Source organism: Megalobrama amblycephala, linkage group LG1 (genome assembly GCF_018812025.1).
Source record: "Megalobrama amblycephala isolate DHTTF-2021 linkage group LG1, ASM1881202v1, whole genome shotgun sequence".
In the NCBI taxonomy this organism is placed as follows: Eukaryota; Metazoa; Chordata; class Actinopteri; order Cypriniformes; family Xenocyprididae; genus Megalobrama; species Megalobrama amblycephala.
The window spans coordinates 67,310,433-67,371,380 of NC_063044.1; the positions used below are offsets into that span (position 1 = coordinate 67,310,433).

Sequence of the window (60,948 nt, forward strand, 5' to 3'; positions counted from 1 at the left end):
GCAGAGTGGGGAGCGTCTTGTATGTCTCTAGGGCCTCCATGTACGTGGTGGGGTTCTGCTCAAGTAAGATGTCCCCATGAAATGTGCAGGAGATCTTCTCAGCCATTTTCATTTCATCATCTTTCAAATGTACAGATCCTTCTCCCTCAATGGTAAATGCAGGGATGCTCTTGACCATGACATTCAGTTTTCCCTCAATCTCCTGCTTGTTTTCCTCTTCTGAAAATGTCCGATCAAACACCATGGCAGCCTGAGCTCCATACAGCACTGCCGTGACCACATGAGTTGCAGTTTTCTGGTCAAACACCTGAGGGTAGGTGATCTGGCCCAGCTGGGACATAGTGAGCTGTTCAAATCTTGTGTTTTCACTGTAAAACATTGTAACTCTGGACTGTTGGTTGGAGGATTTGGTGTCACGCAGATACTTGGCAGATCCTCCCACCTCCACAAGCCCCCCCATGAAACTGGCCTTCAGGGAAGCACTTATATCCAGGAGGTTGGACTTACTAGAAAGAGAGTCAGAGCTACTGAACTTCAAATCTGTTCGGGGCTGTGAATGACTGTGTAAATTTTCACTCAGTGATTTCTTATCCCACAGAGTAACACCTGAAATGAAAAATGGCTTTATGTTACTTTATTTATGAGGAAGTGATGTACTGTTGTAAATGTGCAGGCATTATAGTTTTGTTACTCAAGGACTGGTAATTGGTGAATAAACATTTAGTAAAAAAAAAAAATAATAAAAAAAAAAAAAAAAAAAAAAATATATATATATATATATATATATATATATATATATATATATATATATATATATATATAAATTTTTTTTTTTTTTTTTTTTTTTTTTTACCTGGAATGAAGGAATCTTCACGGCAGTCGTAAAGCATACCAAGAGACAGAGGTCTTCCTAGGGCTGCCACTTCCATTGGCTCTGATGCCATGGTTATAATAAAGAAAAAGAGTTGGTTAGCTGTAGAAATCCATCATTAAAAATACAGCTGGAAGCTCATTGCACTACAAAATGTGTTCAGATGGAATACAGGATCAAGCTAACAACCGTCCAATAAACACAAAATCATATAAAATGCAGAATGTTTTGAATGTAAAGACAGCTCGTTTTATTATTTTTGTTCAACAAGCAATTTAGGATCATACTAGGTAAGATTTAAATCACAGAACCTCTGAGACCTAGGCCAGCACTTTTCATGCTACGCCGCCAGGCTGATGAAAATGAAGTATAGTAACAAAAGACAAGGCACCAATTATTGTAGTGGTGTTTGGTCACACAACACTAAAGTTGAGAGTGAGATTGTCAGATTAATACTTGTCAGAGTGCATGAACATAATGGCCAATCAGAGGTGTTTAAGAATCTGTTCCACAGCGTTCCAAATTATAGAGGGAAATGCTGGAATCGACACATTTTTAAAATTTCAGTAGTGACTTGGTACCGAAGTTGGCACTTTTGACAACACTAATCCAATCAAAAAAGATCTGATCTGTGCAAGTTTGCAGTGGTGTAATTCGTGTCAAAACCAACTGGTTTTCAGTGGTGGATGATAACTAAGTATCATAACTAAGTATAACTGAATTCAGAAGTCTGACCAAACACATCACTGTCTCAAGGGTGTACGTTGGCTTCCCCACTGAGAACTATCACCCTTCTGCTTCACTCATACACTTCAAAGACACTTGGGAAATTGGCTGTTCTCAATACAATACAGCATAGAAATGAAATCCTTTCCACTAATTCACTGACAAATCTGCGTAAATGAATGAACATGCATTTCCTCAGTGCATTTTGTGTATTATTACTGTTTGTATATTGTTCTTCTGTATATTGTATAGTGTTATGCATGCCTGATGATAGAAGTACTAGATAATGTAGTCATCTAGGTGATGTCTCATATCAAAATACTCGTGGTTTAATGATTCATACAAATGGACACAAACTTCCAGCTTACTCCCCTCATGCAAATGAGGTCACTCTCAAACAAAGAAACATTCCCGCTTGAGAATTGCACCTTTCTCATTGGTGTGACCTCTGTGGAAAGCCAACACAAAGTTCCCTCCTAGCTCTTGCTGATTCTATTGATTGCTGGACTGAACTATCAAGGATATCCGGACGCTCTTCAACAGCTAAAGCATTTGCAAGTACTGTACATTTAAACACTAAACAGCGATTTAGTATTAAGTTGTGAACCCTTTTGTTAACAAATGTGCTTTATAGTGAGAAACTGATGGTTCTTCCAGCTGGTTAAATGACTCTTTTCATAGCTCCATTCCTTGATTCTGAGTTGATTCAGTCGATTAACTGATCCAAATATTTATAATTATTATAGAGTTACGATTAAATATTCATATTTCTCATTTTGAGCTAATTTGTACAAAGTTTTAGGTAAAAAAGAAACATTTAAAATAATGCAAATTATTCCCCCACTGCCGAACAGTTTCAAAACAAAACTATAGCAGTCTTCTTAAAATGTTATTCATCTAGCCCTGTGATTTTTATTTTGATTGTCAATACACATTTTCCCCTCATTTTTAAATACTATGCTATACAGCATTTTGTTTTTCCCCACTTGTTTGCGCACATGAAATCAATAACCTATGCATATAAAATTAATATAAAGGTATAAAATTACAAAATAAACATTCACCAATCTGTAATTTTTAATTTGAATACTTAAGTAAATTAATTTGAATACTTAAGTAAAATCAAGTACTTTTGTTCTTTTAGTTGAGTAAAATAAAAATTACTTTTACTGGAGTAATTTTATTAGTGTATATGCACTTTTACTCAAGTATTTGATGTGTGTAGCTTGTACACCACTGCTGGTTTTGTTCATGGCTTTTTGTTAAACTTTCTTTTGGGGGATTTTTTTTTTTTTTTTTTTTTTTATTACAAAAAAATCCCAATAGAATAAATGAATGAGAACATACTTGAGTAGTTTATTTCCTTCTAAGGACATTGAATCTGTACTGTGATATTACTGATCTTTACATGTTCACATTTTGTAACACCATTAGCACCTTACCCTGAGTCTTCACCACAGTTAGGGTTGTCAGCCATATATATGCACATAAGTAAATGAAGTTTGGCTGCTTCAGGTACATCGAAAGTGCCACCATCTTAGAAAAGCCAGCGAGAAGACCTGTTTGAACGGAAGTCACAGGAGAAGATGCCTCAGTGTCCTGAATAAACTGCCTTTGTGTTGAAAATATGGTGGCACAATATACAGATATTGATCATAACTGTGATATTTAAAAATGAAATACTGATATCATGTTAACACTACATATAAGGGTCTGAATTCTTAAGTAAATGTGTTATTTCAGTATGTTCTTTTTAGTAAATTTACAGACATTTCTAAAATTCTGTTTTCACTTTGTCATTATGAGGTACCGAGAGTAGATTAATGATGATAATAATAATAATAATAATAATAATAATAATAATAATAATAATAACTTTTAAATGATTGTAGTACCAGGCTGCAACATAACAAAAGTGAAAAAAGTGAAGGGGGTCTGAATGCACTGTATGGCTTAGAAGATTTGAGACTCTTCCTGTTTCCCTTTTTTGCCATTAATTTAATTGCCATTGGCCTCATTGGATGATGATAATTTATGATGTTTAACCATTAAAACACTTTTGAAAAGAATTGTGCTTAATTGTATTAAATGTGCACTTTTGGTATACTTCAGATCTTAAAAGTACTCTCTTTAAAAAGTACACTTGAAAATAATATAATATTACTAAAATTTAAAGGCCATTTAAATAGAGTACACTTTCATGAGTGTTTCCTAACACTTTTAAGATAACAGTTTTAAAATGCATTTTGTAATAATATCAAATTAGGTTTTACTTAAATGTGCATTTTAAATTATGTTTTGTGGTGCTTTTTAGAAGCACACTTATTTTGATGTATTGACTAAAGCCCATGTAAAATGATACATTTTAATTTCAACTTAATTTAAAAAGTAAAAAAAAAAAGCAGCTTTTATTTAAAATAGAAATCTTTTGCAACAATATACAGTACCGTTGAAACGTTTGGGGTCAGTATTTTTTATTCTAAGAAATTAATACTTTTATTCAACAGTATTGAATTGATAAAAAGTGACAGTAAAGACTTATACCGTTAGAAAATATTTCTATTTTGAATAAATGCTATTCTTTTTAACATTTATTCAACAATGAATCCTGAAAAAAGTATCACAGGTTATAATATATATATATATATATATATATATATATATATATATATATATACAGTATATATATATATATTAAGCAGCACAACCGTTTCCAACGTTGATAATAAAGGATCATGTGACACAGAAGACTGGAGAAATGATGCAGAAAATTCAGCTTTGATGATAAGAATAAAAAATATTTTAAAATATATTAAAATGTATTACAAATTACAATATTACTTTTTTTTTTTTGTTTGTTTGTTTGTTTTTTTATCAAATAAATGCAGGTTTGATGAGCATGAGAGACTTGCAAAAACATTAATAGTAATGTTATAGTTATGTTTCCAAACTTTTGACCAGTACTATATATACAGTATATGTTCCTGATATCGATCCATTTACTTTCAGGGGGAGGAACTTTATAACAAAGCCACATCACAACATATCACTGAGTGGTAAAGGCTTTTCCAGTAAGTAACACTGATTTGTCCTCTTCGTTTTTGCTGATAGTCTGACTATTTTGGGCTAAATGGGGGTATTTGTGTATATATGATATAATTGGACTGTTTAAAATCATGTTTTGTTCTGGAAAGTTCAAAGTCAGTAGTATGTACACTTCTGTTTTTATCATTACAGGAATTATGTGACATCCAAAGCAAGCTTCTTCTTTCCTGTGAATCTGCTCATGTAAGTGTCTGGGTTTGCAGAATCTGCATAGTGAATCTCAAATAATTGACAGATGGCTGCGGTGTCTGAGCACCAGGTCCCTGTGTTCGCACAACAGATCTTGCGAGTGGGCAAGAATGAGCTAGTCGTCAAGATAGACCATTGCAGCCTCCAATATGCTTGCCTTCTAAACGAAAAGCATAGAAGTCTGTGTCAAGGGAGGAGACATGATTCTTAAATCAAGCAGCATTTTGCTTGTTATTTTCTTTCTGAAAACAAGACAGTAATTTTTACTTGTCTAGAAAATGTGTCTTAAGAATTTTTAGATATTTGGACAAGAAACAAAACAAAATCTCTAAGTAAGAAAACTTTATTTTTTTTCAGTGTAATACTGTGTTTGTGTCTTTTTTCTATTTTAAAGCGTGCATCGTTGGGCAGGGCTAAAGAGTCAATGATGTAGAAGTGGGCATATGATGTCATACTTAGACAAAATAGTCAAAATAGTCATTTTTGGCAGCTGTTTTTGGACTAACGGGAAAGTGTCAAGTTTGACCTTCTGGCTTTATTCACTGTACCACAGGTTTCATGAAAAAAAACTTACTTTATAATACAATACAAGTAACTTCAGACATTTCATTCTCTCAAAATAAGGATGGATATTTAATTAATTATTTAAACAAATCCAATTTTAAGAAAACAAAAGGCATTCTTTCCTTTAATAATATATGTATGTATATATATATATATATATATATATATATATATATATATATATATATATATATATATATAATTGTATCTTGACAGTTCATTCACACTAACATTACCAGTTCATATTGTTTTAAATTATATATTAGTTTTAAATGTTGAATTACCTGGAGTCTCTGTGTGTCCTTTGGAAAGTTCAGAGATTAAATCTTCTGCTAATGTCTTCAGCTGAAGTCTGAAGCTCACTGGATTTCTGTAGTGATATTTATACTGAGAAAAAAACTGCCCTTTACTCTCATGGACCCAGAGTCTGCTGGCCCCCGAGATAAGATTTTAGATCAGCGCCCCCACTGGCACACCACAGCATTGTGAGCTTACTGTCATTCATGTTTAGTTAAGACCTTTTGTGGTCTTTGAGACTGCACACATCTGGACTTCTTTGTGGCAAAAAAGTGAAAGAAAGCAACAATAATAAAATTGTCATTCAATATAACATATAATTGAACGTTATATTGATCATATAACATAGAGCATACAAACATCGATCATGTGTGATGGGCTCCAGAAATATCTGCACCTTTGGTAAAATATAAACTGACTATTAATGTATAAATGTATGTATGATGTACTATTAAAAAATAGTTTTTGCCATTTCTTCTCAAAGTATTTCATTCAAAATATTCACAAAAATCCAACTTTTACTGCATAAATAAACTATGTAAAAATGTGGGTAAATATGGGTATGGTAATATGGGTAATATATTATAATTGTCAAGATCACCAGTGAGAGTGCCCGTGATTTCCACCAAAGGGCACTCCACCCTGGACACAGTACTATACATATATGTACTGTCTGTGTTGCTCCTCCAGTAGGCAGAGTACTGTATATGAGTGAGGTGGATTTCCCTCAATTCTAAAAGCATTTTGTAAGCAATATGTTGCCCTCATGCACTCCAGGGCAGAGGCCATAAACCTGTGCATACAGTGAAAATGTTTGCAGTGTCAACAAATGCTGTTTTCAAATATTTTAAAAGACAAAGTGCCGCCCTACAAAGGCAAAAGACCTGAACTTGCTAGAGCGTGGAACTGAGAAAAATAACTTTAAGAATTTTTAGTTGTCAAATTAATTATAAAAAATGACTGCTGTTGCCTGTTATTAAGGGATAAGACTTCCACATTTTCAGTATTTGATTGCTAATCACAATTTATAAAATCATTATAGTAACACCTGTATAGAGATCATGGCATTTATTTTGGATGATTTACAATTGCTTTGGTATTTGGAGCAGTTTGGTACCCTATTCATAGCTGACTAGCCTATTTACGCTATAGGCTGCTAGCTAGCTAAATGAAGTAGATTGTGATCTGTTTGTTTAATGCATCTTTTGTGTTACACAATTTCTTACCTTGACCTTGATGTCTGCGTTTCAAAGCCATCTCAACCATCATTTTCCTTCGAGAGCAATGGGCCATCCTTAAACACTATTAGTAAAATCAACGACTCAACTACCTTATTTGTTTTACCTACACTTATATTCAGGTATTGTGTGTCAAAAGTGTTTCAGTGACAGGTGTATGGCACAGGCTACACTGTAATATAAATTTAAATGCAGCAAACTTTATTGGTGTCACAGTTCCCTCATTCCTGGACTCCATATCCCATCATCCTCCATGTATCCACACCTGCACTCACTTCCTCATCTTCTCCCCATCATCACTCATCACCTGCACCTGGACTTCATCTTCTGCACTCCCTTTATAATGGACTCACTCCCTTCACTCCTTGTCTGTTCTTATTGTTAGTTTAATGTGTGTATGGTTGTTTTGTCTCCTTCGTTGTAAGAAATACCCTGTTTAGTTGAAGTCCGTGAACGCCTCGTCTCTACCGCAACCTCACACGTAACAATTGGACAGTAAAACAAAGGCAGAATACCGTAACTTCACCCTGACATGAAAGCGGCCGTGCCACCAAGCGTGAGGTGGGATCCAAAGGTGTAGCCAGTACTGCAGAGACCGCATTCGTAGGAGGACGAGCTGCAAGACTGGGGAGGCGGAAGCCATCAGCCCTAGCATCCTCTGGAAATACTTCAGAGGAAGATGAGTTCTGAGCCTGACAGAAGCCATGAACTGATGAATGGCCAGAGCATGCTCTTGTGAGACTGTTGCCCTCATTTGGGCTGAGTTGAAAACAGCTCCTAGGAACGAAATTTGTTGGCTGGGGAGGAGTAAGCTCTTAGTGAAATCTGTGGTGTGCTAGCTCGTCCTGAGACTGGGCCTATATGAGCCAGTCATCAAGGTAATTCAAAACATGGATTCCCATCTGTCTCAGAGGATCTGCTTCACTGTTAACATCCTGAATTTCCTTTTCCTGAGGGAGCGGTTCAGGAGTCTGAGGTCGAGGATGGGTCTAAGACCACCATCCTTCTTGGGGATGAGGAAATATCGGCTATAAAAACCTGATTCGCTCTCGGAAGGAGGGACCACCTCTATGACTCCTTTTTCCAACAGAGCCATCACTTCAGCGTGGAGGAAATGTGCATTGTCCGCCTTCACCAAAGTGGGAACCACTCCGCTGAAGCGCAGGGGTCTTTGGGCAAACTGCAGTGAGTAACCTCGATTTATTATCCCCAACACACAGCTTGACACTCCGGGGATGGCCTGCCAGGCCTCGGCCCATGTGGCAAGGGGTTGGATTACGTTGGTTGACAGGCCGCTGAGTTGGGACCTGTGCACCATGGAGGGTGGAAGAGGAAGTTTGCTCTCTTTTTGAAAATGTATGTTTTTTATTTTGTTCACCATGAGAACGTTAGTTGGCGTAGGCGCAACAACTGTGGGCCCAGCGCGCAAAACAAACATTTTGTCTCCTACACCCATAAGTTATGGAGGAACTAAACGAGGCAGCTTTGGGGGTGGTCCGGCTGCAGCGGGACATTTCCCCATCCTCTTCCTTCCTGATGGATCAGGAAGACTTTGGAGGCGTTGGGTCCAGCGTAATCCTAGGCCGGGGCCCCTGACATCTCGGGAAGGGTGAGCACTTAGAGGAGTGAGATCACTGACATTGCTCCTTAGGCAAGAAGTGTTGCATAGGCTGGGATGACGTCTGTGCGGCGGTGAAGCGTTCAGTGAAGTCCTCTACGGCGGGTCCAAAGAGACCGGCAGGGGAGACAGGAGCATCCAGGAAGCCCACCATATCTGCTTCCTTTATCTCTGTGAGATTCAGCCAGATATGGCACTCTAAAACGACCAGCCTGGCCATTGATCACCCGATGGCCTGGGCTGTGGCCTTCGTAGTGCACAGGGCCAGATCCATGGCACTGCACAGCTCTCTGAAGGTGGGAGTGTCAGTTCCAGACTAGTCCAGAGAGCGGAGGAGTTTGGCCTGGAACACTTGGAGAATGGCCATGGTGTGGAGCGCTAAAGCTGCTTGGCCAGCAGACGAGTACTTTACCGGCGAGAGCAGAGGCTTGGATGGAAGGCGCCGCTTGTTTTTCCATCCAGAAAATGGCGTGAGCTTACTCGTGTCCGAGTGCTGAGCCCCTTTGCCATGCTGTTTCTTCCTCACAGGCTCCTGGGTGGGGCGGGACTGCTTTCTGGCGGGCTTTGGTGCGCTGCATTGCCATAGGCTCGTGCAGCTCCTCCGCGCTGTCATTGGTTCAAAAAGTTTCCCAGTTTGAACCAATGGCCATGCAGTTACACTGCGTTATTGAAAATATTGAAAAGGGCTTTAGTGTTGAGGAAAAAGGAGTTTTTCCCATACACAGTATGAGTGAAGTATCGAAAGGGAACAGACGTTGACCCTCATTTATCAAATGATCGTAAGCCAGAAAACTGTGCGTACGCTCGTTTCCACGCAAAATTGGGCATTTATCAATATGATCAATATGTCAGGTCCCAGCTTGTGTACACACGTTTTTGAGTCAGCGAGACCTTGCATGCAGCATAGTTAATCTGGTGAAGAACTGTTATGAGAACATTTAGTTTATTTTCCTGACCAACAATCACTCACTAACCGATCATTAACCATTAAACGACACGGTTAAAATGTCAAATTAAAATTAAATTAGAATACATGTGTGTCTTAAAATACCACAAATGTTTTTTTGGGTTTTTTTAGGGATTTTGTTTTGTTTTTCAAAACCCACAGACAGGCTGAATGAAAATGTAAATTTTGTTTTCACCTCTGTCAGTAGGTGGCGCTTATGGAACAGCAGAAAAATAGAGATGTTTCCCTGGTAACCTCTATAAACAAAGCAGTGCTGCGCTTATAAATACACTGCAAAAATGCTGTACTTACTTAGAGTTTTTGTCTTGTTTCTAGTCAGAATATCTTAAAGTTCTTAAATCAAGAAGCATTTTCTTGACAAGTAAAAATTATTTTCTAAAATTAAGCAAGTTTTTCCTTAAAACAAGCAAAATAATCTGCCAATGGGGTAAGCAAAATAATCTTAGTCCAAACTGAAAACAAGATTATATATCTTATTATTGGTTTGAAATAAGATTATTTTGCTTACCCCATTGGCAGATTATTTTGCTTGTTTTAAGGAAAAATGTACTTAATTTTGACTTATTTTTCCTGAAAACAAGAAAATAATTTTTACTTGTCAAGAAAATGCTTCTTGATTTAAGAACTTTAAGATATTTTGACTAGAAACAAGACAAAAACTCTAAGTCAGAACAGCATTTTTTGTTGTGTAGGGGTGTTCGATTCCATGTTTTTTTTTGGAGTGGACTCCGACTCCCATTGAAGGAATCGATGGAATCAAGTCCTCGACTCCATTTACTTTACATCAAAACAGGGTCATAAATAAGGCAAGTCCTTATACACTTACTAAATTTATTTTTCCCCAATGCTAAATACACATGATCATTGTCTTAAAAGTGCTTGGACAGGATACTGGACAGTATATACCAACGTTTTTTCAAATCCTGGCAATCAAATATGGTTTTAATGATGATTAAAATATTAAACTGTAACACTGTTGGAAACTGCATCATGGTTTACCATCAAACTGGTAACCGTTTTATCCCAAACCCTCAAGCTAGAGTGAGCTTGCCGACTCCTCGTTAACCTTTAGCAACCCCCAGATTAGGAAACACAGCCATCAGAGGATCCTCAGGAGGATTCTGTATCACATCTACGACTCTGCACAAGAAAATATGTGTACTGATGTGTTGTGTAGTAATATAAATCAAGAGATATCACATTCAAGTAACTCACACAGTTTCTTTACTAGCACTGCATGTTCAAAAACAATCTCTCTTCTTTTCTTACATGCCTACCAGTTCCCACAGTGTACAACAACTCCCTCTAGTGGGCATTTACCATATGACATTGTTAAGTGAACACAACATCTCCCCTAGAATTAATTGATTGCATCTGTACTGCATTTCACTGAACATTACCAACAATATAAACAGTTAATTCAAATGTTTTCTGTTTTGATTTTTTTTCCTGTTACGTTTCACCAAATGCAGAACAATATTCTAATAACCAAGCATGTACAACATGAACATTTATATGTATATATAACTCTCTCTCACTATATGTATATATAACATTTATATCAGTACAGTTCAACTTAACTTTAACCAATAATTATCACTTTGAGTTGACCGTTACTTTCTTTTCTTTTTTTTTCTTCTTACTGTGAGACCTTAAGTTACATAGTCTTTCAACTACATTGGCTTTCTTCTACAACGATGCCTCTCGGATGTTGCTTGGATGTTGACACTTTCCAGTGATGGAGCAGAAACTGGTTGTTCAGCCAGAGTGAAATCTGTAGGTAGGGGTGCCAAATGAGACACGTCCCAAGTTCGTCCATCGTTCAGCTCATAACTGTGTGTTCCTTTTCGCCTCACAATTTGCAAAGGGCCACTGAATTTTGGTTTCCCTTTACTGACATGCACAGGCTTTCTCACCCTTACAAGCTAATGCTCAAAACTAGAATTGAGAAAAATGCCTGCTTTCTGTGCTGCTTGGGACTGTACAAATCGCTGCAGAATTGAAAACAGGTCTCGGGGAATGACCTTTCACAGGTAAGACTGAACATTTGTTTCTGGTTGTATTTGGTCATCATTATATTGATAGTAGTTGGCCATCGGAGTCAGTCAGACTAAAGCCCTATTTGGATGGGATTAGTTTTACATGGGGAGGTGGAGTAAAGTAATTTTACCTCAGGACGTCTCTAATATTAATTGGCCAATCAATACTTGAGGTTTGCCACAGACTTGTCCCACCACCTACAACACAAATAAATGTTTCTTCAAGTGCTTTCATGCTTGAAAAATGCACAGAAAACTACATTTAAACAGGAAATGATGGAATTTTACCGTACATATTTACAGCGGGTCTATTCGGACGGGATTAGTATTACCTGAGGTAATTTTTCCGGACCTTTTTACAGAAGGTAAAAGTCGCCGTAATCTTTACTGACACTGTCCGTAATGATTACTGAGATGGCACATTCGGACGGGACTAAAATCACCGAGAAGCTCTGGTAATAATTACTTTACCCCACCTCCCCATGTAAAACTAATCCCGTCTGAATAGGCCTAATGTCAGTGACACATTCTGTGGACAAATGAGACTTAAGCCCTATTCGGACTGGATTAGTTTTTACCTGGGGAGGTGGGGTAAGGTAATTATTACCAGAGATTCTCAGTGATTTTAGTCCCGTCCAAATGTGCCAAGATCATTACGGACAATGTCTGTAAAGATTACGGCGACTTTTACCTTCTGTAAAAAGGTCCGGAAAAATTACCTCAGGTAATACTAATCCCATTCGAATAGACCCGCTGTAAATATGTACGGTAAAATTCCATCATTTCCTGTTTAAATGTAGTTTTCTGCGCATTTTTCAAGCATGGAAGCACTTGAAGAAACATTCATTTGTGTTGTAGGTGGTGGGACAAGTCTGTGGCAAACCTCAAGTATTGATTGGCCAATTAGTATTACCTTGATATTTGAATTCAAATATCAAGGTAAATTGTACTTAATTTTTCTGCCGGGAAACATGCAAGTATCTTCTGTTGGTTCCGAAGGGCAGTACTATGATATTTAAACAAAATAAGAAAAATTGTGACATCTTCATCCTGTTCAAAAGTTTTCACACCCCGGCTCTTAATGCATCGTGTTTCCTTCTGGAGCATCAGTGAATGTTTGAACCTTTTTTAATAGTTGTGTTTGAGTCCCTCAGTTGTCCTCAGTATGAAAACACAGATCTCAAAATCCTACAGTCACTGCTGGAAAGGGTTCAAATATGTAAAAATGCTTGAAAACTGATGAATCTGCAGGAGCTGGAGGATTTTTCTGAAGAACAGAGCTCAGTTTATCTGCTCAGAACAAACAAGAGACTCATGAACAACCATCACAAAACACACAAACAATCGTGGATCATCAGGTAACCACACACAGTATTGAGAATCAATGGTTCACATACTTATGAATGGGGTTATTTTAATAAATTCAGCTATTGTTTTGTCTTGTGAACTAAATTTCTGTAATGTATATATAAATTCTATAATGTAAAATTTCATTTTAATTTTGCAACTTATGTGTTAAAATTTTTTAAATTATATCTTAAAACTATAGTTTAGGAAATAGCAAATGTAAATTATATTATTGAATTTGAATGATCATTTTGCTTCAAACATTGCACCTATGGGTATGGAAAATGTAAATTTAAATATAGAAATGCATTGCCATTTGCCATTTTGCATATTACATTTCAAATTGAAAATTGCTACAAGTATGCTTCGATAAATATGCAGCATTTTGTCTCAGAAATAATAAAATAACAGGTAACACTTTACTTGAAGGGGTGTGCATAAGACTGACATGACACCTTCATAATCTTGACATGACACATGTCATGAATATGAAGGAGGTTTTATGAATGTTTATGACAACTGTCATTAAATGTCATTCGCTCAATTATGTCATTTTTAATGCAAAGATGACATTGTTTGAGATGTCTTTGTTACGACAACTTGACATAAACCAACACATCATAACCTGTCAGTGTCTTTGTCATGACAACTTGACATTAGCAAAACATCATAACCTGTCATAAACATGACATAGCAGATTAATTATCAAACTTAAGAAACTACTTAGCTTTATGGGTTAACATTACATTACATTATTTTGGTAACACTTCAGTATAGGGAACACATATATAAACGATTAACTATGACTTTTCCCTCAATAAACTCTTAATTTACTGCTTATTATAGTTAATTGTTAGGTTTAGGTATTGGGTAGGATTAAGAATGTAGAATAAGATCATGCAGAATAAGGCATAAGTACTAATAAGTACTAATAAATAGCCAATATTTTAGCCATATGAATGCTAATAGTAATAAGCAACTAGTTAAAAGACCCTAAAATAAAGTGTTACCATTATTTTATAACAGTGTCATCTTTTTTACGAAATTTGAAATTGTCTATTATCTGACCTTCTGTTGGAGGAAACTTAAAAAAACAAAAAAAAACAAAAACAAAAAAAAACATGAAATGAAAAATAGTCATGATGCTGTTATAAAATTATTTGTCAGAGTATTGTCACTTAATGACATTTTAATGACAAGTTCAATTTGTACCACTGTACTTGAGCTCAAGATACATATTCATGACACTATTATAATGGCCTCATGACAGCCAATGTCAAAACCAACCACATGACAGTTTAATGTAATGTTAACCCATAAAGCTAGATAATGTCAAGTTGTCATGACAAAGACACTGACAGGTTATGATGTATTGGTTTATGTCAAGTTGTCATAACTCGGACATCTCAAACAATGCCATCTTTGCATTAAAAATGACATAACGGAGCGAATGACATTTAATGACAGTTGTCATAAACATTCATAAAACCTCCTTCATATTCATGACATGTGTCATGTCATGATTATGAAGGTGTCATGGCAGTCTTATGCACACCCCTTCAAGTAAAGTGTTACCAAATAACACTTTTTCAGTTACAGTTTGTCTTAAATTTCATTTTGTTCATGAGAAAATCATATAGTGAAACCAATATTGTGAATCATAATTTTAATTAATGAGATCATGACTTCTGGGTCTGCTAATATTTGTGAGCAACAGCTTGCAACTAAAAACAGCAAAAGAGGCTTGTGTCAGGCCATTTAAAGTCAAGTTAAGCTCTTTATTGTCACTGAACATCAAGAGTTTTTGTACTTCCACAGTGTACAAAATGGAATAAATGAAATATAAAGATGGACAAATGAACCAGAATAAGATGCTATACAGTACATTTTTCTCCCTGAAAACCACCATATACAATCACTATTGATTCATTAACTCAGATTTGATATATTTAACTTTTGTTAATGGAGTTACTTGTTTATATTTCCATTTACCTGGAAATCAAAAATGTTATAACAGTTGATACTAGAAAACATAAAATATTACTGATTGACTCAAATCTGATATTTTTTACTCTTAAAATCTGAGTATACATTTAAAAAAAGTATATGATTGCTGTTCAGATGTTGTTTGGATTAGAATTATAAAGAACAGGCTGGAGGCTAACTGAAGTAGAAACCCAGAGCATCAATTTCATCTCCACTTCTCCCTTTAATGCCGTAACATTTTCCTGATCCAACATTAACAATCACAGGCTCACCCAGATCATCACGTTTGATAGACAATGTTCTTCTTTCACCATTATTTTTTTCAACCACAAATTCCAACCCCCCAAATCTGGTACCCTGCCTATTTGGCCACAGTTTTGCAGTGACAATTTTATCAGTTATGTCAAAGAGAAATACTTCTTCATAATCTCCTGCTACCTTGCCAACTTTAATCATCTGGTAATCCTGGAAAATCACTTCTATTGTGTTCAATGAGTGAATTTCCATCTGTGGAACAAACATATTTAATGTGAATAAAATAACAAAATGATAAAAATGTGATAAAATACAGGAAAATATGATAAAATTGAATGAAAACAATCTTCACTCACATCATCATCATCATCATCCCCGTCATAAGTTATGACGATTTTATAAAAGCTGTTGTATGAAGCGGACTTAAAGGAGAATTCATCACCACCTGTCCCGCCCACAATCCCAGGTTCTGCTGTGGAAAGAATTCGGATAATTCAAAAACAGGCTGCATTCACACAGTGGCAGAATAAATTTCCAGTCCTTTTTTTTTTTTTTTTAGATCCCCAAAGAGCATTGATAGGGCCCTCACACCTTGGTGCACATTGGGGCTGTTGGTGGCGCTATGACTGAGAAACACCCATGTGATCAATCCTTTTGAAGGAACATGGCTATAGTTTTATTCGGATACAAGTTGCTGGTAGGATAAACTTATATTTATGTTGTGCATCTAGTAGGGGAGAGCGGGGCTGGTTGGGTCAAGGGTTGGTTGGCACGCAGTTAAATCCCAGTACACTAGAGGGCGCTGCCACAAAAATCTAACATTAAAATGACTGCCCTCTTGACCAGACCACACCCATTTACTGAAATCATTCAACTGTCACTAACTATTGAGATGAGGACAACTTTTCTATTTTAGAGTCTCAAAACAAAAAAAAGTTTTCCCCACTAAATATATTGTAGAACTGTGATAGAGATATATAAAATGTAAGGATTTCAGTTTATAGAGATAGGAATCATCTATATTTTAACAGGAAATTTACAAGTTTCTGATGAGCTATGCTATGTGGCTAACATCATGTCTGTAAAGAGGTGTGGATGGGGTTGGTTGACACTGATTTGGGGGTTGGTTGGCACATAGCCATTTGGTTAAAAAAATTATTAATTTATGTATTTTACATGTTAAAACAATGAATATAATGTAATACAATATAATGAACTAACTTATGTATGAAATCATTTTCTTTTAGAAGTCAAAATGGTCAGAAAATATTTAAGAACAACGGAGAGAGGAAAGACTGTCAACCAACCCCATCCACACCTCTTTACTGACATGATGTTAGCCACATAGTATAGCTCATCAGAAACTTGTAAATTTCCTGTCAAAATATAGATGATTCCTATCTCTATAAGCTCTATAAATCTCTATCTATCACAGTTCTACAATATATTTAGTGGGGAAAACTTTTTTTGTTTTGAGACTGCATTATTTCTGTTACTCCTAATACTACACATGCACACACACACACCCCACACATAGCCTACAAACTGCTGTTTAGTTCAAATAAATATACGATCTGGTTTGTTTTGAGTTTTATAGGAATAGCCGGCCTGGAGAAGTTTGTCCACGTACAAACTGTTGTTTAGTTCAATTAAATACAATCTATGGAGAAAATATGCTGAAATTCTGTTGAATGTTTTTCTGTTTTGAATTAAATTCTCAAGTTTTTTACATTTGTCACCTCATTCTTTGTAACTATAGCATCTGTGCCAACCAACCCCGCTCTCCCCTACAGGGGTGCCCAACCCTGATCCTGGAGAGCTACCTTCCTGCAGAGCTCAGATTCATCCCGGATCAAATCCTGTCTGTAACTATCAAGTGCTCATGAAGATCTTAATTAGCTAATTCAGGTGTGTTTTATGAGGGTTGGAGCTAAACTTTGCAGGTAGGTAGATCTCCAGGAACAGGGTTGGGCAGCCCTGATCTAGTATATATGATAAATTTCATACTGGATGTGTCATATAGAACAGACTACACTCAGCTTCACCTCATGCAGCCGTTCCTTTTAGATGCTTCATTTTTCGAAAAACATTGACGCATCATTGATAACATAGCAGTTATATATTTCTAGTCATACTTTCATATTTTGAATCTTGCAGCTCAAATACTGTAAATATGTGAACGGTACAGTTTGATAATCACATCTGTTAATTATTCATAAAGATGTGCAAATGTCACTTACCTAAAGGGACAGTGTTGACAGTATCACTGGCTTCACTCACTCCCACTTTACCAGCCTTCCTGTAGCGGATCAGGTACTGCTTTCCAGGCTCCAATCCATTCAAAGTAAAATCTTCATAACCTGTTTCTATAAAAAGCCATGGTTCTTCATCTCCAGAATGTGGTTTTACCTTCTTGTATTCCACTCTGTACCGCAATGTCTCTCCAGATCTCTTCTGCAGTTGAAGGGACACCGCTTGGGCCAGGACATTCTTCACTATTGGTGGGGATGGCTTGGAAACAGGCTGGAACTGTCTGTCTGTCAGTTTCCCTTTTTCATACAGATAGATGGAGGAGCCTGCAATGGAGGGATTGGAGATGGCAGAAATAATGAAGCAGATTCTTTTATCATCTTTATTGGCTTCTGCAAACCTCCTGAATTGAGACAAGTTCTCTCTCATCTTCATTGCGATATTTAAATCATTGAACCACTTTGTGAAAGATGTCACAGTATAAGTTTTACTCTCTTTTAGCTTTTTAAACATGTCAGATTTCACAAACTCCTCCAGGTTTGAAAGATATGGGTCTTTATACTTCAAAGATGTGAAGGTCAAGCTCAACACTGCATCAACATCAGGATCAAATAAGGTAGTAATGAGTTCGACCTGGTCTTTAATTTTGATCCCCTGTAGAATCTTGATGTTAGAATTCAAGATGTGAAGTTCAGACTTTGCCTCATTTAACCACTTGTTAAGCTTGTCAGCACTGAATGGGGAGCTCCTGTGCATATTCAGGATGTTTTCTAGAGTCTTCTCCTCCTCCTCTCCTCCTCGAACAGCAGGCAAGACCCTGCCGACTGCTTCCATAAGCATTGTCTTGTATGTGCTGAATGATTTCTGAAATAATTGCAGCCTCTCTTTGATGTCACTGAAAGCATTGGCCAGTGTGTTTCTGATCAGGTCATTGCATGTCCTCTCTGCCTCTCCCAGCTCTTCGATTATATGTTCAGTGTCAGAAATCAGACTTGTGGTAATCTCTCTCTTCAGCTGAGCTGCCTTATTGTCCAATAGATGAAGAGGATGGAGCCAGACTTTGATTGGAACCACATTCTGTGGATTCTCCTTCAGCAGAGTGGGGAGTGTCTTGTATGTCTGTATGGCTTCCATGTATGTGGTTGGGTTCTGCTCAAGTAAGATGTCCCCATGAAATGTGCAGGAGATCTCCTCAGCCATTTTCATTTCATTTTCTTTCATTTTTACAGATCCTTCTCCCTCAATGGAAAATGAAGGAATGCTCTTGACCATAACACTCAGATTTCCCTCAATATCCTGCTTGTTTTCCTCAGCTGAAAATGTCCGATCAAACACCATGACAGCCTGGGCTCCATACAGTACCGCTGTGACCACATGAGTTGCAGTTTTCTGGTCGAACACCTGAGGGTAGGTGAACTTGCCCAGCTGGGACATAGTGAGCTGTTCATATCTTGTAGTTTCACTGTAATACATTGTAACTCTGGACTGTTGGTTGGAGGATTTGGTGTCACGCAGGAACTTTCCAGATCCTCCCACCTCCACAAGCCCTCCCATGAAACTGGCTTTCAGGGAAGCACTTATCTCCAGGAGGTTGGACTTACTAGAGAGAGAGTCAGAGCTACTGAATTTCAGATCTGTTAGGGGCTGTGGACGACTGTGTAAATTTTCACTCTGTGATTTCTTATCCCACAGAGTAACACCTGAAATGAAAAATAGCTTTAAGAGTCACTGTATGTATGAGGAAGTGATGTACTGTTGTAAATGTAAATTGTAATTGTGCAGGTGTTATAGTTTTTTTTACACAAGGACTGGTATATGGTGATTAAACATTTGGTAAAGAAAAAAAAAAAAACCTTTTTCTTTATATGATTTTTTTTAGGTAGATACACCACCTGGAATGAAGGAATCTTTGCGGCAGTCATAAAGCATTCCAAGAGACAGAGGTCTTCCTAGGGCTGCCACTTCCATTGGCTCTGATGCTATGGTTATAATAAAGAAAAAGAGTTGATTAGACGTAGAATGATAGAAGGGAATGCTGGTATCGACACAGGTTTCAGTAGTGACTTGATACTGAAGTACAGGTGCTGGTCATATAATTAGAATATCATTAAAAAGTTGATTTATTTCACTAATTCTATTCAAAAAGTGAAACTTGTATATTATATTCATTCATTACACACAGACTGATATATTTCAAATGTTTATTTCTTTTCATTTTGATGATTATAGCTGACAAGGAAAATCCCAAATTCAGTATCTCAAAAAATTAGAATATTACTTAAGACCAATACAAAGAAAGGATTTTTAGAAATCTTGGCCAACTGAAAAGTATGAACATGAAAAGTATGAGCATGTACAGCACTCAATACTTAGTTGGGGCTCCTTTTGCCTGAATTACTGCAGCAATGCGGCGTGGCATGGAGTCGATCAGTCTGTGGCACTGCTCAGGTGTTATGAGAGCCCAGGTTGCTCTGATAGTGGCCTTCAGCTCTTCTGCATTGTTGGGTCTGGCATATCGCATCTTCCTCTTCACAATACCCCATAGATTTTCTATGGGGTTAAGGTCAGGCGAGTTTGCTGGCCAATTAAGAACAGGGATACCATGGTCCTTAAACCAGGTACTGGTAGCTTTGACACTGTATGCAGGTGCCAAGTCCTGTTGGAAAATGAAATCTGCATCTCCATAAAGTTGGTCAGCAGCAGGAAGCATGAGGTGCTCTAAAACTTCCTGGTATACGGCTGCGTTGACCTTGGACCTCAGAAAACACAGTGGACCAACACCAGCAGATGACATGGCACCCCAAACCATCACTGACTGTGGAAACTTTACACTGGACCTCAAGCAACGTGGATTGTGTCCCTCTCCTCTCTTCCTCCAGACTCTGGGACCCTGATTTCCAAAGGAAATGCAAATTTACTTTCATCAGAGAACATAACTTTGGACCACTCAGCAGTAGTCCAGTCCTTTTTGTCTTTAGACGCTTCTGACGCTGTCTGTTGTTCAAGAGTGGCTTGACACAAGGAATGCGACAGCTGAAACCCATGTCTTGCTTACATCTGTGCGTAGTGGTTCTTGAAGCACTGACTCCAGCTGCAGTCCACTCTTTGTGAATCTCCCCCACATTTTTGAATGGGTTTTGTTTCACAATCCTCTCCAGGGTGCGGTTATCCCTATTGCTTGTACACCTTTTTCTACCACATCTTTTCCTTCCCTTCGCCTCTCTATTAATGTGCTTGGACACAGAGCTCTGTGAACAGCCAGCCTCATTTGCAATGACCTTTTGTGTCTTGCCCTCCTTGTGCAAGGTGTCAATGGTTGTCTTTTGAACAACTGTCAAGTCAGCAGTTTTCCCCATGATTGTGTAGCCTACAGAACTAGACTGAGAGACCATTTAAAGGCCTTTGCAGGTGTTTTGAGTTAATTAGCTGATTAGAGTGTGGCACCAGGTGTCTTCAATATTGAACCTTTTCACAATATTCTAATTTTCTGAGATACTGAATTTGGGATTTTCCTTTGTTGTCAGTTATAATCATCAAAATTAAAAGAAATAAACATTTGAAATATATCAGTCTGTGTGTAATGAATGAATATAATATACAGGTTTCACTTTTTGAATGGAATTAGTGAAATAAATCAACTTTTTGATGATATTCTAATTATATGACCAGCACCTGTACTTTTGACAACACTAATCCAATAAAAAAGATTGCAAGTTTGCAATGGTGTAATTCATGTCAAACCTGACTGGTTATCAGTGGTAGACAGTAACTAAGTATTATAACTAAGTATAACTGAATTCAGAAGTCATCACATCACAGTCTAAAGGGTGAAAGTTTAGGTTAAAAAACAAGAAACATTTAAAATAATTCAAATTAATTCCAGTTTCAAAACAAAACTAGTTTGAATAGCAGTCTTCTTAAAATGTTATTCTTTTAGCCCTGTGATTTTTATTTTGATTGTCAATACACAAAATACAATGTTATACAGCATCCCCCCCACTTCTTTGCACACATGAAGTTCACTATCAATAACCTAATCATATAAAATTAATATAAAAGTATAAAATTAAAAAATAAACATTTGCCAATCTTTAATTTTTAACTCGAATACTTCAGTAAATTAAAAACCAAGTACTGCACTTTTTTTTTTTTTTTTTTCTTTTTTTTTTTAAATATTTGATTTGTGTAGCTTGTCCACTACTGCTGGTTTTGTTCATGGCTTTTTGTTAAACATTATATTGGGCATTTACAATGGAATAAATGAATGAGAACATACTTGAATAGTTTATTTCCTTCTGAGGACATTGGATCTGTACTGTGATATTGCTGATCTCTACACGTTCACATTTTGTAACACCATTTGTTTCCTACCTTCAGACTTTGTTTTGCTTTTGGGTTTCATGAAATCAGGTAATGAAAATCCAGATTTCCAGCAGTATGTAGATCCAGTTAGGGTTGCCAGCCATATATATGTACACAAGTAAATGAAGTTTGGCTGCTTCAGGTACATTGTAAGTGCCACCATCTTAGAAAAGCCAGCGAGAAGACCTGTTTGAACAGAAGTCACAGGAGAAGATGCCTCAGTGTCCTGAATAAACTGCCTTTGTGTTGGAAATAGAGTGGCACTATATACAGATATTGTCAATTAAACATGTCAATTAATTGTCAATTAATGGGGGGAGGCTATCTAGCCTCTAAACATTTCCACAACAAAATCCAAGAAGAAAATTAATGATGTTTAACCATGGAAACTATTTGAAAATAAATATTAATTTATTTATATTAAATGTGCACTTTTAGTATACTTCAAACCTTAAAAGTACACTCTTTAAAAAGTACACTTGGAGATAATATGTATATTTATATTTGTTGACATGGATGAGTTTGTGATTAGTATCTCTTTTTTTTTTTCATTCATTCAGGAGAAGTTTGTTGTGTATCTAAAGCAATTTCCAATATAGTGATGTATCATTACACCCCTATCTCTTAACTTTAAGGATCACAAGGAAGGCAAAGACTGCACAATGTCCTGTAATCCTCAGAGGCATCTCTATCATATACTGTATTTACTCAAACGTTTGCATTGTTGGGCGGGGCTAAAGAGGTAATGATGTAGAAGTGGACGTTGATCTTCCGTAGATGCAGTCTTTCAATGCACTATGACGTCATACTGAGACAATATGAAATAGTCAAAATAATCATTTTTTGGAGCTTAGTGTCAATAAAAGCTGTTTATGGACTAACGAGAAAGTGTCAAGTTTGACCTTCTAGATTTATTCACTATACCACAGGTTTCATGGGAAAAAACAACAACTAAAAAAACCTTTTCATTCCAATCTCTCAAAATAAGGATGGATATTTAATTAATTGTTTAATTTTAAAAGATTTTAATTGTTTAATTTTAAAATTGTTTAATTTTAAAATTGTCAGATTTTAAGAAACCAAAAGGCATTCTTTACTTTAGTTCATTTGCAATCTAGTGATGTTTTTTTTTAATAATAATAATAATATAAAAATATAAATCCCCTGTGATCACATCTGAATTCTGTGAATTGTCTATTGACAGCACATTCACACTAACATCACCAGTTCATATTGTTTTAAATGATGAATTACCTGGAGTCTCTGTGTGTCCTTTGGAAAGTTCAGAGCTGAAATCTTCTGCTAATGTCTTCAGTTGAAGTCTGAAGCTCACTGGATTTCTGGTGTGATATTTATACTGAGAAAAAACTGCCCTTTACCCTCATGGACCCAGACTCTGCTGGACTTGTTTGGACTTTTGTGAAAAAAAAAAAAAAAGGATTTGTAGGAAAGAGGTGAAAGAAAGCAACAATAATTGTCATTCAATATAACATATAATTGAATGTTATATTGATCATATAACATAGAGCATACGAACATTGATCATGTTTGTTTATACACTTGGCACCCTTGGTAAAATATAAACTGATTATTAAAAATAGTTTTTGCCATTTGTTTATTCAAAATATCAAAAAATATCCACTTTTAACTGCATAAATAATAATGTAAAAATGTGGGTAAAAACTTTTACATTTTTTTTTTAAACTTGCTAAAATTATTGTCTAGTTGGGTCTTGGGGTCACAAAGTCAACAAAAGTATGATCTGACCACATATATAACCACAATATATATATTGTCACAGTCACCAGTGGGAGTGGTCGTGATTTCCACCAGAGGGCACTCCACCCCAGACTATTACCACACTATCACGGACTCCATTCCCCATAATCCTTTACCCAGACTAATCAGCCATAATTTCATACAGCTGTGTCTCATTAGCCTCATTTGCTCACACTATATAAGCCAGCTGAACTCTATTTCGCATTGCTAATGTTTGTACTACACTTCTGAGCATTTTTATCTTTGGTTTGATTTCTTGTTTCTCTGGATTACATTGTTTAAATGCCCTGGATATTATCTTTATGCGGACTGCCCTCTTGTGTTTTGACTAGTGATGGGCAGATCGAGGCTTCGTGAAACACTGAAGCAGTTGAATCAAATGTGCCGTAATGATTCGAGGCTTCTTAACAATCTGACACCCGTCTCCACGGTGACCTCTAGTGGTCAGAACAGTGCAAATGCAACAAAACTCAGGCCAAACATGCATTAAAAATACACTTTAACAAATGTATTGCAAAAGTTTTATTGAAAGTAAAATCAATTAAATGGAATTAACTAATCATCTAATAAGATTAAATATAGAGTGTCTGTATAATATGTGTTCTTTTATCAATTTTAAAGGCTTGTTTCTCTGTTCAATGGCTCAAGCTAAACAGGCCAATAAGAGATTAATAACTACCATTATTAATTTTAATTATTCTAATGTATAATTAAAACATCTACAACTGTATAAAACTGATCGGAGATCAGGTAAAACCATAGGGTAAAGCCCTAGACACTTGTTCAATAGTTCTCAGTGAATCTGCATGATTCATGGGTTAACTTTATCATCGCCCTCTACCGGTGAACCATTGAAATTTCGAACTGTTTTGAAATGTTTCGAAACAGTGATGACGTAATGAAGCCTCGTTTACTAAAATCACGTGACTTTGGCAGTTTGATACACCGAATCACTGATTCGAAACAAAAGATTCATGAAGCTTCGGAGCTTCATGAAGCAGTGTTTCGAAATCGGCCATCACTAGTTTTAACCTTTTCTTGGCTCATTGTGTATGTCTTTTGGATCACTCCTAAACACCTACTGTGTTTGGATCCTCAAAGCCTTCGAGTCTCGGAGCAGTACTTGACAGAAAACTTATCCATACATAGTTTCGGCAGTGTGTGTCATCTGTTACGGTCTTGTTGTTTTTGTTCGTCATTGGTGGACGTCCACACCTGGCTGCGGGGATAAGAACGGCTGTCTGTTTGCTTGGGGTGTGTTGAGTTGCTCGGTTTTTGTTCTTGCAGGATTGGGCACAGGTGGCAGGTGTCCTTGGTTTGAGAATTCTACACCATCAGATCCTCGCTGTTTCTTCAGTTTAGTGGTCATGGATGCGATTGTCGTGGTTTGAACGTTTCTTCTATTTTTCCCCCTGTTATGTCTTCCCCTAGAGATTTATAATAAAATATACTTTTACAACATATTTCTTTGTGGTCGCCCCTTTGTTGCAGTTATGAGCCGAACTGTAAGAAAATTGGGGGCTCATCCATTTCCAAATTTAAGTTTTTTTTTTTTTTTTCTTTCAATTGGAATGTGTTTGAGAACGCCATAGTTGTGCGCATTGTTTGTTCCTCATAAAAGGTATTTTGTAGCAATGTTTTTGCGTTGACATTTTTTTGACATCTCTCTGGTTATCTGAGGGGTATCAGTGCTTTCAGTATATAAAGGCTTTAAGGAACTCGGCTCTTGTTTGAAGCATGAAGTCTAGGGTTAAGTTAAATTAGTTTTTTTGTTTTTGTTTGGTAGTGGGAAATGATTCTGATTATGAGAAATTCGATTTTATTGTTTTGACTATGTTAGGAAAAATGGCTTTGCAGGAGTTTTTTAAAAAAAATCCTACAGAGGAGAGTCGATTGATTTCTCAAAGACCATATCCAGGATTTCTTAAACATTGCATATTTCTTTAACCTCCCAGACTATGCTCTTATTGACTTATTTTGTAATGGACTAAATGATTACTACCAATAGAAGCTTATCCGTGATGGTTCTCGAGAGTCATTTGCTCAGTTTTTGGACTACGCTCTGCAGCTGGCTGGGTTCTCCACCATACACCAAGCTACAGAGGTTAAGGAGCTTGGTCCACCACAATCACCATCATGCCCAGTTCTGACGGTTGCTAGCCCCATGCATTATGTACCTTCCCGTCCTGTTCCTGCGCCAGAGCCAGTTCACAATGTGGCCGCCATATCAGAGTCTATGCACACAATGGCCGCCAAGTCAAAATCCTTAGCCAAGATGGCTGATTTCTTGTTTCTCTGGATAACCTTGTTTTTGACTGTGCCCTGGGCATCTTTTGGATCGACCCTAAATAAACTACTGCGTTGCGATCCTCAGCCCTTCTCGGAGCAGTACATTACCATAATAATAAAAATATTTAAAACCAACCTGTTCACCCACCTCTGCATCCATCATCCTGCAGATTTCATTATTATTCTGCTAGTCCTGAATTAGGAAATATATTACCCGCTGTATGTTTCGAAATCCCTAATTTGGGCTGTATCCAAAAACTTGGGTAGCTGACTCAAAGGCAGCGAAGGATACATCTATGCTGCCTTCAAAAATCTCTATGTTGATGGTATCTCTGGGGACCGGATGTGGAACAATCATTGGGTTCGGACATGCCTTGTTACCTATCACTTTAGCTTAAAAAAAAAAAAAAAACTGTAGATAGAAACATTTTGACTGTTTATCATAGTTCTTCAAGCCATCTTGTTTATTTTCTTAAGGATAATGTATTATTCATAATACTGTTGAACATTTTTTTTTCTCTCACCTGGTTATTTCTTAGACAGATGGTGTGATTCATTGGCTTAAAAAAGAAAGCAAAACACAAAATAAGCAAAGTAAAGGTCAGTTTGACTGATCTTTTTTTTTTTTTTTTTTTTTTTTTTAAGGTTTCTATAAATATCATGATATATTGTTACTGTGAATTACTTTTGCAACAATAACTGTGTTGTGAAAAATCTGATACAGTGGCAGCCCTAGTGACCTCAAACAGCAGCATCATGTTTGCCAGGCATTACTGGAACTTTCAGAGGGACTGGGTTTGATCGGCAGATGAGACCTAAATAAATCTTTGTGGAACAACACTAGGGTGAACAAACTCTTTAAGTCAACTGTAAAATCTCCTTTCGTTTTTAATGTGGACATAATACACACATATGCTGAACTTACAGAAAGTCCTCTTTGACAGAGTTTGTTTTGCTGTTAATATGTAGCTCATTTATTAAACTTTTCTGTGACGAACAACATGCATGGATTCATTTCCCAAAAGCATCGTGAGCCCAAATTGATCGGGACGCTTTTGGGAAACACAGCGAGAGAGCAATGGCCACGCATAGATGTTTTAAGGGGCACGTTGCCAAACCCAAGAGTGATGTATACAGTATACTGGACAAAGAACCATCTCCTTCAACTTTAGCCACCCCAGCACTTCATCACAACTTCTCTATACAGCTAGGTTCATCAACCATAACTCCTTCCAGGACAGCCAGGAATCTTGGAGTTGTGATTGATGATCAGTTAAGCTTCACAGACCATTTTAGTACAATGGCTGGGTACTGCTAATTTGCTTGATCAACATTAGGAAGATTAGACCCTTCCTATCAGAGCAGGCCACACAACTCCTAGTCCAAGCTCTTGTTCCCTCCAGACTGGACTACTGTAATGCTCTCTTAGCAGGTCTTCCAGCATATACTATCAAGCCTCTGCAACTGATCCAGAATCCAAGAGTGGTCTTTAATGAGACAAAGAGAGCGCATGTCACTCCTCCCTTCATTAGTTTGCACTGGCTGCCGATAGCCGCTCGAATCGAATTCATGGCTCTGATGTTTGCCTACAGAACAACCACTGGGTCTGCACCAATGTACCTAAAATCGCTGGTTCAGACTTATGCACCCTCTAGGTCACCGTGATTTTGCCAAGTATGACATGTTCCTGGATCAACATTCCAAACAACCAATCAGATTTGAGGGACAAGTTTACCATTTATTTCAAGTTTAGGCTTGCAAACAAGGTTAGGTTCTTCTACATCAATGTTATTCACCTATCTTTCCCCTCTGATTTTAGGGATAAGTTATGGGTAGGGTTAGGTTTAGGGGTAGGAATAGGGTTAAGACTAAATTTTAGACTGGAATGTTGTTCCAGGATCAACAACATATGCTGATCCAGGAACATGTCCTACTTGGCAAAATCACGGTGACCGCACCCTCTAGAAGCTTGCGTTCTGCAAGTGAACGACGCCTGGTGGTACCATCCCAAAGAGGCACAAAATCACGTTCACGGACCTTTACCTGGACCGTTCCAGGCTGGTGAAACGACTTGAAGAGGTGCTCTTTGGTTTTCAACTATGGTAACTAATGTGCTCACTCACAGATTCTCAATTTGAGCAGCTGATCTTTGGCCATTTCCAAAAACCATTTAAAGACACATCTTTTTCATCAGCGCTTGACTAATTAATACTAGCATTTTCTTATTCTATTTGTCTTTTCCTGATTAAAAAAAACAAACAAACTTTGGTGTGTGTACTGTGCTAGACAAACTGAGATTTGTTTCAGTATTTGTATACTGTTGCCCTCTTGTTGGTCTGATTGCTTCTCTTGTTCTTCTCATTTGTAAGTCACTTTGGATGAAAGTGTCTGCTAAATGAGTAAATGTGAACGTAAATGTAGGCATTTCTCTTTTCTAAGGGAAATTGAACATTTAGGCTTCAGCTTTTCTAGAAATCCATATTTTTATGCAATTCAGAGTCGTAGGCTCTATTTGAGCTTCCTTGGGAGCTGCCATGAGTATAGAACATAATATCATTACCATAAATTGGCCTTTTGGTCTCATTGTGTGAAAAATCAGATATAGTGACAGCCCTAGTGACCTCAAACTGCAGCCTCATGTTTGCCAGGAATTACTGAATCTTTCATAGGGACTGGCTTTGATCGGCAGATGAGACCAAATTAAATCTTTGTGGAACAAACCCTTTAAGAAAACTGTAAAATCTCGATTATACATTCCCACATTAGGTGAATTTACAGAAAGTCCTGTTTGACAGACAGAGTTTGTTTTGCTGTTAATATGTAGCTCTTTTTTGTGCTTATTATTGAACTTGTTATCTGTGTCAAATAACATTTCCCAAAAGCATTGTGAGCCCAAGATGATCTGAAAGACCATTGCCATCAGTGCTCACGATGCTTTTGGGAAACACAGTGAGAGAGCAATGGCCATGCATAGATATTTTAAGGGGCACGTTGCCAAACCAAGCAGAGGCAATAATCCTGTGCATACAATGAAAATGTTTGCAGTGCCAACAAATGCAGTTTCAAACATTTGAAGGGGCACTGGGCCAAATGAAGAAGGCCACCAGATCAATCTAATGTATATTCTCGACACATGAATTGTTAAAAAAAACAAACAACAGAGGGTAGGACATTTGAATGTTTTCAAACAGCAGGCTAAAACTGAAAATAATATTTAGAACCAAATTCAAGTTAAAATTAAAATTCAACTGCCACTTTGCATAGATTTTGCCTACATGTTGTTTTTTTGTTGTTGTTGTTGTTGTTTTTTTTTACAAAAATATCAGAGGCCACTTGAGCTTCCAGAATAGTTTTCCCTAAAAAGGAAATTGTGGTAAAAGGAAAACACTTTCTTTTATAAAAAAAAAAAAAAAAAAAAAAAAACTATTTCTTTTATAAATATATAAATATATACCGATTCTTGAGATATAATATCCTATAACTCAAAAGAGTTTTTTATAGATATTGGGGCCTATTTAGCATTTTTTTAACTGAACACCATTGGCTCTCATAAGCCTGATCCTTTACGTCAGATGTCATGCAGGTGTTGTGCAGTAGGTGGCAGTGTGCATCTTCAAGTGGTTTTGCTAACAGCCATTAAAAGGAAAAGCAGCAGCTCAATTTGGGTGCATGAATGAGGGGTGCATCTCAATCAGCTCTATAGTGTGTATACCTATACCTACATACATATACACTCCTAACTATTCTAGACATTCTTCAAATTAGGCTGCAGTTATACAGCTTAAAGGAACACTCCACTTTTTTTTTAAAAAAAAAGGCTCATTTTCTAACTCCCCTAGAGTTAAACAGTTGAGTTTTACCGTTTTCGAATCCATTCAGCCGATCTCAGGGTCTGGCAGGTCTCGCTCAAAAATGACCAAAGAGACATTTGTGAGAGATGCTGCGTAATATCATTGCGCCTGCTGCACTCATGGTACGGCAGCAAAGTTCCTTGATTATTACGCCTGAATGAGAATATAGTTTCTAGCCAAATCAGCCAAGAAAATCACAACTTTTCCTTTTCTGTCTGTCTTAGTACACGATTTAACTAAAGAAGAGTCAAGTTTTAAATAGGAAAAATATTGAAACTTTTTGGTCATTTTTGAGCAAGATGCTAACGGTCTAATCAGATTCAATGAACTATGCTAAGCTATGCTAAAAGTGGTACCGCCAGACCCGGAGATTGGCTGAATGGATTCGAAAACAGTAAAACTGAACTGTGTTACAGAAAACCCACAGGATGAACATGAACATTAAAGTGTTCCTTTAATTTCTGCTGGGATAAAATAAATCTTCTTCCTACACTGAGAAGGAATTAACCTCTTAATAAATGTACTCTCCTGTGTAGCCTACTCTTTTATAACCTTCAGAGTGTTTTTGTGTGTGTGTGCTGTTGCTCATTTGCCTTAACTTCTCTATAAGAGTCTCTGACACACACACACACACACACACACACACACACACACACACACACACACACACACACACACACACACAGACTGTCCAATTAGATACATTATCGGCTCATTATTTTTGGCAGGTGAAGTTTATTTTTTATTTTTGTTGTTTTCGCCTTTTTTATTATGGTAGGACAGTGTAGAGCAGACAGGAATTGAATTGGGAGGGAGAGATAGAGAGAGAGAGAGAGAGAGAGAGAGAGAGAGAGATAGGATTGGAAAAGGTCCATGAGGGTAAAGGGCAGTTTCTTTCTGAGTATAAATATCACTACAGAAGCCCAGTGAGCTTCAGACTTCAGTTGAAGACATTACCAGAATATTTCAGCTCTTAACTTCCCAAGGACACAGAGACTCCAGGTAATTCATCATTTAAAACTAAGACATCACTTAAAACAATATGAACTGGTAATGTGTGAATGTGCTGTTTAGAGCTCAAGAAGAGTATTCAGATGTGATCACAGGGGATTTTTTTATAGACATGTTTTTACTAAAATTAAATTAAAAAAAAATCACTTGATTGCAAAGGAACTGAAGGAAAGAGTGTTGTTTGGTTCCTTGAACTTTGATGAACAATAGATTTGTTAGAAAATATTGAATTACAAAGAAAACTATACTTGCAGTATAAAACTATTAAACTAGTAGTTTACTGAGACTATACTTTAAAGTGTACTTTCATCAACTAAAAAAATGTGCTGCAAGCATTTAACTGGTAATCTATCAGTATACATGTAACTACATTTAACAACAACAACAAAACATAGTTGTAAACTATTTTTCTTAAAGTTTACTTTTATACACTAAGGCCTGGTTTAACAGACAGTTTCACAGTAAAACATCAGTGTAATTTTAACTATAAAATATTGTAAAAATGCTACGGAAAAAAAGCAGTTAATTGCAGTAAGTTACCGTATTATATACAGGAAAAAAATACAGACATTTCATGTATTTTTTACAGTAGAATACTGTAAGCTTAAAAGCTTTATCATATAAAGTTATCTCTTCAGAAGAAATTTTGGATTTCCTAGACTGTCAATGGGTGATAAATAAATAAATTTTGACTTTTTTTTATCTATTTTTTTTTACTTAGTCAAATTACAATATTTATGCATGTCTTTATAAAAATGCCTTTAAAAAACCTTACTGTGTGCATCTTGGAATAAAATAATGGCACTGACCAATTTTAAGATACGTTAGTACAAGTAATTTTCAGTTGAGACAGCTCAAACATGCATTTTATTCTGTGAAACTGGGGGTAAAAGTGAGCCCATCTAGTCCCAACTAAGTACTATATTCAAATAGTACATGTACATAAATGCTACTATAGTAGTAGAAGTACATTGATATTAGTATACTTACTGCATAAAGTATCCTTTAAAATATATTTGAACTTAAGTATTGTTAATAAAATGAATTTGAAGTATACTTAGTTTTTGTAATGTTGCCTTTTAATCCAACAGGTGTTCTTGTTATCTTTTCTAAGATGGCGGCTCTTTTGATGAACCTGAAGCAGCCGAACTGCATCTACATTTATGTGTATCTGTGTCTGGCAACCCTTGCTGTGGTGAACGCAGAGGCAAGTGTGCCTTATGACAAAATGAAACGTATTTCAAGAGATTAAAAGATTAGCTCACTTTCAAATGAAAATTTCCTGATAATTTACTCACCTCCATGTCATCCAAGATATTTATGTCTTTCTTTCTTCAGTAGAAAAGAAATTAAAGTTTTTGATGAAAACATCCCAGGATTTTTCTCCATATAGTGGACTTCAATGGCCTCCAAATGGTTGGAGGTCAAAATTACAGTTTACAGCGATCCCAGGCGAGAAATAATGGTCTTATCTAGAGAAACCATCGCTCATTTTCTTAAAAAAAAAAAAGAAGAAAAAAAAAAAAAGATTTTTACGTTTTAACCATAAATGCTCATCTTGAACTAGTTCTCTTTTTCTTCTCTATTTCAATTCGGCAGTGTAGACACTGCTAAGTGTATTACTGCCCTCCAAAGGTCAAAGTTTGAACTAAATTGTCATATTCAATATTCTAGTGCAAGTATATAATACAATTAGTTCAAACTTTGACCTGCGGAGGGCAGTAATACATTTAGCAGTGTCTACACTGCTGGAACTCTAATAGAGAAGAAGAAGAGAGCTAGTTCAAGATGAGCATTTATTGTTAAAACTTATATATTTTTTTTTATTTTGTTTGGTTTTTTTAGAAAATGACCTATCGTTTCTCTAGATCAGACCCTTATTCCTCGTCTGGTATCGTTTAAAGCTCTTTGAAGCTGCACTGAAACTAATTTTGACCTTCAACCGTTTGGAGGCCATTGAAGTCCACTATAAGGAGAAAAATCCTGGAATGTTTTCATCAAAAACCTTCATTTCTTTTCATCTGAAGAGAGAAAGACTTGAATATCTTGGATGACATGGGGGTGAGTAAATTATCAGGAAATTTTAATTTGAAAGTGAACTAATCCTTTAAGGATTTAAAATATCAGTGGAAGTTTTTTTTTCTTTTCCTTTCTTTTTTTAAGAAAATTATTGATTTCTTTAAAAATAGGAAACGTTACAGCCCAAACCCAGTGAGACTAGGACTGAGGAAAGATTTAATGTCTTACCACCCAGAGGAACTGCAAAGACTCCAGGTAAAATGGCAGTCATGTCTGTGGGAGCATTAAGAACTATTTATAGCACAAATGAATACTTCAGCTCTTATAAAGAGTTTCTTTATGTTGTGTGACTTCAGGTATCAACTATAACCAATGATGACTCTAATTTTGGTTTGTGTCTTTAGCACTTTTCTCATCAGATTGTGCCTTAGTTGGCCTATGGGGCTAAAGAAGTTCTGTGATTAAATAGCTATGTTTTATAACACATTTCTAATGTTTTTAAAAAGTTTTCATTATCACTAAGGTGAAAATATTTATTTTGGCTTAAGAAGGCAAACACATTTAAACATTCTTAAAACGAATTATTCTTCTGAGACTTAAATGTCTAACTCTAACTAGTCCTAAAGCATTGAAGCTACAACCACCAAACCTGGGTCAGACCTTCAGACTGTTTTGACTCGAATTGCTATATCTTTTCTAACCAATCGCACTTATGGATTTCATAAACTAGACGATCAAAACTATGAAAAATCCCATAAGTTGCAAAAAAGTGTTGTCAATATAACAGGTTTAATAACTCTTTTCCTTATAACAAGAACTCTGAACATTTAAGTACATTTAAATTCAATAATGCAATACACACAAAAAAATAAAGTCAATGAATAGATTAAACAAATGCTAACAACATGTCAAAACATGCTATAAACATGCTAAAACTTTTTAGCAACATGTTAAAATGTAAGAAACATGCTAAAACATATTGGCAATGTGTTAGATCATGTTAGCAGCATGTTAAATTATGATAGCCACAGGCTAAGTCATACTATTAATATGGTAAAATATGTTAGCAACATAATGCTAGCAATCATGCTAGATAGGGAATGTGTTAATTCATGCTAGAAACATGTTAAATCATGCTAATCTTTGTCTGTTTTTCTAATAAATGGTATTTCCTTTGAAACCTTCAAACTTCAAACTTTCAGGTCAAGCATTCAATCAAAATTGCCTTGACAAACTTTTTTATCTGGTTATATTGTCTTTTCTTCTTGTTAACAGCCCATCCAATGGAAGTAGCAGCCCTCGGAAGACCTTTGTTTCCCGGTATGCTGTATGACCTTCGCAGGGATTCCTTCATTCCAGGTGCTGCACCTACCTAAATAACCATTTCCTTCAATACACTTCTCATTAACATTGAAACATAATATTAAAGGTGCACTATGTAAAAATTCTTCCGCTAGAGGCCTATTTAAAACAAAGACGTAGCTTGATGACGCCAAGTTTGAGCGTGGGACATGGTCTTCACCTCAACGGTCGGTGGAAAAGAATAGGGATTGGAGTCGGGAAGAAATCATGTTGATGGATGTGATTATTAATGTTACTGTAGTGTGAAGCAGAGCAGGAGTGAGTGTTGTGGGATAAAACCATAGTTTTCTGTCTAAAATATATCAAAACCCTTGTCTATTAGTTGCAAACATTTGGGATATTGTAAGTACTCAAGTGAACAAATTATATAACACTGGCCTAGTGGTTTTTGAATGTTTTACTGCAAAACATATTGCAGTACATATTGCACCTTTAACACAATACCAGAATATAAAGAAAATAAAAAGACAATAAGAGTGAAATACCTGTGGATTAACATGAATAAAGTTCATATATCTCTTGTGTGTGTTCCATAATGAGACATTCCTGAATGAAATAACATTTGTTATCTAATTAATGACACAAAACCCTGTCAATAGCATATCATACAGCCCACACAATATATAACGTCACATTCTTAATCCACTTACGCAGAGAACATACAACAGAAGAATGCTGCAAATAGTTTCAGTACTGTTTACAATAAGATATTTATGCTGCGTTCCAGGCATGTTTTTGAACCCTTAAGTCGCGACTTCAAACCACGACTCACGACTTCATAGTGCTCCAGGAAAGTCACACTAAACTGCCTGAGTGTAAACAAACCAGCATGGCAGACCGTACAGGGCTTATGCTCATTTACAATTATTTCTATCACTAAAGGTGCTTACTCCTTGCTTATTTGAGGGAAACAGAGGAGGAAAATGCCGCATAAGGCAAGAGAAGCTGTTATACCTTTTATTTTACATTATTTTATCATGCACTTCCATCCATAGGGGCTGCTATTATTGTTTCACAGGCTACGTGACACCAGAGCGCATAACTGGGAGTACATCAATCTAGTATGAGTTCACGGGTGGGAAGTCACGGGTTTGACTGCTTATCCATTGCACTTTCACGGGTAGAAGTTTGGAAAAACATGGTTACGGGTTGCCTGGAACGCGGCATTAGTCGATTTATGCATTCATACATAGGGTAACTGTTAAAGCCACTTCTGATTTCAGGTGTTACTCTGTGGGATAAGAAATCACTGAGTGAAGATTTGGACAGTCATCCACAGCCCAGAACAGTTGTGATGGTCCATAGCTCTGACTCTCTCTCAAGTAAATTCGATCTCCTGGATGTAAGTGCTTCCCTAAAGGCCAGTTTCTTGGGGGGGCTTGTGGAGGTGAGAGGATCCGCCAAGTACCTTCATGACACCAAATCCTCCAACCAACAGTCCAGAGTTACAGAATATTTCAGTGAAACCACAAGATTTGAACAACTCACTATGAGTCAAATGGGCCAGATCACCAACCCTCAGGTGTTTGAGCAGAAAACTGCAACTCATGTGGTCGTTGCTGTGCTGTATGGAGCTCAGGCATTCATGGTGTTTGATCTGACATTTTCAGAAGAGGAAAACAAGCAGGAGGTTGAGGAAGAACTGAATGTTATGGTCAAAAAGATCCCTGAGTTTTCTAGTGAGGCAAATGCAACTTTAAAAATGACTGATGCTGAAAAGAAAATGGCTGAGAAGATCGCCTGCACATTTCACAGTGACGTCCACCTTAAGCAGAACCCCACCACATACATGGAGGCCTTGAGTTTGTACAAGACGCTCCCTACTCTGCTGAAGAATCCACAGAATCAAGTTCCTGTAAAAGTCTGGCTTTATCCTCTTCATCTTTTGAACTCAAAGGCAGCTCAGGTAGAGAGAGAAATCAGTACAAGTGTGGCTCTTGAAACCGAAGCTATAATCGAGGAGCTGGGGGAGGCAGAGAGGAAATACAATGAGCTGTCAGGAAACACACTGGTTAATAGTTTCAAAGACATTAAAGAGAGGCTGCGCTCATTTCAGAAATCATTTAGCACATACAAGTCAATGCTTGTGGAAGCAGTTGGCAGGGTCTTGTCTGCTATTCGAGGAGGAGAGGAGGAGGAGAAGTCTCTGAAAGACATCCTGAAGATCCACAGGAGCTCCCCATTCGGTGCTGAGATGCTTAACCAGTGGTTAAATGATGCAAAGACTGAACTTCACATCTTGAGTTCTCTCACCAAGTCACTGGATGGGATCAAAATTGAAGACTCAGACCACTTCAACACCATCCTTCTTAATCCTGATTTTCCTGAAGTGATTTGCTTTACCTTCACATCTTTGAACTATAAAGACCCATATCTTTCAGTCTTGAAAAAGTTCCTGAAATCTGACAGATTTACAGAGCTAGAAGGGAAACTTGACATGATTTCTGTGACACCTATCAGAAAGTGGTTTAATGATTTTGATCTTATCGCAAAGATGAGATTTAACATCAATGTCTTCAAAGGTTTACCAAAGCTGTTTGAGGGAAAGAAAGTCCTTTTTGTTATTTCTGCCATCTCAGATCCCTCCAATTCAGGTTCCTCCATCTATCTGTATGAAGATGGAAAACTGAAGGACAAACAAGCGCAGAATTCTTTCAGTGTGCTTTCAGGATTGGAGAACTGATTCAGGGAATTCTGTTAAAATGAATCTCAGATTCAATAAGTGATTTATACACAAACATTAAATGTCATTTTCATTATTAAAGCACCTCAAATTTCTCAGTAAACCTTGTTTTTGCTAATATCGTGCTCTAAGGCACTGTCTACTGTCCAAGCTGTGAGAAAATTTACATAGATAAAGTATTGCCCAGGGTTTGAAATGCTTGCACATCCCACCAGTGCCATGTCAACTGCATCTCATTTGTGTAAAAAAAATATTGGAGATGAATTCAGTATTTATTACAGTATATATCAGTAAAAAAAAAAAAAATCACTCTTTGACTTGCAAACATTTACCAGCACATGTTGTGGTCAGTCCTTGTTGAAAACCTTTAATAAAATCAGGATTTGGTGCACCTGTACCTCTACCAGATGCCTCAGAATTGTGTTTTATCACAGAGGAAACATTCATAAGTAAAATCAATATAAACCTACCATAAGAATTTGTCAAGTCCAAATGCTTTGTTACGACCTTTGCCTGGCTTTGAAGGTCTAATTTATGTTTATTTCTATGTGGTATGATCTGTGTATGACCACAATAAAAAGAACTACAAAAGAACACCAAAAAACATCACATAGGGATGTAACACGGATAAAGTTTACCAATAATTGTCTGAGACGGCTGCTGACAGATTACTCTCCATGCTCCTGCAGAGAACGCATGTTGAAGCCACTGGTTGATAATCTTAAGCTTGTTAACATTAGCTTTTTTGGCATGATGGTACTTTCCACAGAGTGTTTAGACAGTAAGACGAAGACAAACAGATCAGGATTAATAATATTCCAAGTTTAATTAAGGCAGGAGAGTGGATTTAGGCAAATCTACATATAAAGAATTGCACTAGTCCAATTGTGATGTGATAAGTGCATGAATCACTAATTCTAATTTTTTAAATTTGGGAATAGACCAAAGATGAAAGAAGCTTCCATTAATAACAGCACTTATCTGCTTATCGAATAGTAGGTCTGTTGTGATTTGTAGGTTTCAATCATGAAACTATATCTGACAATTAAGTGAAAGAGACGGGGTCAAAAAGCCTGAAAGTTCTTGGAGGCAACTCAGGTTTAGAATGAGTCACAGTTGGGGCCACGGTTTGGTGTTCTAATATCCTGAATTTTATCAACAAAAAATTCAAGGAACCTTTCACACGTCCCGGGGGTTGCAGTAGAATGGCCAACCATGGCAGGGTTCATAACAGTATCTATTGTATTAAAAATTACCTAGGCCTATGGGCATTTTTAGCAATTATTTCCAAGAGATAATTAGATTTTGCAGCCCCGACAGTGGCTTGATATTGTTTTAATGAATCACAAAACATTTCAAATGAAACCTTAAGTTTATCTTTCTTCCACTTGCATTCTGCTTTTCTACATTTCTGCCTAATGGAATGGGTATGTTCATTAAGCCAGGGCTGTAATGTTATCCCAGTTAAAGTCACATAATTGTCTGTGAATAAAATATATATATATATTATATCCGTCATATATGTCCGTCATTTTGACAGACATTTTAATTTTCATATTTTAATTATAATAACACATTTAATTGATTTTATTTTTGTTCACAAATAAAAGCAATTAAATGTGTTATTATAGCATTTGAACAAAAACAAAAGCAATTAAATGTGTTATTATAATTAAAATATGAAAATTAAAATGACGGGTAATTCACACGTGAAATTTCTCTGTACTGTACTATAGGCTATGATGGTAGCCATTAAAGAAAACGTAGTTTCCTATTTATGTTTAAATAGTCCTATGTTATATTTAAAATTCATCTATTTGATTATGAAAAGTAAACAGCATGAGTAAGATGCATCATAAGATGCGCAATATATCGGGAGACATGGAGAGGGTCAGACATGATTTTAAACACTTCATTAAGTTTTATTTTGTAGAAAGCCTTTCTTTAAAGTGAATTTCGTCTTGTAAAAATTGTATCTTAATTTTAATCAATGTTCCATTAACCAATTGCCTGGATGTAATAAATAAGAAGCAAATATAGCAGACAATATAATCATGACATGGAGGCGCGGGCGCGATCACTGGCGCTTGAACTGGAACGCGTCAGACATGAGAAATATATCTACAGAAAGCTTTAAATACCTACTTTAACGAAAATGAATTAATTCAAAACGAAAAGAAATAGGGTACTCTGATTATGTAGACTAAACCGAATGAAGTGCATTCTCTCTCTAGCGCATCCATGAGGAGATGATGAGAGTCAATATCAATCTTTGCAGCCGACACTGATTCAGAAAACATTACTTTATTAATAAACAATTAAAATGTCTCCTTGCTGTTTTGCGAATTCATGAGACCAATATCGATTCGTAAATCACAATCGATCTCTTGGTAGGCTATATGCTGTTTTCAGTTGATGATTAAACAGTGCATTGTGCGCCTCCCATCCAATAAATCGCAATAGGCTTAACGCTTTGTGTTGCTTTTGATATGGAACAAAAGTCTCAGATTTCAAATTCTGTCCATTTCATTAAGAAATTCAAGCAATAAATACCGTTTTGGCGCTCTTTAATGTGGCGTGATAGAGAGTTGTAGCTTCTGAGTACTCGCCTGTGCGTTATCAGTATCAAACGCATAGCAAAAGATTCCTGCCAGTTTTATATTTGTTCTGGATCCAGTGCTCTGCTGCTACATTGGAGCGCACTCGCCACCAACTGGACAGGGGTGGGAATTACAGTTACAGTTTACAGTAGATCACCCTGAGTGTAATTTACAGTAGATCACCCTGTGACGGCCTTCAGATTTTTCCGTCATTGATAAAAAAATTCCATCAATGACGGAAAATTTTCGGTTAACGCGACCTCTGATATTTTATATATATATATATATATATATATATATATATATATATATATATATATATATATATATATATATATATATATATATAACAAACATATTCCCCCGGTTTCACAGACAAGGCTTAAGATAGTCCTAGACTAAAATGCATGTTTGAACTTTCAACTGAAGAGATATCTCAAAATATGTCAGTGCAACTGTTTTGTCTCAAGATGCACATCAGTAATATTTTTTTCTAAGACACATTTATAAAATTACTTAAATGCCCTAATTGAACTAAGGCCTAATCCTGGCTTAGCTTAAGCCCTGTCTGTGAAACCGGGCCATAGTGTTGAAGTCATTGTTTGTTTAACGTAAAATCTACATGTGGTACAGTGTAAGTGATACAATTTACAAAATCTTACATATTAATGCATAAATTTGATCTTATTTAATCTTCCATATGAAGGTTTATGTGCCCAGATTATTTATACTATATTCTATTGATTAAATAACAGTTCAGAATAAGACATGGTTTGTAGTATTTACATTCATCCATCCGTCTTCCGTGCCGCTTATACCATATGGGACACGGAGTGCTGAATGATAACTGACATACAGCAGGGTAAATTATATCGGAATAAAAAGAAGTTAGGGGAACGTTCTAGGAAGGTTAGGGGAACGTTTTAGTAAGGTTGAGGGAATGTTCCGGGAACATTCTGAGAACATTCTGGGAAGGTTAGGAAATGTTCTCCAAAGCAAAAGGTAGCTCAGAAAACTTTCCTGGCTAACCAACAGAGAACGTTAGGATGTATGTTCTGGGAACCAGAAACTAACATTCCCAGAACGTTCTGGGAACCAAAAATTGGAGTCCTCGCAGTAGCAAAGGCGACTCACAGAGAGCCTATCACTTATTACCTATCACCTATTCAACTTACACCTGAGCTCTGGAGATCAGAGGCCTCAATAAGATGACTCTCTAGCACGAGGAGGCCTAGCAATGATCTTGTTCAAAAGCAGTGGCCAAAAAGGCTCACAGAAATCCTAAAAACTTAGCAACATAGCCAAGCTCTAGCAGCAGAGGCCTCAACATGACGACTTTCTAAATCGAGAGACCTAACTATGCCCCACGCTAAGGACAGCTTTCCAGGAGGCCCACAGAAAGCCTACAACTTGCAAATGCTGTCCTAGCAGAGGCCTCAGAAAAGATAACTCTCTCTAGCGAGAGGAGGCCTAGCAACGCTTGCAATATTTGGCTTAGCTTTGGCTTAGCTCAGGGGAGTGAAGGCCTCTAATATAACAACTCTCTATGGCGAGAGGAGGCCTAACAGCTCTCTAGTTCAAAAGCAATGGCCAAGGAGCCTCACAGAGAGCCTATCAACCTAGTCAATTCGGTCTCGGAGAACAGGGGCCTCAATATGCTGACTCTCTAAGGTCGAGAGGCAGAATATGTTCTATACTCAGGGCAGCTCCAAAGGAGGCTTACAGAGAGCCTACTACTCAGAATTACATAAAAAGACAAAGCTCTGGGAGAGCTGAGGCCTGAATGTACAATTTATTTTAGAAAAGAGAAGGCATAGTAATGCTCTTTCAAACAAACAGCCGCGGAGGCTAAAGAGACCCTAACAACTCTGCATTGTTACCCTACCCCTACAAGGAGGTACATAGCACACCTAACAACTTGATGCTGCTGCCCCAGGTGGAGCACTGATCTATAAAGCAGGGGCCTCACAGAAAGATTCTCATAATGAGAAGAAGCCTACCAGCACTCCAGACCTATAGCAATACCCAAGGAGGCTAAAGAGAGCCTAACCACTTGGCAACACTACCTGGTCCATAACAAAGGATGAAAACCTCTCCATGTCACAACTCTCAAGATGAGAGGAGGAATAACAACATTCTGTTGCCCAGAACTGCTTCTCAAAAAGGCTCTGTGAAAATGACTAAAAATGCTGTATTAGGCATGCCAGACAAGTAGTTGGCGATGTTACTTTGTAAAGAAAGACTACGCGTCTGAGCATACGCAGAGCACTCGATTATTCAACCTCACACCAGTTTACATGGAGATGACAAAAGTATTGTTTTCAAAAACTAGCAAAAGTTAGGGTTTTCAGGCCACCAAAACACTGTTGTCCTTATACTCACAGTCGTACTAGTAGTGACATCATAGGCTGCCACCTGCCAATGTCAAGTTCATTGTCATAGTGCCATCTAGGGGATGCAGTGTGAGTTCCCATTCGAAAGGGAACTGAAATATATATACAGTACTGTGCAGAAGTCTTAGGCACATCAGTATTTTCAGCTGTTTTAAATGCAGCTGCTGTCAGACTCTTTGTGTATTCAAAAATCTCACTGGATTCTTACAATTAATGGCAAAATGAATTTTTGGAAATGTGAACGGATATTTCCTATTGCCACACTACAGCAAAAGATATAAATAACTGGCTTAAAACCTTTTTTGGGGGGTGGAAATAATGACGTGCCTAAGACTTCTGTACAGTACTGTATATATACAGTGGGTACGGAAAATATTCAGACCCCCTTAAATTTTTCACTCTTTGTTATATTGCAGCCATTTGCTAAAATCACTTAAGTTCATTTTTTTCCTCATTAATGTACACGCAGCACCCCATATTGACAGAAAAACACAGAATTGTTGACATTTTTGCAGATTTATTAAAAAAGAAAAACTGAAATACCACATGGTCCTAAGTATTCATACCCTTTGCTCAGTATTTAGTAGAAGATCTAATACAGCCATTAGTCTTTTTGGGAAAGATGCAACAAGTTTTTCACACCTGGATATATATATATATATGAGTTAACCTTTACCACAGTTTCCTTCAGAGAATATTTTATTTAGATATTTTAGTAAAAATATGTAGGCAGAATTCATATAAAGAGTTGAATTTTAACTTGAATTTGGTTAAAAAGATTATTTTATGCGGTTTTAGCCCCATGTTTAAAAACATTCAAATGTCCTTCCCTCTATTATTTTTTTTAATAAATCATGTGTCTAGATTATATACATTACATTCATCTGGCCCACTGTCCCTTAAAATATTTGAGAACAGCATTTGTTGGCACTGCAAACATTATTACTCTATGCACAGATTTATGGCCTTTGCCCCAGAATGCATGCAGGCAACATTTTGCTTACAAAATGCTTTTAGAATGGAGGGAAATCCACTCCACTCATATACAGTATTTTGCCTACTAAAGGAGCAACACAGACAGTACCATTTTTATGCATTTGGCAGACACTTATCCAAAGCGCCTTACATTGCATTGTACTATACATTTGTATCTGAGTATGTGCAATCCCTGGGATCAAACCCATGACCTTGGCATTGCTAGTGCCACGCTCTAACCACTGAGCTACAGAAAAAACAGTATACTGCTACTCATGTGTTAAGTGAAATGTGTCCCTTCAGTGCTTGAAGTGGGTCAGCATTGGCTATTGTTTTTATGTAAACTTAGTGCACTTTTGTGTGTGTCTGAAGGGCATTCTTTTATCTCTGCTTCTGTATAGACGGATGCATTTCCCATATCAAACAGGAGATGATACGACTGAGTAAAACTTTAACCTACAGGCACATTATATTTTCATGACAGCAGCTTGAACGACAAGATGAGTACAGTTCCAGATTTTTACAGTCACTGTCAAATGTTAATGGCCAAGAAAATTAGAAGACATTAACAATGGCGCATTGAGTAGCATGTTGCCTTGCTGTCAGATGTCTTTCATCAATACTTTTAATTTTATCATGCGTTACAATTTTTTTTTTTTTTACCACTGCAGACAGTCTAGTAAAAAACGAATGCAACAAATCTAATGCCTGTCGGCCCTGTTAATTGTTCAAAATCTATCTTGTTTGATCTTGTGGCTTTTGTCTTTGGTTTGGCAACTGCGCCCCTTAAAATATCTATGCGTGGCCATTGCTCTCTTGCTGCGTTTCCCAAAAGCGTCCCGATCAACTTGGGCTCACGATGCTTTTGGGAAATGAAGCCTTGCATGTTGTTTGTCATAGATAAGTTTAATAAATGAGCTACATATTAACAGCAAAACAAACTCTGTCACAGAGGACTTTCTGTAAGTTCAGCATATGTGTGTATTATGTCCACATTAAAAACGAAAGGAGATTTTACAGTTGACTTAAATAGTTTGTTCACCCTAGTGTTGTTCCACAAAGATTTATTTAGGTCTCATCTGCCGATCAAACCCAGTCCCTCTGAAAGTTCCAGTAATGCCTGGCAAACATGAGGCTGCTGTTTGAGGTCACTAGGGCTGCCACTGTATCAGATTTTTCACAACACCGTTATTGTTGCAAAAGTAATTCACAGTAACAATATATCATGATATTTATAGAAACCTTAAAAGTTGTCAGTCAAATTTACCCTTACTTTGCTTATTTTGTGTTTTGCTTTCTTTTTTAAGCCAATTAATCACACCATCTCATTCAACAATTACAATAACTGAGACTTCTGACTAATTTGACTGCCAAAGAAATAACCATGTGAGAAAAAAAAAAAAAAATGTTCAACAGTATTATGAATAATACATTATCCTTAAGAAACAATAAGACATGTCCGAATCCAATGATCGTTCCACATCCGGTCTCCTGAGATACCATCATCTGAGCGATTTCTGAAGGCAGCATAGATGTATCCTTCACTGCCTTTGATATCTCACAATGTGCATTCCTTTCCGTGATAGTTGAGCTATAAAAATAAAGATGGCATTATATTTGAGGTTGGTGGGTAGTTTCTGTGTACTTTTGTCCAATATCAGTTTCATGAGGTATCTTCATGTGTAAACACTTTATGTTAAGTCATTGCGAGGCAACGAGTCAGCTGCCTAAGGTTTTGGATGCAGCCTAAATTATGGATTTCCTGGAATGTCATAAGTTCAATACTTCTATGGGTCTCACTTGTGGACTTTCTGCGTGAGGGCGCCCTCCGGTGTCCAGTATGAATAAAACAAATTACATGTGAGAATTTAGAGTTCCATAATGCTCACGTCGCCATATTTTGGGTGAAAATTACAACAAAATATTCTTCTAAATATTTACTTCAAATATATATTTGAAGTAAACATATGATAATCCATAAGTTTTTAGCTGAATGACAGCACTTTTGGACTAAAAGCCTCAAGGGATATAAATAAAGCAAGACACAGACAGCGGTTAACAGTTTAATGAAACATTTCGCAATTCAGGACTAGCAAAATAATAATGAAATCTGCAGGATGAATGATGCGCAGATAAGTTAAAAATAATTTAAAATATTTTAAATATTATGGTTATCAGTATATTGTAGTATATATATTATAATATATAAGATACGTTGTGGTTATATATGTGAGATCTGGTCATATTTTTGGTGACTTTGTGACCCCAAGGAGAACTAGACAATAGAACTAGAAAATAATTTTAGTACATTTAAAAAACAAAACAAAATAAAAACCACACGTTTTTATGTAGTTATTTTTGTGAATATTTAGAATGAAATACTAAGAAAAGAAGTGGCAAAAACTATTTTTTAATAGTCAGTATATATTTCACCAAGGGTGCCAATATTTCTGGAGCCCACTGTATAAACCTTGTTTATCACACATGATCATGGTCTGTAAAGAAGTCCAGGTGTGTGCAGTCTCGAATCACAAACCCTTTTTTTCCTGGCACAAAAGTCCAAACATGAATGACATTAAGCTCACAATGCTGTAATGCTGTGGTGTGCCAATGGGGGCGCCATTCTAAAATCTCATCTCAGGGGCCAGCAGAGTCTGGGTCCATGAGGGTAAAGGGCAGTTTTTTCTCAGTATAAATATTACTACAGATATCCAGTGAACTTCAGACTTCAGCTGAAGACATTACCAGAAGATTTCATCTCTGAACTTTCCAAAGGACACACAGAAACTCCAGGTAATTCATCATTTAAAACAATATGAACTGGTAATCTTAGTGGGAATGTGCTGTATAGAGCTCAAGACGATTCACAGAATTCAGATGTGATGACATGGGTTTTATAGACTTTTTTTATTATTATTAAAAACTTCACTGGATTACAAATGAAGTAAAGAATGCCTTTTGGTTTCTTAAAATTGAATTAGTTTAAACCATGAACTAAATATCCATCCTTATTTTGAGAGAATTAATGAAATGACTAAAGTTATTTGTAGTATAGGGTACAACGGGGCTAAAGGCACACCTTAAAGGGTTAGTTCACCCAAAAATGAAAATTCTGTCATTTATTACTCGCCCTCATGTCGTTTCACACCCGTAAGACCTTCGTTAATCTTCAGAACACAAATTAATATATTTTTGATGAAATCCGATGGCTCTGTGAGGCCTGCATAGGGAGCAATGACATTTCCTCTGTCAAGATCCATAAAGGTACTAAAAACATATTTAAATCAGTTCATGTGAGTACAGTGGTTCAATATTAATATTATAAAGCGACGAGAATACTTTTGGTGTGGCAAAAAAAAAATAATTCAGAATTTGTCACTTTTAGACAAAGTTGCACAAAAACTTCGCCTTCTATGTGTGCGTTTTATAGAAAATATAAAGTTTGAAGTCACCGTTATAGAGGAGAGCGTTTGCTTTAGATGGGCTCTTGATTTTTGCTATTTAATTATTAGATTTTCTTTGGCTGCTTTAACTTTTCAAAACACGTTTGTTATAGCAAAAGATGCAGGAGAAAGTCTGATCAGATGAATTTGGTTGTTTAGTGCTGATGATTCACTGGTCTTCTCCAGAGTTTTTTTTTATATTTTATACAGAGTTTTGAACAGTGTCTTTTAGACTCACACAGACATCATGAATCAGCATATGATCCTCAACAATGGGGACGCTAAAAAAACTTTTTTTTTGTGACTTTAGTAGCTTGTTTTGTGATGTTCAGAGTTAATCTGTTTATCTGAAAATTGTCACCATTGTTGAGGATCATACGCAGAATCTTGATGTCTGTGTGAATCGACATGATGTTGTCTGAATAATTTCTGCATAAAGATAAAAACTTTCAAAGAAGAACAGGATCTTATGCATTATCATATGTCTACATACATGGCAGTGGTTTTCATGGGTTCACACTTACAAACAATTTAATAGAGTAAAAAAAAAAAAAAAAAAAAATTAATAAATAAATATATATATATATATATATATATATATATATATATATATATATATATATAATCTCGTCTGTGTATTTATTCCTCTTCTCGTGCTGATTAGAAAGACCGTTTGAATGTGTTTCTCCCAAACTTTGTTTATAAAACATAATTTGTCGGTTGAATTCTGCATTCTCTTGAGATGCAGACATCCAAGAGGTGGACAATTAACTGTATAGTTTAATTAGTGACACTTAGCCTACATTTTAAAACCTTTATGGCAACAATATGTCAACATTTTATTTTGACTGTGGGAACATTTTTATTAAAAAAAACATTTATTTGAATAGGGGAACATTTGTATTTTAAAACCTTTATTTTAATGTGGAAACATGACACCTCATTCTACAATATATTTCTATGATTAAATCTCTGACTCCTCCCCCATCAGCCAATCACTGTGTGTTTACTCCATAGCAACGAGGTCAACCCCGCCCTTACTCTTAGCTTAAGACTTCAGTCTATTCCTTAGTAAAAGTTTGTCTCAGCAGCTTTGTGAATAGGTTTTAAGAGAAAACTCTTAGCTAAGAACTTTTACTGCTATTTAGGAGAACTCTTAGTGGTAAGATAAAATGTTTTGTGAATACAGCCCCTGTTATTGTTTAATGTTGTTTATCTGTTTTTTATGTGTCACCATTGTGCTGAAGGGTAGCGCCTGTGCTTCAGTCAGTGATGATCCAGAAACACTGATGTTCTGCTGCATGTTGGTTTATTTAAAGACAGTAACTGTGTAGTTGCTGGTGCAGTGATACAGCAGTTACATTAGTTCATGTGTGTGTTTTTGTCAGCTAATGACTTAATGCAAGAGATTTGCAATTTAAAGAAAAGGTTTCATAATATTAATCCAGGAAATACCTGTAAAGAGCTTTAAGTGAAAATAGTTTTTGTTTGAACAGCCACTTTTATTAGTCAGGTTTTTGACAAGGGCAGCGGGGACGTTCTGAGAACATTTCCAAATAAAGTATGGTTCCCTAAACGTTCAGAGAATGTCTTGAATGTTCCCTGAAGGTCCACCAAATAACGTCCCCCAAACCTTAAAAGAACTCCACATCTTGACCGTCTGTGAACATAATGGGAACGTTACTCAACACCAGTGGGGAAGTTCTGAGAATGTTCTGGGAACGTAAAATTTCTAGCGGGGTAGTGACTTAGGAGTCCTCTTGACTACTCCTAACATTTCACAGATTTAGGAGCTAGATTTAGCGCTAAAATGCTTTGTGAAATACTCTTAGAGCAAAAATTTAGGAGTCCTAAAATTAGGACTGACACACCCATTATTTTTAAGAGTTTCTCCTAAATCGGCAAGTTAGGAGCTACTTTTAGCCTTAAGATGTTTTGTGAATACGGCCCCAGGACTGTATAAGTATTTACAGTGAAATAATGTTTCCAAAACATTACAGTTCTGTTATTAAATTCTAGATGACATAGGCTGATAGATCCTTAAATCAATATGCAATCATATCATAATCTATAGGTTGTAGCTGATTAGCTGCTGCTCTGTCAGTAGCTAATTAGTTCACTGCTCAATTTTCAAATACTTTTTACTAAAACTCCACCTTCCACAGCTCCACCTGTATAGATCTGCTATAGGTAGTTTACATTAAGCTTCAGCTTCAACGTACGGAACTCAAAAAGCAATGCCTGGCATTACTGATTAGATTATTTTAAACAATCGTTTACCTTTTAGGGGTGTCTTTTTCAAAACATTATTAATAATAGTAGTAGTGTTATTATCTTTTTCTCTATTTTCATATATAGTGTTAACATGATATCAGTATTACATTTTTAAATATCACAGTTATGATCAATATCTGCATATTGTGTCACTCTATTTCCAACACAAAGACAGTTTATTCAGGACACTGAGGCATCTTCTCCTGTGACTTCTGTTCAAACAGGTCTTCTCGCTGGCTTTTCTAAGATGGTGGCACTTTCAATGTACCTGAAGCAGCTGAACTTCATTTACTTATGTGCATATATATGGCTGACAACCCTAACTGGATCTACATACTGCTGGAATTCTGGATTTACAATACCCAATTTCATGAAACCCAAAAGCAAATCAAAGACTCACGGTAGGATGAGAATGGTTTTACAAAATGTGAATGTGTAAAGATCAGCAATGTCACAGTACAGATTTAATGTCCTTAGAAGGAAATTATGTTATCATTCATTTATTTAATTAAGATTTTTTTTTAAATAATAATAATAATAATAATGATAATAATAATAATAATAATAATAATAAATAGGTTTCTATTTATTATTATTATTATTATTAATATTATTAAAAAATAGAAAGTTCAACAAAAAGCCATGAACAAAACAAACAGTAGTGGACAAGCTAGACAAATCAAAAATTTTAGTAAAAGTGCAGATATGCCAATTAAATATTACTACTTGAATGTTCAAGAAGTTAACTGGCATAGATCTCAGAGGATCTGTGATTCAATCTTACATAGTATGATCCTAAATTGCTTGTTAAACAAAAAATATAAAGCTGTCTTTATAGTATTCCCTCTGAACATATTTTGTTGTGCAATGAGCTTGCAGCTCTAATTTTTATAATAGATTTCTACAGCATTAAACAGTATTCATTATAAATGAAAAAAAAAAAAAGTATTATAAATATTATCTTTTTATTTTTTCTTTATTATAACCATAGCATCAGAGCCAATGGAAGTGGCAACCCTAGGAAGACCTCTGTCTCTTGGTATGCTTTACGATTGCCGCAAAGATTCCTTCATTCCAGGTGGTGTATTTATCTAAAAAATAATTTAAAGAAAATGCTGTGGTAACACTTTCTATGAAGCCTGTATTTATAATGCATTATAAGGGCATGTTTTATATATTATATCGTATTGTTATAATTGGCATAATTATTTATCAGATGATACAACATATTTATAATATATTGTTTATAAGGCATTATGCATGTATTATAATGCATTAAGAATACTCTCATTATGCATTATAAATACAGGCTTCATAGAAAGCATTATCACCATATACCAGTCCTCGTGTAACAAACTACATTTACAATTTAAATTTACAACAGTACATCATTTCCTCATACATACAGTGACTCTTAAAGTCATTTTTCATTCCAGGTGTTACTCTGTGGGATAAGAAATCACTGAGTAAAAATGTGGACATTCGTAATCAGACCTTGACAGATCTGAAATTCAGTAGCTCTGACTCTCTTTCTAGTAAGTCCAAGCTCCTGGATATAAGTGCTTCCCTGAAAGTCAGTTTCTTGTTGGGGCTTGTGGAGGTGGGAGGATCTGGCAAGTTCCTGCGTGACACAAAATCCTCACACCGACAGTCCAGAGTTACAATGTATTACAGTGAAACCACAAGATATGAACAGCTCACTATGTCCCAGCTGGGCCAGGTCACCTACCCTCAGGTGTTCGACCAGAAAACTGCAACTCATGTGGTCGTTGCTGTCCTGTATGGAGCTCATGCTGCCATGGTGTTTGATCAATCGATTTCAGAAGAGGAAAACAAGCAGAAGGTTGAGGGTGAACTGAGTTACTACATCAAGGGCATTGCTAGAGATCTCACTAAGGGAGAAGGATCTGTAGATATGAAATATGATGAAAAAGAAAAGCTTGAGAAGATCTCCTGCACATTTCATGGGGACTTCGTACTTGAGAAGAACCCTACCACATACATGGAAGCCCTAGAGACATACAAGACGCTCCCCACTCTGCTGAAGAAGAATCCACAGAATGTGGTTCCAATCAAAGTCTGGCTCCATCCTCTTCATCTATTGAACAAAAAGGCAGCTAAGCTGCAGAGAGAGATTACCACAAGTCTGATTTCTGACACTGAACATATAATCGAAGAGCTGGGAGAGGCAGAGAGGACATGCAATGACCTGATCAGAAACACACTGGCCAATGCTTTCAGTGACATCAAAGAGAGGCTGCAATTATTTCAGAAATCATTTAGCACATACAAGTCAATGCTTGTGGAAGCAGTTGGCAGGGTCTTGCCTGCTATTCGAGGAGGAGAGGAGGAGGAGAAGTCTCTGGAAGACATCCTGAATATGCACAGGAGCTCCCCATTCAGTGCTGAGATGCTTAACCAGTGGTTAAATGAGGCAAAGTCTGAACTTCAAATCTTGAGTTCTTTGATCAAGACTCTACAGGGGATCAAAATTAAAGACGAGGTCGAACTCATTACCACCTTAGTTGATAGTAATGTTGATGCAGTCTTGAGCTTGACCTTCACATCTTTGAAGTATAAAGACCCATATCTTTCAACCCTGGAGGAGTTTGTGGAATCTGACAAGTTTAAAGAGCTAAAAGAGAGTAAAACTTCTACTGTGAAATCGGTTACAAAGTGGTACAGTGAACACAGTGAGAGTAACACTGGTTTTTCTGTGACATCTTTCACAAAGTGGTTCAATGATTTAAATATCGCAATGAAGATGAGAGAGAACTTGTCTCAATTCAGGAGGTTTGCAGAAGCCAATAAAGATGATAAAAGAATCCGCTTCATTATTTCTGCCATCTCCAATCCCTCCATTGCAGGCTCCTCCATCTATCTGTATGAAAAAGGGAAACTGACAGACAAACAGTTCCAGCCTGTGTCCAAGCCATCCCCACCAATAGTGAAGAATGTCCTGGCCCAAGCTGTGTCCCTTAAACTGCAAAAGAGATCTGGAGAGACATTGCGGTACAGAGTGGAATACAAGAAGGTGAAACCACATTCTGGAGATGAAGAACCATGGCTTTTTATAGAAACAGTTGATGAAGACATTACTTTGAATGGATTGGAGCCTGAAAAGCAGTACCTGGTCCGCTACAGGAAGGCTGGTAAAGTGGGAGTGAGTGAAGTCAGTGATACTGTCAACACTGTCCCTTTAGGTAAGTGATATTTGCACATCTTCATGAATAATTAACTGATGTGATTATCAATTTGTACCATTCACATAACACCTTATTTACAGTATTTGAGCTGCCAGAATCAAAATATGAAAGTATGACTAGAAATATATTTGTCAATATTTTCAAAAAAAGAATATCTAAAAAGGAATGCCTGCATGAGGTGAAGCTGAGTGATGAACACCAGTAAACTTAAGTCTGTTCTATATGACGCGTCAAATGTGAAATTTATTTTTTTACTAGATGCACAACATAAATGTAATATTATCCTACCAGCAGGAAAGAAGTCATGCAAATAGGAAATCCAAGAGGCTACAGAAGAAAAAGGAAAATGAGCAAATATTTAGATTTACAGTTTCTAAACCAAGTGTTATATGTATTTAAAGAGACAAAGTCCTAAAGTTAAAATAAAAATATATAACCAGATGTTAGAGCAAGTTTCTGTGTTAAGATACTTGTGATTATTGATGAATTCTAAGTTGACATTTGAAATTACTGACAAGTGCAAGAAGGATATTAATATTAAAGGTGTTTGGCTGGAATGGAAAGGGGAGGTAGTCGAGAATCTCTTTGAAGATTGTATTGTGCTCTGGTATCAACAATAGACTATGGTAGTTTTGTATATTGTCATCATCAAAGTCATTGAAGTAAAAAAAAAATGACATTATACAATCTCAGGGGATAAGAATATGCTATGGTGGATTCAGGTCATCAACAGTGGCATCTTTACAAGTAGAAATGGAGGAATCTCATTAGAATTGAGAAGAATGCAATTAAGATGTATTCATTTATAAATACACCGATAAGGCATAAAATTAATGACCACCTTTCTAATATTTTGTTGGTCCCCCTTTTGCTGCCGTCAAGGCATGGACTCCACTAGACCCCTTGACGGTGTGCTGTGATATCTGCATCAATACGTTAGCAGCAGATCCTTTAAGTCCTGTAAGTTGGAGTGCCTCCATGGCTCTGACTTGTTTGTTCAGCACATCCCACAGATGCTTGATTGGATTGAGATCTGGGGAATTTAGAGGCTCCTCAAACCATTCCTGAACCAATTTTGCTTTGTGGCAGGGCTTATTATCCTGCTGAAAGAGGTCACAGCCACCAGGGAATACCGTTTCTATGAAAGGGCATACATGGTCTGCAACAATGCTTAGGTAGATGATACGTGTCAAAATAAGATCCACGTGGATGGCAGGACCCAAGGTTTCCCAACAGAACTTTGCCCAAAACATCACACTGCCTCTGCCGACTTGCCTTCTTTTCATAGTGCATCCTGGTGTCATGTGTTCCCCAGTTAAGTGACGCATACGCACCCGACCATAGATGATGTAAAAGAAAACGTGATTCATCAGACCAGGCTGTTGCTCATGTGTCCACTGTTGCAGCCACTATGCAGCCACATATCCACGTCTAGTGGAGAAAGGTGGATTAAGGAGGGAAAGGGAAATACTTATAGAGAATACAAAGAGAAGTAGGCCACAAGAGTGGGGTTTGTGGAAATAGAAGGGAAGATGCTGTTATTTCACATCTCCAAATAGGACATACTGCACTCAATCATTCGTTACTGTGTGTTATTGGGAAACATGAATCAGGTTTATGTAATAACTGTAGAAAATGTCTCAGGTTACATATGTAACCATGGTTCCCTGAGAACGCTATGGGGAATGCCTCCTCGTAAACCAGTGTCTGCTAAACCCTGCCGGACCTGAGACTCGAACCCATGACCTTTAGGTTACAAGTCCAACTCTCTATCCATTAGGCCATGACTGCCCCAAATATTGTGTGACCCAGAAATATATAAGAAGCACTTAGAGAAGTAGTTAGTACCGTATCATTTATAGGGACTGTTCAGCAGGCAGCCCTGATGCATGGCAGGTAACGCAATGTCTCGTTCCCTGTTCTCAGGGAACCATGGTTACATACGTAACCTGAGACATTCCCTTTCGAAAGGGAACTCAACACTGTGTTTGACATGCTATGGGGAATGACATACCCACGCCGCCATGCTTGAGGGGAGTGCATGCCAAAAATTGTGAAACAAATGTCAGAACTAGCAGTTTCAACTGAATTGCCAGAACCACTTCCCCTATGGGTCATACATAGGCGGTCAGTGACAGCATTCCCTAAGGCCAACAGCCCAAGCTATAAGCTTCGAAGAGGCCTTCCACAGAAGGCCTACCAAGGCCGCTCAAAGGCTTCGGGAACCCAAACCTTTAAAATGTAGCCAGGGGGCCCGAGGGAACCCTAGCCAGTCACTTGTCAGGGCAACGTACTCAACCCTAATTGCCACCAGGGAGGCCGACTTGGTCTAACAGAAACCTGGTCTTGGCCAACAACCGGTCTGATCACAGAGTCTCAATTCACATTCTTCAGAGAAGATATCCAGTAAGAGTGACTGCAAAGAGGCAGTAACCAACTCAGACCAGATCATAGAGACAGGCATCCTGGAGAGCTATACTCAGCTTAGTGTTTTTTACACTTACCAGTGAGGGGAGTAAAATCCTAGGATCTTCTCAACGGCATGATTATTTGCACTGAGGAAGCTGTGCACACTAAAGGGACCCAAACAAGGGGAGTACAACCAGCTTAGGGGCCGTTCTTTAACAGGGAGGCCTCAGAGAGGCCTTCAACCACTGACCAGACTTAGGGAGCTAAGTACTATGCAGAACAACCCTCTAGATGAGGGTACTGGGCTCAACCTAACAGGTAAACCATATTGTAGGCACAAAATCATGGAGGCTTCCAGAGATCCTGCAACATGAACTAATTCTACACAATGTAGAATATATCACCGCAGCCTTGCAAAGGCCGGCCAAAACTACATGCTTAATCTGATAAAAGACACCCAGATGTGGGAGATTCGCTTACAGGGCGGCCTGTGAAGGCCACACACTCAAAAGCAACTCAATTGTTGATAATGCAAGAGCCCACTAAACATGGAAACTCACTCTGATTGAAACCGAGTTCAACTAACAGATAAGAAGGTATGAATGGTTTGTAAATTCAGAATTTATTAAAAAGTTAATTACAGTTTTCAAAATATTATTAAAATTCTTTAAGACCAAGAATTGAATAAATCTCATCTCAGTATATGGTGGAAATGCACTATATATGGGTTTGTCAACCGCCACTAAATTGAAAGAAGAATAAAAAGAAGGCGGCAGCTTCACGCAGAGCGTGTGATGTCATTATGTCATTTGCAACAGGCGTTCGGCACTGGTTAAAAGGTGAAGGTGCTTCCCACTTTATTTTGCATTACGGCGAATGCAGATTGCAGAGGAATACCATGCTGAGTCGGAGTTTAAGGACAGGACAGTAATTAAGGTGAGTGTCGCTAACAGTTGATGTTTCAGTTTACACGTGAAATGTGAAATCTTGTTTCATCTAAATGTTGCAACAGTGCAAAGCTAGGATTTTAGCTTTTACTACCGAGTCACAGTCACAGATTTACAAACTGCCAAGGTTAGCTCGCTATTACATTTTAATAGCCGTTTGGGATACAGTTTTTTTAGATGGAAAAAAGCACCCTTCCTTTTAATTAACAACTGCATTTTCTGGAAAATAAATTCATCTGTGTGGGTTTTAATGCTACCAGGTAGGTATTATCTTAGCTAGACAGCCAAGGCATTAGAATGGTTGGGGCTAGAAGGGATACAGGCAGCTACGGCCAGATTGTTCTACCAGGGCTTACTGGGCATCCACACATCAATATTGCATCATTTTTGTCACACTAAACAACAAATAATTACTGTATTTGCATTACTGCATATTCTATAACAAGATTTTGCATCACTTCCGGCAATCGCTGTATCAACTTAGCCAAAAACCCCGTGTTTATTTCCCACAAGGGTGCTGTAATGAACATTGCACCCGATTGTGTGTTGGCTGCTTGTCTTGCTCCGTTTATTTTATTGTTTTTACTTTTTATGTTGCGTTTACTTCCTAAATATGGCCAGAATTTATGGACTTACGATCATCAAGCATTATTTAATATACGTTCAGCTGTACCTGACCTCTCTGGCGCTGGAAAATCCTACTTTTATATTTGGCTTGTGAGGCCAGTTTGAATGACTGGGAATGCTGGTCATAGGAAAAAAAAAACCCAGTGGTGATGGGGTTGTAGAGCAGGTGTCACTTTGGTACTGCTTAAGTCACAGCCTGTGACGTGGACCAGTGTAGATTTTAAACCCGGAAGACGAATAGTGGGGAAAAAAATCTCAAAATTAACCACTTTACCTCTACAATTAAATCTAACAGATGCTAACATTGTATTCAATGATGTTCAACACACATAACTCTGTTAAAATCTCAGAAAATTTAGGAAATTAGGTTTTTGTCTTATCACAGTAAGTGATTAAATTTACATTTTTGCTAGGCCTGACTATTTGTTTCTTTTTCTATTTATACTGTTTTTTGATTATTGGATGTTGTGTATGTTTATTTTCAGGGGAACTGTTGGCATTCATGCAGAAACATGATCTAAGGCAATACAACCATGCAAGTAGTAAATCCACACTGTTTTGAAAGCTGATGGACTTTGAATGGCTTGCTGTTTAAAAAAAGAAAATTATTCCAAAAATGTAATGGAAACAAGGTAGACAAACAGCTCTGACCCATATTTAAAGTGATTTTTGGCTCTCTAGCGGTTAATAAACAGAACTGCATGCGTCTTGTGGAAGAAGATTGTAGCCAAAGCTACTTTTCTCTGTGTATACTAGTAGATAATCCAAGCCACTCGAATCAAGTAAAAAAGTATTTTAAAAAGCCTTTATTCCATCTTGGCTAATTCTTAAAAACAAGTGACACTTACAGACTGCACACCTACGTGTTGCAGCTGGTATTACACCGAGACATAAGTTACACCCCATGCAGCACTTCTCTGGCATTGTTTTTCTCAGTGTCTGTCTATGGCGAGTCATGCAGTTACTGTGATACTCTGAGGCAGGTCCTACCAGAAGTTTTATTTTTTTATTAATTTATTTAGTTTAAATATTTGCAAAGCTTTAGCATACTTAAGATTTATTGTGAAACCTCCACTGTCATTTTATTTATTTATATTCAGTGAGCATCTTTTGGAAACTTATGCATATTAGTGTTAAGTGTGCTGGTTATTGTACAATAAACACATTTGGTTATATTGTGAAAACTTGTCAGGCAGTTTCTTTTGAGTTTTATTGTTCACATGACTTTAAATTGACAAAGACTAATGCAGTATGTGTCTACTGATTCGATTCGTAAAGCTCCAAAGCAGTGTTTTGAAATCGGCCTGTCACTATATTGTTTAAAAGTCGTTATTTGTTTTTTTGTTTTGTTTTTTTGGCGCATTATGGCCTAAAATCAAAACCTTTTTTTTTGTTTGTTTGTTTGTTTGTTTTTTTGCCATCATAGTTCACTGACAAGGTTTGGTCTGTAAATATGATTGACTAATAAAGGTGGGATATTTTTTCCTATTGAAAGAGTGATCTGACATGACATAGCTCACTTTCAGCAGTTATTTCATCTATGTTTTGTAACATTTCTTACAGATTTCTGCTCGTTGTAAATCAGATAAAGATACCAGAAGGCTATGTAATGAGAGTGACTGCGTGTATGAATTAAGTACCGTCTCTCTATTAATTGTGAAGCTGTGGGTTGTAAATAGTTCTGTCAAAAGTAGAAAAATATATGCTTTTGAGTTTAAGAATAAAAACGTTTGAGTTTCTGAGCTACTTTAATGATAAATCACTGGACAGCGCTGACAACTAGTTTCTGCGTTTCTCTCGGTGCACGCAATCTTTACGTTTTGCGCAGCTACTGTTTATACTGTTTCCAGCCACAATGCAGCTGCGCGAGGCAGTAGCTCGATTTAATACACATCTAATTGTCTAAAATCGCTTGAATGTCCAAACTGGTAAACCTTAAAACAAATACAACTGACAAATTTTAGTGAAGAAGCAAGACTCACCGTTTACGCGCCATCACTAGGTGTTGAACCGGCGTTCACCTCCGTGTTTTGTTTTTATGCCACTGACTGGACGGGGCGGAGTCACGTGGCTGCACACGCGGGAGAATGTTTTTAAGGGGGAAGAATTAACAGAAGTAAAAAACTGTTTTGTTTAATCAAAACTTTTCTATTTAATCATTTAATCGTCCACCCCTACCAGACAGAGCTAACATTTTTGATAATTTTCACAAAAACTCACACAGATAGAATATCTGAACATATTAAAATAAACAACGGAGCCTCTGATAGGGAAGTTTTGTGTCATAAATGGAAAACCTTGACATGGTGCATAGGGAAAATCAGTTTGGTTATTGAGTGCAGTTGTCTCACATTAATAACTGTGTGTGAACCACTTTTAATACTCTAAAACAGGGGTTTCCCACCACATTCCTGGAGCCCCAACCCTGCACATTTTGCATGTCTTCTTAATCAAACACACCTGATCATTAGCTCATTAGTAGTGACTCCAACACGTGAAATGGGTGTGTAGGACAAAGGAGACATGCAAAATGTGCAGTGCTCAGGATGGGTGGGGAGGGACCCCTGATCTAAAAAAAGCAAATGCAGCCCGTTTTTGATTGTTCCTAATTATTTTCACAACAGAACCTGTGATCGTGGGTGGGACAGGTGGTGGTGAATTCTCCTTTAAATCCTCTTCCAGCAACTCCTTTCAGAAGATCGTCGTAGATTACAATGAGGTGAGGGCGGGTGAAGATTTGATTCCTATATTTTATCACATTATTATCATTTAGTTATTTATTCACATGAAATACATTTGTGCCACAGATGAGTTCAACTTCTACCTCATTCAAGTCTGTGACATCACTGCACACAATACAAGTGATTTTCCAGGATGGCCAGATGATTAAAGTTGGCAAGGTAGCAGGAAATAAAGAAAAAGTATTTCTATTTGACATAACTGATAAAATTGTCACTGCAACACTTTGGCCAAATAGGCAGGGTACCAGATTTGGGGGGTTGGAATTTGTGGTTGAAAAAAATAATGGTGAAAGAATAACAATGTCTATCAAATGTGATGATCTGGGTGAGCCTGTGATTGTTAATGTTGGATCAGGAAAATGCCACGGCATTAAAGGGAGAAGTGGAGATGAAATTGATGCTCTGGGTTTCTACTTCAGTTAGCCTCCAGCCTGTTCTTTAGAATTCTAATCCAAATACATGTTTGTTTGTTTGTTTTTAATGTATACACAGAGTAAATTTTAGAGTAAAATAATATCAGATTTGATTTAATCAGTAATATTTTCTAGTATCAACTGTTATAACATTTATGATTTCCAGGTAAATGGGACCATAAACAAGTAACTCCATTAACAAAAGTTAAGCATATCAAATCTGAGTTAATGAATAAATAGTGATTGTATATGGTGGTTTTCAGGGAGAACAATGTACTGTATAGCATCTTATTCTGGTTAAATTGTTCATATATATATTTCATTTATTCCATTTTGTACACTGTGGAAGTACAAAAACTCTTGATGTTCAGTGACAATAAAGAACTTAACTTAATATTAAAGGGCCTGACACAAGCTGTTCTTTTTTGTTTGTTTTTGTTTTTTTTAAAGGACTAGTGAGCATTTCATATGACCTTTTACACTGCCTGATCAAAAAACTAGTCTATGGTTGGATCACTATTACAGTGATTATATTGTTTATAGCATGTTATATGTTTGGCAACAGTTCTTCTAACCCTAACATATGGAGTGTGTAGCTTTTCATTTTTGTTAAACAACCAAACAAAGATATCATGGCCATATTCCAGGATGACAATGGCACTGACCTTAACCTCAGTACCAGTGCTCTTTTGGGATGTGCTGGAGGAGACTTTACAGAGTGCTCACCTCTTGCATTGTCAATACCAGATCTTGACCAAAAATGATGCACCTCTCGATGGAAATAAATGTGATGTTATTTCCATCAAGAGGTGCATCATTTTTTGGTCAAGATCTAGTATTGACAATGCAAGAGTCAAGCACTCTGTAAATTCTCCTCCAGCACATCCCAAAGACTTTCAATGAAATTAAAGGATTAGTTCACTTTCAAATTAAACTTTCCTGATAATTTACTCACCCCCATGTCATGTTCATGTCTTTCTTTCTTCAGTTGAAAAGAGAAACCATCACTCATTTTCTAAAAAAAAAAAAAAAAAAAAAAGTGAAGTGAAGTCCACTATTAGGAGAAAAATCCTGGAATGTTTTCCCCAAAAACCTTAATTTCTTTTCGACTGAAGAAAGAAAGACATGAACATCTTGGATAACATGGGGGCTAAGTAAATTATCGCCTTGTTTGTGAAACCGGGGGTTTTGAATGACTTTTATCATATAGATATCAGTATTATCATATTTCATCAGTAGATAAAATCTTTATCAATCATAACATTAGTTTCCAGTTTCCTAAATTTAGATAGGGCAGATTCTGGGATGTAGTGCTAGTTTATGATAGTTTGAACATTTTTTGCATGCTTATATTCTAATCACTGAACACACACTGAATATTTTGGCAGATGTTACATTATTCGGCCTGAGGGTGGCGCTCTAATGTTGATTGGCACACATTGTTTTATAATAAAAATATTACAAGTTGTCAGTGTATTATTTCTTAGACAATACAGAGAACTCCCCAAAATGATCCCAGTCAAATGAGGGAAACATATTTGATTCAAATAAATATGACCTTTCAAAAAAAAAAAAAAAAAAAAAAAAAGACATTATCGTTATTGTTGTTATTATTAGAAAAATTGTATATTCATCAAACTAAATGGAGTAACTCAAACCCCAATTTAGCTAATTACCAAACACCCATTAAAGTCTATTTAGAATCTGTAAAGTTTAAAATAAAAAAAATTGAAAAGTATCTTTGCTAAAAAAATTAATGTTTGATAGTAAAATTGTTTTATTTTAATTTAAATTATTGTTGTTTCAATTTATACTTAGAAAACGTGCCAAGAACTTGCTGTTGAATTCTGTAAAAAAAAAAAAGTATCTAAAAAAAAGAGTCATGTCTATTCTCTATCAAACATAAAACAAACACAACAGTAGGCCACTATAAAACTTAAAGCTATTCACACAAGCACATTTAAACTAAACGATTTATAGCTATATTTTTATTATTTTACACACTAGTCCACATATGTACAGACATGTCAGCTAGTTTCTGACCTGATCCAGACTAATACACACATAGCTGAAACAGACTGATATCATCTTGGTCTAGTTTGGAGCGAGTTT

The 60,948-nt window shown here is 36.7% G+C and overlaps 4 protein-coding genes across 4 annotated transcripts in view; 2 read left to right on the forward strand and 2 right to left on the reverse strand.

Annotated features, from left to right (window-relative positions):
- The window catches only part of LOC125280597 (stonustoxin subunit alpha-like), an 8,502-nt gene extending 2,659 nt beyond the window's left edge, over positions 1-5,843 (reverse strand). The window contains exons 1-4 of the mRNA XM_048211246.1: positions 5,740-5,843; positions 3,040-3,156; positions 854-934; positions 1-606 (exon numbers count right to left, since the gene is read on the reverse strand). The exon at positions 1-606 is cut by the window's left edge and continues 936 nt beyond it. Coding sequence (XP_048067203.1) covers positions 1-606; positions 854-934; positions 3,040-3,133 — 781 coding nt within the window. The 5' untranslated portion in view covers positions 3,134-3,156; positions 5,740-5,843. The remainder of the gene's footprint in view (positions 607-853; positions 935-3,039; positions 3,157-5,739) is intronic.
- Positions 5,844-14,722: 8,879 nt separating this feature from the next.
- LOC125280570 (cytolytic toxin-alpha-like) lies at positions 14,723-23,203 on the reverse strand. The gene is made up of 6 exons (XM_048211190.1): positions 23,069-23,203; positions 21,824-22,000; positions 19,345-19,431; positions 17,443-19,152; positions 15,559-15,674; positions 14,723-15,454 (listed from the first exon to the last, which is right to left on the reverse strand). Exons 2-6 carry the CDS (start codon positions 21,975-21,977, stop codon positions 15,122-15,124), a joined length of 2,400 nt encoding a protein of 799 aa, XP_048067147.1. The 5' UTR covers positions 21,978-22,000; positions 23,069-23,203; the 3' UTR covers positions 14,723-15,121.
- Positions 23,204-30,639: 7,436 nt separating this feature from the next.
- LOC125280603 (neoverrucotoxin subunit beta-like) lies at positions 30,640-37,083 on the forward strand. The gene is made up of 5 exons (XM_048211259.1): positions 30,640-30,735; positions 31,859-31,951; positions 32,934-33,018; positions 34,039-34,122; positions 35,349-37,083. Exons 2-5 carry the CDS (start codon positions 31,859-31,861, stop codon positions 36,806-36,808), a joined length of 1,722 nt encoding a protein of 573 aa, XP_048067216.1. The 5' UTR covers positions 30,640-30,735; the 3' UTR covers positions 36,809-37,083.
- Positions 37,084-48,729: 11,646 nt separating this feature from the next.
- On the forward strand, positions 48,730-54,209 carry LOC125274349 (stonustoxin subunit alpha-like). Its single transcript, XM_048200709.1, has 4 exons — positions 48,730-48,894; positions 49,485-49,571; positions 49,930-51,696; positions 54,094-54,209. Exons 1-4 carry the CDS (start codon positions 48,741-48,743, stop codon positions 54,207-54,209), a joined length of 2,124 nt encoding a protein of 707 aa, XP_048056666.1. The 5' UTR covers positions 48,730-48,740.
- Positions 54,210-60,948: the final 6,739 nt, after the last annotated feature.

Coding starts and splice junctions, on each gene's coding strand:
- LOC125280570 (XM_048211190.1), bottom strand. CDS start 21,977: ATGGTGGCACTTACAATGTACCTGAAGCAGCCAAACTTCATTTACTTG. Junction 19,153..19,344: donor CAAAGATTCCTTCATTCCAG/GTGGTGTATCTA, acceptor TTTTCATTTCAG/GTGTTACTCTGTGGGATAAG. Junction 15,675..17,442: donor TGTCAACACTGTCCCTTTAG/GTAAGTGACATT, acceptor TTCTTTCCACAG/CAGAACCTGGGATTGTGGGC.
- LOC125280603 (XM_048211259.1), top strand. CDS start 31,859: ATGGCGGCTCTTTTGATGAACCTGAAGCAGCCGAACTGCATCTACATT. Junction 31,952..32,933: donor TTGCTGTGGTGAACGCAGAG/GCAAGTGTGCCT, acceptor CTTTAAAAATAG/GAAACGTTACAGCCCAAACC. Junction 34,123..35,348: donor CAGGGATTCCTTCATTCCAG/GTGCTGCACCTA, acceptor TTCTGATTTCAG/GTGTTACTCTGTGGGATAAG.
- LOC125274349 (XM_048200709.1), top strand. CDS start 48,741: ATGGTGGCACTTTCAATGTACCTGAAGCAGCTGAACTTCATTTACTTA. Junction 49,572..49,929: donor CAAAGATTCCTTCATTCCAG/GTGGTGTATTTA, acceptor TTTTCATTCCAG/GTGTTACTCTGTGGGATAAG. Junction 51,697..54,093: donor TGTCAACACTGTCCCTTTAG/GTAAGTGATATT, acceptor CACATTCTTCAG/AGAAGATATCCAGTAAGAGT.